The sequence below is a fragment of the Myotis yumanensis genome, unplaced genomic scaffold (assembly GCF_028538775.1).
Source record: "Myotis yumanensis isolate MYYU_CA2020_CCGP unplaced genomic scaffold, mMyoYum1.0.hap1 SCAF_13, whole genome shotgun sequence".
Classification (NCBI taxonomy): domain Eukaryota; kingdom Metazoa; phylum Chordata; class Mammalia; order Chiroptera; family Vespertilionidae; genus Myotis; species Myotis yumanensis.
In genome coordinates this window covers 7,848,437-7,906,888 of record NW_027223764.1, presented here as the reverse complement: position 1 = coordinate 7,906,888, position 58,452 = coordinate 7,848,437, and the positions used below count along the sequence as shown (strand labels likewise).

The window sequence follows — 58,452 nt, the reverse complement described above, 5'->3', positions numbered from 1 at the left end:
GGGGTGGGAGGTTTCAGACATGACCTGCAGCCAACTTGGCTCCACCATTTTGCTGTTGTTATTAATCCTCATCTGAGGAAATTTTTTCCTGTGATTTTTAGAGAGAGTGGTAGGGAGAGGGAAGGAGAGAGAGAGAGAAAAACATCCATATGAGAGAGACGCATTGATGGTTGCCTCACGTAAGCACCCCAACCGGGGCCAGGAATGGAACCCGCTACCCTTGTGTGTGCCCTTGACCAGGAATCAAATCTGAGACCCTTTGGTGCTCTAACCACTGAGAACACTTGCCGGGGCCTGGGCTCTAGTCTGAAAAATCATTTCCAAAACGTGACCCCAGAACCCAGAGGATGGCAAACTAACACCTCAATGTCAACCCGAGGGCATTAAACATCTATTACCACAAAGATACAAGAGAGCACCACATTTTTTAAAATATACTTTATTGATTTTTTGCAGAATGGAAGGGAGAGGGATAGGGAGTCAGAAACATTGATCAGCTGCCTCCTGCTACTGGGGATGTGCCCACAACCAACTATTGGGGATGTGCCCACAACCAAGGTACATGCCCTTGACCGGAATCGAACCTGGGACCCTTCAGGATGCAGGCCGACACTCTATCCACTGAGCCAAACCGGTGAGGGCCAGAGCACCACATTTTTAACAAGGGTGAAGGGTCTGTAACCTTTTTTGTTTCACAGTCTTGCGACTGCAAAAATGATACCTGGGGAGGAGAACATGTTCAGTGTGAGGCCTGGCAGCTTGTGGAAATGTCACCTCAGCTGAGTAAACAGCATTTAGCCAAACTCTGGAATTCAGGCCTTTTTGCCTGAAAGGCTCATCTGCACGATGCCGAGTCCAGGTGGTTCTTACTAAGCAAAATCACTTAAAGAAAACCCTCTCCTCCTATGGCCATTTAACAAGCTAAAAGTGAATCAGCTATGTCAGACCACACATGTTTTTCAAAACCTGTGGCTTTGGGTGGGACTTGCATTGAATTTGGGGACTGAGATGCCCCCACCTGCCAAGAGGGGACTTTCCCTAGGGTTCAGAACCTGGGGGGTTCTTCATGCATTGCTTCTGGGAATGGAAAATGTGGCAGCCACTTTGGGAAACAGTCTGGCAGTTCTTCTAAAGGTTAAACATAGTAGTTACCACATAACCTAGCAATTCTGCTCCTAGGTATGTACCCAAGAAAAATGAAAACATATCTCCACTCAAAAACTTGTACATAAATGTTCACAGCAGCATTATTCATAATAGCCCCAAAGTGGTAACATCCGTGATGTCCATCAACAGCTGAATGGATAAATAAAAGGTGGTATATCCATATAAGAGAATATTATTTGGCAGTAAAAAGGAATAAAGTACTGATCCATGTTACAACAAGGATGAACCTTGAACATGTTATGCTTTGTGAAAAAAGCCAGTCACAAAGGACTATATATATTGTATGACTCCATTTATATGAAATGTCCAGAATAGAAACATCTATCCAAATAGAAATCAGGTTGCCCAGGGCTGGAGAAAAGGGGTGGGAGGTTATGGGATGATGGCTGATAGGTGTGGGTATTTGGGGAAGGGTGATGAAATGTTCTAAAATTGACTTTAGAAATGAATCCACAACTCTGCACATATACTGAAAATCACTGAAGTATCTACTTTAAATGGGTGAACACAGGCTATGAAAATTATATCTCCATAGAGATGTTGGGGGGGAAAGACCATGGAGGGATGTCACTCCTGAAGAGGGTGAAGCCCACCCAGTTGGGGCAACAACCCACCATGAGATGCAGGACACCTGGCCTCCTCCTTTTCCTGTGGGCGTCTTTGGCTAAAGGCGAGCCTCCCTCAGGATTCAGCTTCAGAATGTGGCTCCTTGGGAGGAAGCCCTTATATGGGGTGAGATGTATAGGTGTTTGGAATATATAGGGGTGAGCTGTCCCATACTTGGAAACAAAATCTACCCTCACCTCCACCTAAATGCTGTGAAACCCAGACAGTTCCACAGTGCATTCCCCAGCCAGGGTTTACAGAGCCTTAGCTCCACGGCCTGCTGTGTGAGCTGGGCGGGCACAGTGGAACAAGGGCTGGATTGGAGGTCAGAGGACCTGGGTCCAAGTCCTGGTTGTGCCTCAGGCTCAAGCTCTGCTCTTGAATAAACAAATTACTGGCACAGCCCCAGTGACCTCTGACCCTTCCAGCACCATGCCCAGGAATCAGGCCTATGACGATTTACTGTCAGCAGAGCTAAGTCATGCAGCTGAGCAAGGTCTTCGTATGTGTTTTTAAAAATAGTTTAAATACTCTTCCCTCTGGGTTTCCTGGGTGGCCTTAGACACGTTATGTGACTCTGCGAACCCCACTCTTCTCATCTTAACATGAGAGCAGTTGAGAGGTGATCGAGTTTCCTTCAGACGCTGACATCTGTTGTTTTGTATCATCCTCTATTAAGGTCGCCTTCTTGCCATATTGTAAACACTGTTATGTTCTCTCCCTACTCTCACCAAGTAAGATTTCATCCTCTCAACAAGAGAAGAGCTTGCCACTGTGAGCTAAATCCTCACACAGTCTGTATTCCTCTCAGGCCACAGTGTCCAAACAAAACAATTTGTATGAATAAATGCACCCAATGGAAATAAACCCAAGATTTCCTACAGCTACTGCCCAGGTGCATTCCTTCTTGTTTGAGATAAAACAGAGTCTCCAATTGGCCTGTTTCTTGAACCTATGCCTTACAATTGATGTCTTGCTCCGGCCAAGTTGAATTTGGCTTAAGGAAAATCATGATTGATTTTTCCAAGTAAATCAGATGGACAGATGGAAAGATGCAGAGTTGAGAGGAATAGTTGGGTAGATGAATGGCTGCATGGATAAGTGGATAGGTCAGTGGTTAAGTGGATGGAGAGAAAGGGATGAAGGAATGGGTGGGTAGAAGGATATGTAGGTGGATGGGTGGGTGATTGAATGTATGCATGTATGTTTGCAGAGACAGATTGATAAAGAAATAGAGAAACAAGACTTAGGTGCAATGAATGATACTCACTCAGTCCCATATTCTCCAGTTTGCACTGTGATTTTAGAAGCCCCCATTTTGTACCAGAACAGGTTTATCCCACGTTTTCTCCAGAGGAATGTAACCTTCTGGATTTTTCCAACGTTGATGTCCACATCAATGTCACGCACATATTTTGTACGTGGTTTGAGGGATCCTCTGCAAACATAGACATAAAGTGTTCTATCAGCTGGATAGATGAATACCAGGGTGATAGCAACCTGTTGTTATTCCAAACAATGGCTGCTGCTGTTGGCTTTCTGCAATTCCCTTCACTGCCTCCATACACACCCAGGGCCGCTAAAACACAAACTTGTCTGAAAAGAACACACCTTTAGAATAATACTGGACTCTAGATTCCCACTGTCTTGATTGGTACCTAGAGGGAAGTCAACTACTTGGGGCAGCATATTGACCCTTTAATTTCACTGCAGGACTCCTTATCCTTGTTTAAAGATGCATGTGCTTCAGCCGGGGTCATCTGTGGGCATCACATATGTAGCATAACAAGTAGTCAAAGAACTTTAACTTAACACGAAAATTATTCTGCAAACTTAGTGTAAAACAGAATCTAATTTTACAGCACAGTTATCCAATACATTGTACCAAGCACCTCATATACCCACAGGATCTATGAGCTGAGGCTATCATCGCAACAGGAAACTACCTTCAGGCTTCAGGTGGAACACAGCAGGAGTGGGGGAAGGAGTGTGTGTGGGGGGTGCGAAGGAGTTGCCATATAACTGTGCTTTGTCTAAGGAGAACATGATATTCATAAAACTTAAGCCAGGCCTGGATGGTGTGGCTCAGTGGTAGAGTGTGGACTCATGAACCAGAAGGTCACAGTTCAATTCCTGGTCAGGGCACATGCCCAGGTTGTGGGTTTGATCCCCAGTAGGGGGTCTGCAGGAGGCAGCTGATCAATGATTCTCTCTCATCATTGATGTTTCTCTCCCTTCCTTTCTCTGAAATAAAATTTTAAAAAAAATTTAAAAACAACCCCACAACTTCAGCAGGAAGGAAGCAGTGATGGGTAATCCAGAAGGAGTCAGCCTTTAAAATTGCTAATGCTTCCTCTCTGGGCCTCCCTCTTCTCCTATGGGGTGATTGAATTAGATGGTAAGAGACTTGCTTCTGGCTCTGACATTCTAGGATTCAAAGGTTCTCTATGACTAGATGTATGTAGAAGTTTATACCCAATCCTGTATTAACAATCTATTAGGAAAAGTGAAGTCATTTCGCTTTACTCTCAAACTTACCTGAAAATTTCATACTGCCCTGAGTTTCTATTGCTTCCATATAAAGCAATCCCGATGGACCCACTCCTTGTCTTTTTTCCAGCCAGTGTGACTGCTACCCTGTATCTCCAACCTGTGCAAAGAAAAGATACTATCAGTTCAATGAACTCATCTTGTTGGGGAAAAAATGACCCATGGGAGCATCCTTGTTCCAAGCTCTGAATCCCCCATGAGTGGGAGGTAAGGGCGAGTGTAACGAATGGTTTCCTTCAATGCAGTTGGGGTCCCAGGAATTCAACTCGGTGGGGTGAGGGACTCAGGGGGAAGTAAATATTGTAGCTCAGCATAATCTCTTCCCAACCCAGCAAGGTGTGTGTTCTGATGGATGGAGGGCGGCTGGTTACTATACCCGTGTACCCAGGTGCCCACCATGGACTGTACCAGAAAGACCACTGGGAGAGGGAGACATCTGGGCTCCAACATTTGGATAAATCACTTACTGTTGCCTTCTTTGTTTTTATTTTTGTTATTTTCCCATGCCATGCACATATTCTCAGTGGGAAAATAACACAAATAATTATTTAAAAATGAATAAACCCTTTCTCAGTGCTCTGTCCACCTGCCCTCCATCTCAGGGTCTTCCCATTCTGGTCTGTAGACTTAACCTAGCCCCGAGGGATGATGTGCTTCCCGGGGACCCTTGGCATTGTCTGGAGATGTTCGTGATTGTCACACCCAGGGAATGGGGTGGGAGGGTGCAGGGCTCCTGGCATCTCGCTGGTAGAGGCCACGGATTTGCTAAACATAGTGCAATGCACAGGACAGCCCCCCAGGAACAAGTGATCCAGTCCCGGATTCCAGTAGAGCTGAGGTTGGGATACCATGACCTAGAGCTTTCTATGAGCATTTACACACACACATATATGACTGTATAAAAAGTTAGGCTTTTGCCTGTATGGTTTGGCTCAATGGATCAGTGTTGACCCATGAATGAGGAGTCATGGTTTGATTCCTGGTCCTGGCACAAGCCTGAGTTTCAGGCTTGATCCCCAGTAGGGGGTGTACTGATCAATGATTCTCTCTCATCATTGATGTTATTATTTTATCCTCCCTTTCCCTTCCTCTTTGACATCAATAAAAATATATAGGCGTTTTCCCCTTCAGTAAAGAGTATGCACTGTTCTTCTCTATTCTCTCCATCCATCCAAACGCCAGACTGACTCACCGCCCTTCCCTGTCCTGTCCTGTGCTCCATAAGGTCGGCCTCCCCAGGGGTCCTTGCCACTAGCTTTCCCTTGGGTTCAGCCCATCAGAGGCTTGCACGGGAGGCCAGCAGCAGGAGGAGGGAGATGGAGGTGCTTGCTCCCCTGCAGCCTCCTTGCTCTAGTACCAGGTTCTGGCAGTAGCTGCCTTCACTCCATTCCTGGAGCCCCGCAACCACTAGATTCTGGGCGCCTCAGCATCCCTCCTTTGATCTTTCAACCCTGTCCACTCCTCCAAAAGCGGGCCCTCCAGTGAGATCTCCTCGTTGAACCACTTGAATGAGCTCTGTCTTCTGCAGACACCCTTACTGGAACAGGATATATTCGGTGATATTTTGTTATTTCCTTTTTTACATAATATGCCTTAGAGGTTTTCTAGATCCTTCCTTGAATGATTACATACAGGATGTGGTTGTTTAACAATTGGTGGATATCTAGCATTCTCCCGCGTTTTTTTTGTATTAAAGTCAGTGCTGCAGTGAACATCCTTGAATACCTTCTCCCTCCCGCACACATGCAAGTGTTTTCCTAAGGTGCGTTCTGACTTAAAGGAATATGTTTGTAACACTATATAGATACTCCCAATTGTTATCGTTTATGCTACGTGTCGCGAATGTAACATGAAATACAGTGTGTAAACAGTGTTTTGTGAAGTGCTGCATAAATGTTTTTCAATGTAAAACTCCCTTGGAAAATACATGCTCTTCTGTTTAGCCATCGTGTAATATTAATTATAACAAACAAATCTTGATGCTTTTACTATCTTTTTATAAGTGAGAAGCTGGGGAAAATAACACCAAAAACCACAGCATGCTCACGTGTATGTAAACAGGGGGACTAGCTTGGTGGGTAATCACGGGGTGCCTTTGCCCCATCTTTTCTTCTTCTGTTAATGGATCCGTCCTTCCTGCCACAGGATTGGGTGGACATGTGACCAGCCTGGGCCATTCACGGTCGACCTACTCCACTGGTCAGGATTATTGGTTAAAGGGGTGAACGTGAGAGGCAAGACAAATGCCATTCTACCGTCCTTCCATCATCATTGAAGCTGGCTGGTGTTGAGTTTCTATCCATTGCTACCAAGGGTCCTAACTAACAAGGTTGACACAACTTCTAAAATCATTTGCAGCTTTTAAATGGGTACAATGGAAACTTACGAGCAAAGTTACCACTCGCTCCTGTGTTCAGGAAAAACGTTTGTCCCACGGCGCTGGTGTTGCCCTGAAATTGGTCAGCATAGTGCCCCATTTTGGGGCATCCTGTGACTGGACAAGGAAAACAGCCATTCTGGTGAAAAAACAAGAATTTGTCTGTGAGTGGTAGACCTTTCACTCATTCACTCACTCAATTGATCAACACATCTTCCCATCCATGAATCCATCCCTCCCTCCCTCCCTCATCCATTAACTCATCCATCTAATCATCTTTCTATTCATCTGTCCATCTACTCTCCATGCATTCATTAATGCATCCATCTCACCCATGCCATGTAGGCATCCTTTGAGAATTTTTCAGAATAAAAAGTTGGGGATCGAGGGAAGGCCCCCCCGGGTCAGGTCTGTGCCATCTGCCGCCTGCCCACCACGCTCCCCGGAGGAAGAAGGCTGTGCGAGGCTCAGCATTACCAGCACCTCCTCTACTAGTCGTGGAGTTACATCTCTGCTCTGTTCCAAGCCACAGGGACAAAACCAACAACCACAGAGCCACCCCACCCTCCCCAGACCCCTGGGGAGACCCACCTTCTGAAACTCCTCGTAGGAGGCACACGGGTAGCCCAGGAAGCCGTCGGGGTTGAGGATGCTGCTGGAGTAGTACTTGTAGCTTCTCAGGTGATTGCAGGCTGCAAAGTCTCGGGTTCCTGAGGAAGCAAAAGCCACGGGAGCTCACAGGAGACTCTGACTTTTGATGCTTGAAAGTTCTGATCTGAATAAGGAGTCACCTCCTCATTTCATAGAGGGGTGTCCGCATTCCTGAATGCCTCGGTCACAATTCCAAGTTCCTGTCATTGACTTTGACATACTTTGGGGCAAATAGTTAATAATCAACATTACTGCACATAGAGGTGGTATCTGGGGGCTTCTTCAGTCATGGGGTTTGGCTCTGGTCGCTTTCCTCTGACTACCAAGTGCCCATGTGCTGAGCAGGGCCTACTTGGGGCTTGGCATGTGCTAGGGAGGGATGAGTTCTAACAAGGACATGTGTTCTATCCTCCAGGGGCCAATCATCTGCCAGAAGTGAAGGATGAGGGCTGGGGGCTTAGGAGATAGTGAGAAAAATATATACAGAAAGGAGAGACACAGAGAGAGAGAGAGGTTTCGGGGAAGAGAGAGAGGGAGAGAGAGGGGCAATAGCTTTCCAAGGGAATCTTACACTGTCAGCCAGTTATTGAATGTTAAAGCCCAGATGCTTGGTCTTCTGATTTTTCATGAGAAACCTGCATCTTGACTTTGACATGACAATGTTTCATGCTTACATGACAGCAGTGCATTCTCTCTTTAAAACCAGTCCCTGTGAAGGCTGACCACAGGCTGCTGTGGCAGGGCTGGGCCAGTGGGCCCCAGTTTGAGAATCAGAAACCATACCTGTAGGGCCTGTCCCAGGAATGCAGTTTTCTGTGCCCAGGGCCCCAAGCTGAGAAATTCCTCCTCCTTGGAAAGCCTGAGATCAAAGCAATGGAGACCAAGGTCCCCTGGGCCCTAGGCCACTGTGTCACTGCATTTTATCTACCACCCTTTCCTTTAAACTCAAGTCCTATAATTTGAAAAATTTGGGGTTTGTTTTTGTTTTTGTTTTTTTTATTTCTCCAGCTCCTTGGTACAAAACCTGCCATGACGTGATGCACAGTGACCCCAGACATACCTGGGGACCACCTCTGGGAGGTCTGGGGTCCTCTTTGTGCTGGTGGATTAGCTCTGCCTGCCCCAGGGCCCAGGGACTCCTGCACCAACACTCATTACCAGGCAACACAACCTGTTTCCACCTTAATTGTTTCTTTCATCCAGAATTGCTGCCCTGGGATCCATAATAGAGGGGCAAGTGGATTTAATTGTTCCTCCAGCCCAGAGCCTGGGTGACTGGGAGCCCACACAATAGGCTCACATCTTGTGGGCTTCTTCACTCTGAATTGCCTCTTTAATTAAAGCTGGGCTCCTTGCTATTATGTGGGCCCTGCTGGTGGCTTCTGGAAGGGGCAACCTCATTGTGACTCAGTGCTCCTACAGCTGGGTCTTCCCTGGAGTTACCTGGTTCTGGGCAGAATGCTCAAAGGCTCCATTGGCTGACGGTGGATGTGGGCTACTGCTTTATCCACTCTATTCATTCACATTAAGCACATGGAATATTCAATGCCACAGAAGGCCTCTCTGCTCAGTGGAGTGGGCTGTACTGAGCGCCTGCTCTGGGCCAGCCCTGAGCCGGGTACTGGGGTGTCTGGGATGCCCGGGCAACTCCCAGCGGAGACAAATAAACACTAAAATGAAATGATGGCCGACTCAAACCTCCATGTGCAGGGGGAGATGAAGCCTGGTCTCCAGGGAGAGGCAACAGGAGAAGAGCAGAGGCCAGACAAGGACAGGTGATGGAGGTGGTGGTGCTTTAAGTCAACTAATCATATGGGACTGAGCCTGTCTCTCCTGTAAACGCAGACCTCATGTGGATGAAAAAGGGGCCACATATAAACCTGAGAAACTCGGGGGAGGCCGGCATGGTGGCCTTACAAACTCAAAGGCCGAAAGTAACCATGTGGAGTGAGCTGAACATAAAAATTCCTAATTAGAAGCTGGTTATGGAGGGTAGCCCTGTCCCAGGCCTGTGGCTTCCTTGACAAAGGTCAATCTTTTTTTTTAATCCTTACCTGAGTATATGTTTATTAATTTTAGAGAACGAGGAAGGGAGAGAGAGAAACATTGATGTGAGAGAGAAATATCAATCAGTTGCCTCCCATATGCGCCCTGATCAGAAATCAAACCCAAAACCGTTTTGGTATATAGGACAAAGCTCCAACCAACTGAGCCAGGGTGACAAAGAAACATTACCTTAAGTGAAACTGTTTTCTTTTTGCATCTAAGAAAACACACCTTTTACATATCAGAGTCATCTTTTCCAGATCCCTCAGGGCACCCCCTTAAAAGAGCACCAGACCCCAGAACCCCTCACTGTGACCTTGTTCCCCAAATACCACCTCTATGTGCTGTCAGTGTTGATCATTAGCTATCCTGTTCCCACCAATGTAAAAGAATGTGCCCCCGTATTTTACTTTTTATCCAATTCCAGAGGTTTCCAGTTTTACTTTCCTCCCCTCCCTAATCTACCACCCGTGGATTTCATGGAACCCCTATGTCTCCTCTTTTTATTCTAATGTATAAAATAAGCCGCAAAACTGCCAATCTCCTGAGCATGTTCTCAGTCTGTTAAGATTTTGCTGCCCAGAAATTGTCGTCAGTTTGGCTCCAATAAACTCATAAAAATTCTCTATAGGTTTGGACATTTCTGACACTGACACCCACAAGCCTCATCCCCCCTAGACCTCCAGGCCTCCACCTGCTCCATGCACGAGCTCCCCAAACCCACGGAACATGTCCCCACTTGGTCCTTCTACCAGCTCAGTCCCGTTCCCATCCTAGCACCTGCCCACAGCAAAGGGTAAGAACGTCAAAGCCCTCCAAGCCTTTGTACCTGCCCTTCTAGGAGCAAGCAGTGCAAGCAGCTGGGGTGGAGGTGGGTCACAGCTAGAACTGGTATTTGCCAACGTGCCGGTCCAGCTCAGGCCTCAGCATCCTCATGAGGGGGAACGACACAGGCTGGGGACTCAAGGGTCCAGATTTTATTGGGTATGAGGTTGGGACTTTGCAGCCAGAAATTGAACTTTAATATAAGGTGGCCTTTGGCAAGTTTGATAACTGTTCAGACCCAGTTTCTTCAGCTGTAAACTGGGGATAAGCAAAGTAATTCCCTCATGGCGCTGTGACAATGCCTGGGCCAGAATGAGCACGCAGTACGTGGAGGCAAATTCACTGCTACCAGGGCCCGGCCATGCATCCTGCCTTCTCCCCAGGGAGGACACTGCCCTCTTGCTTTGCTAATGCACGTACCTTCCCAGAGTCCATTTATATCAAAGAAGGGTGAAAGGATATTTTTGTGACATCCTGGCATTTGCTTTCCTCCGTTTGGATAGAAATCCAGATGGCCCACCTTCTGGCTCATTCCAAAACCTGAAACATTGGAAGCGGCGGTGAGTAGGGAGGGAAGGGGTCCCGAGGCCAGGTCATGGCCCCAGAGAGTGTCCGACTCCTTCCGGCCAGAGCGAGAGTCTTGTTGGTGAACTGTCCCCTCAGCACAGCCACCACACCAGGCTTTGCAGATCCCTCTCCAACATAAGCCCATAGCAAGAAAGGAAGGGGGAGTGAGCAGAGGCAGTGAGCATGCCTACATGTGCATTTCCATGTGTGTCTGTCTGTCTGTCTGTCCTGGGAGGCTGTGAACAATACCGATATCCCCTGATACCATTATGCATCATAGACACCTATCAGGACTGGTGCAATTCCCATTCCTTTACTCATTCGGAAATTTTGATTTCTATGTTAGAAGGTTATGTTGAGATCTCATTGTTGTATTGAGAGCCCAGCATAATGGCTGGACACTTTGGCTTTTTATGCACACAGACCCGTGATCACATCCTGGTCCTATTTACACACTCCGTGATCTCAGGCACTTACTAAAGTTTTTCAAGCCTCTGTGTCCTCAGCTATGAAACACTAATAATAATGCCCACTTTCTAGGGTTGTTACCATGATTAATGAGCGAGTATGTACAAAATGTCCAATGCAGCACATGGTAACCATCACTATTGTTTAAAACATACTCTTGTTGGCATGTTTCATGAGCGGTTACATAAAAAAATATTGAAAAAAGAACATTGAGTTTATGTAATATTAACTTTTTACATAATATTATTTATTTTAAATTTTCATTTCCTTTAACTAACTACAACTCACCCATTTTATTTTAGAAGCATTAAATAAAGGAATATAATTTGTTTCCAACAGCACATACTATAACCAAAGTTTCCACAGAAGAAGTGAGCAAAATATTCAAACATTAACTTTGCATTTTGCAAGTATAGGTGAAGCATCCTATATAATAAAACCCGGACATGCAATTTGACTGAACAGTAGAACGATCTGTTGATATAATGCACACTGACCACAGGGGGCAGACGCTCAATGTAGGAGCTGCCCCCTGGTGGTCCGTGCACTCCCATGGGGGGAGCACTGCTCAGCCAGAAACTAGGCTCACAGCTGCAGAGCTTGAGAGAGCCTCTCCCGCCTCCAAGGGAGGTAGCACTAAGGAGCAGGGAGCCTGGCTTCTGGCTGGTGAGCACAGCAGTGCTGGCAGAAGCCTCTCCTGCCTCTGCAGCAGCAATATGGACCCTCAAAACGTCCCCTACAAACCACCTCCCCCGCCCCCGCCCTCCCCCCCCCCCCCCCCCCCCCCCCCGCCACCAGTGCAGGAATGGATAGTGGAGCCTAGGGAAGGTCACAGGGTTTGAGGACTGACCAATAGCCTTCCATAGGCTACACCACTGTGTGTCTGACCTGCCTGGGGCCACAGGCTGATACCACTGGTGCTGGGCTGGCTGCTTATTTGTAGTTGATACCCACTTTGACTGGTTGGCACCCAAGCTATTACAGTAGTTAACCATGTTGAATACCATCCCTGAACCTACTCTTACCAGTTACAGTCCTTGTCACCAAGAAGTGGAGTGAGGAACTCACCTAGGTAAGGGACTGTGGGTGAGGTGTCTGTGTGAATCACATCCACAAACATGGCGTCCGATGGGTCCAGCCTCACCTCCTCAGGGGTGCCCTGGAAGCCTGGTTCTGCTGGATCCAGTCCTGAAAGGGGGAGGTGGACAGTGACAAACCAGGTTCCATCCCCTGGACCCACAAAATCCATGCGGCTTTCTGCCTGAAGCAGGGCTGTGCCCAGCTCATCTTCAAAGAGAAGCGGAGGGTGGGAGGAGCATGGCCCACAGACTCAGTGACCTATATTCTAGCCCAGGTTCTGCTCAAGGTCAAAGGCATGTCTTCCCTCAGCCTCAGTTTCCTCATCTGGAAAGTGGGAATAACAGCAACCTACCTTATGGGGCTATTGTGAAAGCCCCATGCAAAGGTATAAGAGAAAGAACTTTGCAATCTGAAAAAGTCTCCGTAAACATAATCTATGAATCCCCCATCCTTCCCCCAATGCCTAGCACACAGCCCTGGGCAAAGGAGACAGCCATCACACTGTTGGCACAGTGACATACACTCGGGACTCAGCGGTGTCTGTGTCTATGTCTTGTGTGCCTTCATTTGCCTAGTGATTCATTCATTCATTCTATTATCTACCAGGTGCTTCCTGTGACAGGTCTCAGCGACTTTCATTTTCTGCCTGAAGGCACAGCCACGACAATTAATATCTGTGGAACTGATGAACTCGTATTAAAAAACCATTTCATTGTTCAAAAATCTGCCATACTCTAGCAATAATAATCCTGAAGTCATGAGTTTAATGTGCTAGTTATATTTTTCTTTTTTAATAAACGTGTTTTTATTTACAATCCTATATTTTTTGTAATTCACATGACAATATATGGGCAATTATTTTTTAAATCTAAGTCTGTCAGTACCTAAAATCCGTGTAGCTGGAGGACCAGTTACATTTTTTATTTTTTAATAAACGTGTTTTCATTTACAATCTTATATCTTTTGTAATTTACATGAAAATGTATAGGCAATTATTATTTAAATCTATGTATGGCAGCACCTAAAATCAGTGTCCCTGGAGGACCAGTGGGGGTGCCCTTGGCCATGAGAAGTGGCTGTGTCTGGGCTTCCATTGTCCTACAGGCCCGCCCCTGTCACCCCACCCCACCCCCGCACCTCTTACCTGTGATCCTGCCCACAGAGCCCCCCAGCCTCCTGCCTGCCTCGCCAGCTGCGTGCGCGCCCAGGCTGTGGCCAATGATGTGCACGTTCTCCAAGCTGTATCCCATCTTGGTCTGTGGAAGGATGGCATAGTCAGGGACCCCAGGCCGGGTGAGGATGCCCTGGCTCAGGGAAGGGGATAGGGACAGGTCTCTTCAGGAATGACCTGGCTCCGGGACCACCTAGGACAGCGTGACCGGACCCTGGGCCACCACAGTGTCTGAGTCCCCGTGCACAGGCTGGGGGGAGAAAATCGGGGAAAGGGAGGAAAAAGGCGGTAGCGACAGTGCTGAACAGGGGCCTCTGTGTCCACTGCAGGCGGCCTGGGGAGCATGACTGGGCACTTCCTGCTCCATCCACACCCACAGCGGCCTCCCTCCCCTCCCGCAGGGCCTGGGCCTGCCTGGAGAGCCTGGGTAGCGGGCCCAGCTCTGGGTGCTCGGGAATAGACCTTCCAGAAGGCGGTAAGGGGCTTTCCCCTTTCTGAGAAAGAAGACCCATCTTCTGGGCTGACAATTCCCAGAACAGCCTCCAAGGACAGCTTATTTCAAAAGGGGAAACCGAGGCCCAAAGTGGTTCCTTTGCCCCAGGCCACTAGGGATCTTCAGGACACTCCAGGAGGGGAAGGCTGCAGTTTCAACTTAGGAAAGCCCCTCTGTGTGTCCAGGCTTCCAGGCCCAGCCCCTGGGCACCAGTCCCCAGGCTGCCTCTGGGTGCACGGGGTCTGCCTGCCCCCTCGGAGCCCTCCCCACAGGATGGGGCTCAGGAGGATTTACCGACAACCCTTGTATTAAGAACGCTGTCTCGGCTCCCACGACTCGAATGTTGTGGACGGCTTGGTTGTAACCTGTCCTGGACCCACCCATCCAGTCCACACAGATGCAGTTCACCTTCTCCACCTTAAACATTCTCTGGGGAGAAAAAATAAGAGGGAGAATCCAATGTATTAACAGGCACAGGCCGCACACTCCAGAGACAGGAATTCACAGCCACCAAGCATCTCATGTGTGTCAGAGTTTTCATATTCCTCCCACTTGTCCCAATCCTCAGCACTCAACCAGGAACCGGCACCTGATCCCCACTTAAAAGATGTGAACACTGAGGCATGGAATGGAGTAAGTACTGGCCGAAGTCTCCCAAATGGTTATTGACACAGCCAGGCAGAAAAAGGATCCCTTACTACGTCAGGGCTTAGCCAACTGTTATGGGAGGGACAGATCCACCAGCTCATATAAATCAAATTGTTTTGGGAACAGCCACACCCCTTTGTTTACTTATTCTCTCTCCCTCTGCTTTGGAGCGACAACAGGGTTGAGTGGAAACCACATGTCCTGCAAATGCTGAACTATTTACTACCCAGTCCTTTACAGGAAGTTGGCTGCCACTTGTACTAAGTTTGCTGACTCTGCACTAGGTGCTGAAGCCACGGGAGGGCTGCTGTTATGTTCCCAACAATGCGTAGCTAGAAGGTATTAACCGACAAGATGACATTTAGATGGAGGCAGCTACAACTCTCCCCACATGTGCATCTTTTACATTATGTGGTGTGGCCGCCGTGTACTGCCCAAGCTCAGACTGGTCCCGTGATGGGACCAAATACCTGTCAGAAAGAACTACTGCAGAGCCTGTGTTCATTGGAGGATGGCCTGGACTACCCCGGGGAGTGAGGCAGGGAGGAGTTGCCCGGAGGCCAGGGCATCGGGATGGACACGTCCCCCTGAATCTCCCAGCTCCACATTCACTTGGCGTCCTTCTGGGACTTGGGGTCCCGTGTGAACACCCAAACCGCCAGAGGAGCAGCCCATCCTTTGGAAAAAGCTGCTCGAGGTCTCCCCAGTGCAGACTAAGCTGAAAGCCATGCCTGTGAGCACTTCTAAAGACTAAATCTGTAGACACAAGGTTGTGGTATTTTATAGACAGGAGACCTGGCTTTGCATTCACACCTCTGGATTCTACTCTGGACAAGTGTTGAAATTTGCCTGTCTTGATTTCCTCATCTATAAAAAGGGAACAATAACTCTACCTTTCTCACAACATTGCTGGGGTGGGGGGGTGCGGGGGGGTGGAAAGGAGCGGGGAGGGGAAAGGTCAAATGAGAAAAAGACTGTGAAATAATGATCACAGTGTCACGCTCAGAGGAAGTGCTCAGAAAATGGATGTTATGAATAATAATTCATCACTAACATTCCTGATTCCTTCAGAACTGTGCCATCCAATACTGTGGCCACTGGCCCCAGGTGCCTATTTACAATGAATCAAAGTCCATAGAATTTAAAATCAAGTCTTTGGTCAACTCCCCGCCTTTCAGGTGCTGGGTGAGCGCAGGGGAGCAGTGGCTCCTGGTTGGGACATGACGCCATGGAGCCTTTCCGCCCTCACAGGGAGCTCTGTGGGACAGCAGTGTGTGAGGGGCCACGTTTACGTGGGTTTCTAATGTCACACGTGGGCTTTACATAAACCACCCGAGACCAATGCTAGGTAATTTGCTGAAGCCTCCGCTTCTGGGCTTTTTGATTGGGCTCTGGGTCTCTTTGGTCTCCAGAAGAGAGGCTGGGCTAGAGGTCAGGGGGTCGGGAGAACTTGACAGTGGACGCTCTGGAGGACCTAGGGTTTCCTTGGAGATTTGAGGAAGGAGCATCTGTCCCTGGATGGTCAGCGTTCCCAGTCTCAGGGCAGTGACCTGGAAAGTGTTTGAAGCTGGGTGCCCGGTGCTGGTCTCAGCGGGGTGTGGCTGGGGGCAGGGCCCTACCTGGCACATGTCCATCAGCCATCGCTCCTCCCCCTTGTCTATGAAGCCGTGGATGATGAAGCGCGTCTTGCGGTCCAGTTGGAAGTTTGAAATGTTCACAGTAGCCAGGTCCGTGGAGGAGATCCGCTGGTTAAAGTGGAAAAGGTGAATTGGGACGTTGGCCTTTCCAAGCCAATGGCCTGTGAGAGCCAGTTCCAGGGAGACTGGGTCACGGGATCAGCTCCCACGAAGTTGGGTCGGGGTAGAACAGGAGTTCCTGCCCTGGGGTTTGAGGACAGGATTCAGAAGGTCCACATTCATGGACTTCCTAGCATTTCTGTTAATTATGAAATTGGCAACAAGCCATGGTCATTGTAACAACACTCTGTCACCAATCGGAGTCACAGGTATTATCATGTCAAAGACAGTGGTCGGAGATGTCTTAAAAATCAGTTATTCTTATTACTATTTGTAGTGGCCGTAGTTAGACCAACCCGTGGACCATGTTATTTTGTGAGATAATAATACAGCAGCATATATATGACTGGGACAAATATTTGCTTTTCAAATGTTCTGATAACTGTTTTTCAATATAATTGGTTTCCTTTGCGATCCAATGTGTTTTATTTCGCATTTAAATACATCATCCTGAGAAGGGACCCCTCGGCTACCCCAGAAGGTGGAAGATGTTCCTAAAACAGAAACATTGAAGGACCACAGGCCAGAAGCACCAAAAAGAAGGGAGATGCGGCTCAGTGCAGACATGGGGGCACCTCAAGCTTGTAGCATTTACGACTGATGCCAACATGCCAGGGGGTCCCCCACGAGCCTGCTGAAAACCACGCGTGAAGTAGGATCAGAAGATAAAAACAGCCCAACCACCAGTCCAAGGGGATTCCCAGCTGAGGGCTCTAATGGGGAGGTTGTCACCTAGAATCCCAGGGCAGCTGGCCTCAGGGATGGATGGCCAGTCACCTGCTCTCCAAACTGTCAGGGGTGGAGCTGTGAGCAGCTGAGCTCTGAGCACCTTCTTCCTGGTCACTTCTAAGCACCTGGAAGAGCCTGCAGGCCTTTTGGGGACTGGAGGTCACTCCCAGGGCCCTTTTTGCTTTTGTGGTTAGATGCCCCTCCCACTCTGGCTGGAGTGGCTTCGTGGTTAGAGAATTGGCCCATGCACAGAAGGGTCACAGGTTTGATTCCCGGTCAAAGGCTTGCACCTGGGTGGCAGGTTTGATCCCAAGCCCCAGTTGGGGCTCATATGGGAGGCAACCATTCAATGTGTCTCTCTCATATAATTGTATCAATGTTTCTCCCTCTCTCTTTCTCTCCCCCTTTCTCTCTCTCTTATTCTTTTTCCCCTTCCATCCTCCCTTCTCGTCTCTAAAAAGCAATGGAAAAAATATCCTCTGATGAGGATTAACAACAACAAGTCCCTCTCCCACACCTGTCTTCTGGCTCATCAGGAAGGACTTACACCCCCACCCTCATTCCCTGAGCGGCTTCTCTCCTCCCACCCCCAGGGCAGGAAGAAGATGGACACACCAGGCCTGGATTCCCCATAAATGCTGCTCCTACCCGCTTCCTCCCAGGATCGGGGGTCAGTGCCAGGAAGGCCTGTGCACAGTGTGTGGAATGTGGGCGTTTCTGGGCCCGGCACCCATAGACCTCATCAGGGGTTCCCGATCCTGAGAGCTAAGGTGGCTGCCATCGGAGAGGGAGCATCGCCCCGACCACCCCACGGCCCTGCCTTTTCCTTAGACAACCGCGTGCAGACTCCACTGTGGGCGCCCCACTCCACCCGCCCTGCAGTCCCGTCAGGCCAGCTCTTACTTGGAAGCTGTTGGGATTCTCATTTGTGTAGAGAAGAAACCGGGTGTTGATGAGCTTGGGGGACCAGGGGAATAGCTTCAGGGGCCGCTGTAAGATCCCTGTCCATGGCTTGTCATCAGGGAAGCAGCCGAAAGGTTGATAGCAGACCTGCTTTCCTGGGCCAGAAAGAGCAGCACACGGGACACTGTGAGCTCAGAAAAGGAGCAACCTCGCCTGAGCTACACAAGAGGCGTTTCAGGATGCAGCCCGGGCTGGCCAGGCCAATGCTGGGCTCCACCTGCTGTCAGCTCAGCGCTCCCCAAATTCCAAGGAGACAAGGATCGCCTGTGCACATGCCCAGCGCACCCCCAACCCCCGGGTTATTCTGATTCGCAGGGAGGGCAGAGGGGCCCTGGGAAGTGCTTGTTTCACACTGTTTTCACCTGATCATCAGGCCAGAGGGGGATTGGCTGAGCTTCCTGGGAACCTTCTGCCTTAAAACTACCTCTTCCGGGAGAGCCCCAGGTGGCCCTTTACATGCCATCACCCGGCATCAGGTATGATAGTGCCTGCGATTCTGTAGCTCAGAGATGCTACTGGATGGACCCTGATGCTGGCGCCACACCCAGCACAGCAGCTGATCCTGGGTGCGGTCCAATCCCCTTGTCTTCATGTCACCCCTTGACGCACATTGTCCCCCAATTATTCTTTGTCATTTCAGGTTTTCCTTGTTGTTCTCAGAAAAGGTACATTTCTTAAGGCCAAGGATGACGGATTTTTTCATCATTCTGTATACAGTAGGGGCTCAATACATGCAACCAATCATCCAAATAACCATGTCCACATCTGAGGTTCATTCCTCAAGAGTACACACAAGCATTATCACAGAGAGTGCCCACTGAGGGCGCATGCTCAAATCCAGAGGATTTCAATGGCTCTTCTCCCTTAGGCTTCCTCAGCTCCAAAACGGATGGTGCCAGAGGTTGGCCATTCCCTCAAACACTGACAATAGTCATCAGTTTTTACCACCTGAAGCAAGAGTAGACTGTTTACTCTGTGCCAGGTACCACACCAGCGCTTCACCAGCATTATTCCCTTTAAGCCTCAAAATAGCCCATGATAAGGAATTACTTCCATTTTACAGATGGGAAAACCAAGGCACAGAGAGACAAAGTAAGCTGCCCAAGGTCACAGCCAATGGTGGGGCCAGGATTTGAACTGGGGGAGTTTAATTGGGAATAAAGCTAGGCACTGAGGGGATGGAAAGACACATCAGGTACAAACCCAGCCTTGAACGAGAGGAAATCTAACAGGAAAGGAATCATGATGACCTTGACTTCCTTCCAGGATGAGGGACCAGTCCCAGACAAAGGGATGTGGAGACTAAAGCAAGTCTTGCTTCAGGTGGTAAATGCAGGAGCTTGAAGGCCAGGGTCAGGCACCAGGGCTGTTAGGTGGCTAGTGAGTGGAGGTGCTGGTGAGTGTGGTGGGGCTGGTGCTCCATGAAGGTGTTTTTGGGAACCCAGTGTGGGTGGCTCAGAGGCAGGAGAGCCTGGGAGAGGTGGGGGTTGGAGTGGGACAGTACAGGGGTGGTGGGTCTGAGAGGAAACAGGCATTCTAGTCTTGGGTGACAGTGGAAATGAAGGGAAGGGTGGAGAGACGGGGTAGGGAGTGGTATCTGAGCCTGGACAAGTGAGTGTGAGGTGTGGTGGGAGGCCGTGGTGGATCTGCCTGGAAATTGGAGGGGGCGGGTGGGCATAGGGGATTGTGGGGAGCAGAGGCTGGGGAAAGGGGAAGTCACAGGAAAAGGGCAAGGAGAGGGCCGGGAGTGACCTCTGTGGGACGCCCACATTTAGGGCAGGAGGAGGCAGAGGAGGAGCAAAGGAGACCAAGAGGGGCCAGAAAGGCCCGAGGAGCAGCCAGACCTGGGTGGGCCCTGCTCTCTGGAGTCAGGTCCTACTGCATGGCCAAGATGGAAGGGAGGCCAGAGTGGGCTGGGCGAGGGGAGGAGGAAAGGAGGACTCCTGGTGCAGAAGGAAGCCCAGCAGAAGGGAGGCCAGAGGAAAGACTCAGATTGGAGCCTGAGAGACAGAGGTGGCAACAGTGAGAGGAGTGATGGGGATGGAGGTACAGTTCTCCGCGGGACACATCCATGTAGCTTAGGCTTCAGACACGCACTTGTCCACGCAAGGGACTGAGGGTTTTAAAGGACTGTGGAGAGCACCCTCTCCCAACACCGCTGCCCAACAGCCTACCACTAGGGTCACCCCATCACAGACAGTTGCTGGAGGAAAAGGGCAGATGGGTCCCCAGGGTCATCTGTGTCCAAGATGTTGCCCTGTGTTTGCTACAGCGCCAACACTCCCCAAATGGTGGCAATTGTTGTTTTTCTTGAAATAATGATAATGCTGTTCATTATGATGATAATGATGATGAGCCCTCTAGCTGCCCCACCCAGAGGCGAGCCCAGGCACGGTCCCTTCCTCCCCACGGGGATGGGACAGCACCCTCACCTCTGACGGTGGCCAGCAGGAGGAGGCCGACGATCCAGGAGGGCAGCATCTACATGGATGAAAACACAGACAGTGGGAACCATCGCCCAACCCAGACAGGGCAGGGGGCCTGCAGCCCAGGGAAACCCGGTGCCTGGGTTCCATCAGGCTGTGCCTCCAGGCGGGGACCCTGAGGCTGAGGCATCCCCACACAAGGAGAGGGCAGAACATCTGTGGAACCCGGATGCAGGATCCTCCCAGCACAGTGGCTACTCCCTCTGGCCCATGTCCCTCTGCCTGCCCAACCCTGCCAAGCGCCCTGCCCGGGAAGAGCCATGACTTACTGTGAGACACCTGTGCTCCACTCAGCCTCAGGGTGGCTGTGGCCTTTTATAACCAGGCTGTATCCATTGGACTGTTTAGAGGAAAGGACAGGAAGATGGATAAGTGTGCTTTGCACCGAGATCATCATAAACACATACAGTCAGCTGAGCGGGGAGCAGAGGTATTTAAAGTGAGATCAGAGGGGAAAAACAGACTTTGGGGACAGGTGTTACATTGGAAATCAGTGAGCTAAACAGAGGACGCCTTAATCAGTAAGCCAAATTTGGAGTCTTTATTACACCGGCGGTCTCAGATGAGTTATCTCCAGAGTCTGAGCAAACTAATATGGAGGAAGCTTTCTCTTTATACCTTCCTGGTTTCTTTGTCTGCCAAATATGGGGTTTCCAGACCTTTTGCCAGCTTTACAAAGAGCCCTATGTAGTGGGAGATATTTTGCAGGAAGCTTGTAGCCTTGAGCACAGTACCATTTAGATAACTCAAACACACCTGGCGTGGCAGTAACCAGGGATGGCAGCAGAGCGGCTTGCAAGGCCAGGTAATTGAGCTTCTTTTTCCTATTATTTAAGCAAGGGTGTTTACAGAACCAAGAATAGCATAGTTAATTCATAGAACAAAGGACCATCTATGCTTAGTGGACAATTTCAAATAGCAGTTTTTGCAACATGGAGGTTACGGGAGCAAGATGGAGTGCCTATGCTTCACAGGAAAGGACCCCATTAATCTGAGTCTACAGGTTCAGCTGCCAAAAGATTGTGTTTCTGAGGTGAGAACAGGGAACACCAGCCTCCTGTTCAGAATCTCTTCGTAACAGGAGCCCAAGCCCGTCTTGGTGCCTGTAGGTGTTGGCAGGAATGGGGTCTGCAAGTTTGCTGTTCCTAGAAGGCACCTGCATATGAAGACACGTGTCTCCTCTTCTCCGGGGGTGGGCTGAGTGGAGAGCCAACTCCGAAGGACCTGGACAGAGAACAAAAGGAAAGGCAGCCCTTCCTTGAGCAAGAAAGAGTGAAACAAACACTGTTTAAAGAGATAGCTTTGTTTGGAAACCATATAGTCTATTTCCAAAGAATTTCTGAGCTGCGTGGACTGTATTTTGACAAGGAGATAAGGTGGAGGTGGCCTGGCCTGTCTCTTCCAGGATCGAGGATCAAGTCCGCAACCCGGGCAGGTGCCCTGACATGGAATTGAATTGTGACCTCCTGGTTCATAGGTCGACGCTCAACCACTGAGACACACCGGCGGGGAGTTTTTCTCTGTTGCTCACTGAATTCCAGGCGCACTGGCCTGGAAACTTTTTGAAAGTGCCCACTCCGGGGTCTTTGCATATTCTATTTCCTCTTCCCAAAACATACTATCCCCACTCACTTCTGACCTAAGTCAAAGTGTCCCCTGTCCTCCAAGAAGCCGTCCTCACTGACCAGAGTGGGACCAGGTCTTCCTTTACAATCTAATCATGTTCCCATTTCCCTTCCATGGAACATATCTCAGCTGGCAATCGTATTTCAGTGCCTGTTTGTTTAGCCCTTGCCTTGGTGGGAGGGTCGTTGTGTGGATGGTCATTTCTGTGTGGCCAGAGCCTAGCACAGCCCCTGGCAGATACCTTGATCACCAATGGATCAGGCATTGCCAGAGGAAAGGATGGGACCTTGGAAGCTAATGACTCATGGGCTGGTGAGCTGGGTAAGTTCTAGATCTCTCCTGCCTCCCCCTGCTGCCCTGTGGCCAGGAGGAATCTTCTATGGCCTCCATTGGCCTTGCCCTTGGCCCTCTGGTTGGGTTCAACCAATGGGAGGCTCCTCAGAGAGATCAGAGGCGGGGAGGAATGGTTAGAGTATTTCTACCCAGGCTCCCTCCCATATGTGCTGGGTTTGGGCAACGTTGCACTTCTGTCCTGAGGACTGAAGCTCCTCTCAAGCAGCTCCCTCCCATGGCCCCAGCTCCTTCCATGTTCTTATGAGAGCTCCCTCCCTCCCTCCGGGCTTCAGGCCACCAGGATGTCAGAGCTCCCAGCTGCTGCTGAGCCCTGTCCCTTTGATATGCCCTTTGATTGGGCCATCTCTTTGCCTCTGGGGTCCCTCACAGGTGCAGCTGGACACTGGATCATGTTCCCATTGGCTCACCCCAACGAGGGAGGATGTGGGTCAGAGGCCTGGGGTCCATCTGTGGGGATTAGCTGGGCTTTGGGTACGTTCCTTTCCTCACTCCATAATGAGGATCTCGCTCCTTATCAGGGAAGAGTTCAGAATTGTGTAGTTCTTGAGTTTCTGGTTTTGCAGCCCACACTACACTGAGTGGCCAGATTATTATGCCCACCCCATCAGTACAACGAAGTGAGTTAGTTCTACAAATAATAATAAAACCTTGAGAGTATTTGCTTAGGAAGTTTTCAATATTCAGTATTTTTGGAAGTGTCACTGAAGGACTGCTGGGGTGGTCATCATCATCTGATCGGTCAGTGCAGTAGCAGCCAACCAATTCTGTGGTTTGGTTGTAGTTTTTGCCAAAGGTTTAGCACATTATCTTCAAAGATTCAGTGGGTCCCATTACCCATGCCCTCCTGGTTCCCGCCACATATTAGTCCAGGAATCAGGAAACTGCTAGCCTGAGTGGTATTTCATCTGGTCAACAGCCACCAGCTCCTGCTGGGGTCCTCCCAGGGCAGGGATGTTCACCAGGCTCCCGGACCCCTGTGTCCCCTGGGTGGAAACCAGGAGTCAAATCTTCCATGGGAATAAAAAGAACTTTGATGAGAAAAAGAAGTTATATCTTGGTGTTCAGTGAGTGAAACTTGGGCTTGCTTTCATGAATGTAGGGAACACACCACAGCCATCCCTGTCACCTTAGACCAGTAGAGATCTCACACCTCCTCACACCTCAGGACATTCGTTACAAACAGCTGGAGATGATGCTACTGTGATCACTACTCTATCATGATTGGGATTCTTAGAGCCACCACACTGTCTGACATGCTGCTGTTCAATACAGGCCTAAAGGAACATGCTATTCGACAAATGGATTCTTTTTACTATTTGGATACTATTTCAATACGTTTACGCTGTAAGCTCCTGTATTTTATTTTACATTTAAAAACATTATTCTGAGAAGAGGCCCACATTTTCCCCGGGCAGCCAGGGGGCCCCTGGCACAGAAATGGTTAAGACCCTTGTCCAGAGAAACAACCAAGGAGGAGTGTAAAGAGTGAGTGTCATACAAGCCAGAACAACTGCCCAAACCCCACAGGACCTGGGATTGCAGTCTATCTGATTATTTAAAACAGTGTGATAGGCCGAAACCGGTTTGCCTCAGTGGATCGAGCATCGGCCTGCGGACTCAAGGGTCCTGGGTTCGATTCCGGTCAAGGGCATGTACCTGGGTTGCGGACACATCCCCAGTGGGGGCTGTGAGGGGGCAGCGGATCGATGTTTCTCTCTCATCGATGTTTCTAACTCTCTATCACTCTCCCTTCCTCTCTGTAAAAAATCAATAAAATATATTTAAAAAATAAATAAATAAAACAGTGTGATAGAAAAATGCTACTGTGGAAAACATGATACAGTACAGGCAAAACACAGGCATAATAACAGCAAACCCATGTTTGTACTCACACACAAATCCTATTTTTTTGTGTTTGTTTTTGTTAAAGGGTGTGTAGAGGGGGCTAAATTAAAATGCCAACAATGGTTATTTAGCTAATGGTGCTATTGGTCATTTTTATTTTCTTATTTGTGCCCCCCACCACCCCAATTTTCCATAGGCAACAGCTATTATTAATATAATCAGGAAGAAATGTTATCTTAAGTCCTTATTTGAGCCCAACTGGTATATCTCAGTGGTTGAGCATGAACCTATGAACCAGGAGGTCATAGTTTGATTCCTGGTCAGAGCATATGTGTAGGTTGCGGGCTCCATCCCCACTAGAGGGCGTGCAGGAAGCAGCCAATAATTGATTCTCTCCCTTTCCCTTACTCTCTGAAATCAATAAAAATATTTTTAAAAAAAGAATCCTTATTTGGATTGATTAGGAGATATTTTAATCTTTTTTAGAGATTGTGCCTTTGCAGAAAAAAAAGTCACATCTCAGCACAAGGTAGCTGGCACTCTCTTCAAAGGGCGGGGGCAAGGCTCAGCGAGTAGTTGGGATATTTTCCAGTTTTCCAAGGCCCTGGGAGCGTGACCCCACAAAGTCCCAGAAGAGAAACCAGGAGACAGACCCCTCAGCTGCCTGAGTGGGAGCAGTGAGCCTGCCGTCCGTCCCGCCTCTCAGACAGGAACCACGGGAGGTGTAGCTGGCTGGTCCCCCTCCCAAACCACAGAGTTTGGGGATCACTGCTCTGGGCTCAAGCTTACTGAGATCTTTGCCCTTGAAATTAAGGGGACCCACGACCAAAGCGGTTCCTCAAAACTGCCCTCGTGCTAACCTCATCCACGGGATCACATCATGCATCAAAATTTAAGCTCCCACTAATTCATCTGATACCAATCTTTACAAAATGGCTCCTGGCCTGGCAGGTGTAGTTCATTTGGTTGAGTGTCATCCCCTGCACCAAGAGGTCTCCGGTTCAATTCCTGGTCAGGGCACATACCCAGCTTGCAGGCTCAACCCCCAGTAGGGGGTATGTAGGAGGCAGCCAATTGGTGTTGCTATCTCTCTCTCTTCCCCTCTCCCTTCCTCTCTTTCTAAACTAATCAATAACATATTTTAAAAAATAATAAATAACAAAATAAAAAATGGCTCCTGTAAAACACAAGAAAACAACCACCCAATGAAGTTACCAAAGTTGAATAAAGGCAATTTAAAAAATTGATTAATAGTATCTAATTCTTCTACAACTTCAAGATTAAGATCACCAGGTTCAATGTGCAAATCTGTAACTCCTTTTGCTGAAGCCGTTCTGCATGGTGATTCTTTCCTTAATCTTTATCCTTTTTGTTTCCCCCTAGTCTATAATTGCCAGAGCATTGTCTGTCAGGGCTGGTAGAGAGATGATTTTAGTGCCCGACAAATTATCATGATTACTACAGGCTGCTGCATCCTTAATGAGCTAATTTCTGCCACTGAAGACAATGCCATTACCTGACCAGACAAAATTCCCTGGGCTGGGAGGGCTGAAGAATCGGAGGGTGCGGACTTGCATGGTTTCTTTTGATATCAGGGCCTCCTGTCAGGATAGTCTGACTTCCATGGCAATTAAAACGATCCGTCGGGGTCACCTCTTTCTTCTGGCGTGAAAACTGACAGTTGCCCTGGAGGCCGGATGTGGGAAGGGATGCACGGTTTTGGGTCCTCATTCCCCCTCCGGGAGTGGTGACTGGCTGGTTCTAAACAGGCTCTCAGCCGTGGCTGTCACTTCGCTCTAGCACCATGGTTTCTACATGGAATCAGTTCAAGAAAGAAGGGAGCACAAGCAGGAAACACAAAGGTATAATGAATGTGACAGAGCAGTACAATGGAGGGAGGATGCTGAGAGCTGGGCTTTGGTGTCATCATATCGGTGTGTGCCACATACCTGCTAACTGTCCTTGATGTGACACTTAGGCACCCAAGCCTTAGTTTTCAGTTATAAAATGAGAATGCCTTCCTCATGAGGTTGTTTGGGAGGATTAAATGGGGTAATGTTCACAAAGGGTGTGGCTTACCCTTTGGGATATTTTCCAGTTTTCCAGAAGCCCTGGGAGCGTGACCCAGGGTAATGTTCACAAAGGGTGTGGCTTACTCTTTGGGATATTTTCCAGTTTTCCAGAAACATTACCTCCATATGTCTATTTTTGATTGCTTTCAGAGAGGAAAGGAGAGGGAGAGAGAGAGAGTGAAACATCCACACCCCACAGTGGGGATCAAGCAAGAAACCTGAGCATGTGTCCTTGTGTTGCATGCCCCCTTAAGAGAGCGTTACCAAGTTCATTCCCTGGGCTTGCAAATGAAGCTGCTTTTGGAAATTTGATTTTGTTGTTCTGAAGATCGTTTTGGCTTTGTGAATAGCACAAGCTCCATTCCTGATCAGCCTCAAACAAAAACAGAGCATTAAAGTGTTTAAGGTTCAATCAAAGGCTTGCTGGGAGGGCACCATATTAAAATCACAGAAAAATCAATTTGATTTTCATTTTGAATGTGATTTGTCACAAATAGCGTTCTAATAGATAACACTGATGACATGGTAGCAGATATAATGTCTATATACCGAGCTCCATGTCTTTGTCAGAGTCATCATTAAGGAATTTGGCACGTATGCAGGAGAACAATAAGCGTCAACTGAAATATACACCAGCTACGTATAGATGGGCGGCTGAAGTGCGAGATGCTGGCGCACGCTATACTTAGATGTAATAAGATGTGGTCCCAAGTAGCTTGCGTTTTCAAACAAGAACTCTATGTTGTCATCGAAAACATCTCATATTCCTGAAGGTCAGGAATGAATGGCACTATTAGCATTTAAAGCTAGTAAAAGGGAAAGTAATTTGATGTTCATTTAACATAACTTTTTATGAAATAGCTTTGTAAAGTTGTCATTATTTTTCTCAACAAGAGGCTTGGAAGGCAGGGAGATGCCTGGTTTTCCACAAGGGCTTTGTATCCCACCCTTGTCACTGCTGACCTCCGACTCAGTGCGGACTGAGGAACGATGGGGTTTGTGGGGGGACAGGCACAGGCAGGTGCTGCCCTGGTCCTGGGAGCACAGGTAGAAAGAGAGGCAGCTGGGAGTAGAGGCCAGCTCTGCCCCCTTGTGGAGCCCCATATCACACTCTGAGAATGAGTAAGCCTTAAGATTAGCAAGTGCCATTTAGACTCTTAGAAGGAGACACGCGTTGGTTCTCAACCCTGGCTATACATGTCCCACAGATTTTTTAAAAATACTGGTGCTGGGCCCCATCCCAGAAATTCCTACTGGTCCCAGGGATAGCCTGGGCATGGGGTTTCCTTTGAAAGCTCCCGAGTCAACTCTATTACGCAGCGAGGGCGAGAACCTCTGTTCTATAATTTGCCCCCCAACTAGGGATCAGGTCTGCAACCTGGTCATGTGCCCTGATCAGGACTGGAACTGGTGACCTCTTGCTTCCAGGGTCAATCCTCAATCACTGAGCCTCGCTTCCTATACATGGCAATGCTTTTCTTTGCATAAATTCAATAAGACCGATTTCCAAGAGTGGTTTTATTGACCGAAAGCTTTGACTGGTGTGTCATGTTTTAAAGAGCCCTGTCTGAACTCTGAAGACTTGAAGCCAATAGGATGCCATGGAGAAAGCCTGGTATCCTGCTTAGTAGCCCTGAAAATGGCTGGCACTAAAGCGACAGGCCCATACCGTGCCATCACTGGCGGTTAGTCAGAGTAGAAGGGGGCAATGAGACTGCCTCTGCGTCCCTGCAGAATCCACACACACTCTATGCCAGTGATGCGAACCTTTTGAGCTCGGCGTGTCAGCATTTTGAAAAACCCTAGCTTAACTCTGGTGCCGTGTCACATATAGAAATTTTTTGATATTTGTAACCATAATAAAACAAAGACTTATATTTTTGATATTTATTTTATATATTTAAATGCCATTTAACAAAGAAAAATCAACCAAAAAAATGAATTCGCGTGTCACCTCTGACACGCATGTCATAGGTTCGCCATCACTGCTCTATGCCACCACGAGGAGGAGGAGGGCTATAAAATAAGCCTTGTAGTCGGCATGGCCCAGGTAAAGTCAACACAGGCGAGGAACTCACCTAACTCAGCAGATACTGCAGGCAGGCCTGATAGCAGCTAGATGGCCTGGTTTCCCTGCCCTCCGGGGCACATTTTAAGACTCAACCATGAAATTCCCGCAAAGGTGGTCAGTTACCATTCCTGTTGTGTTTATGCAAATAATCAGGTCAAATTGAATACAATAAGTAAATTAATCTTAATTTGGCCCTTTGATAAGGGTAATTTTAGGGAGAAAAATTCTATTTCAATAGGAGTTATTAGAACTGAAAATGTTTTCTTTCCCTTTCACGAGACCATTTGTTGTAACTCTTGCTGTTCTAATTGCTCAATAATACTCAATTTTATAATACAGTTTGTCTCCAACAGGTCACAAGCTCACCTCCTTCTGTGCCCAGGCCTCATCGTCCCTCTGACAGACAGCAAGGATCTCTTGGCTCTAAAAAGCAGTCCAGAAGCACGTCCGAGATGCTCTGCCTGTACCAACTTCTGATCCGATCCATCCCTTCCAACCTGGAGACTCTGGGTAAAGAAATTTACCACCCAAGGATTGACTCTTACCTGGAAGGGACCGTATACCATTATCCTGACCACCCCCACAGCAGTAAAGGTCAACAGAATCCCAGCCTGGCTCCACCATACCCGACTCAAGGCGGCTAGGCAGAATAAAGAATCGGGACTCCTCATCAGACCCTCTAAAGCTAAGACTCACGTATACCGCAATCATAACTCTTTTTATACTCTCTGTAGAGGGGAACCCCCATAGACCTCCCCCAAAATAGACATGGAAACTCAGAAATGGAATAACATGGGAAGTACTGGCAAACCTAACAGAGCAACTGTGTGTGGGGAGGGGGGGGCGGGCATCTAACTCACTAATAGAGTCAATGATTTGACTCGTATACATAAAACCAGTGGGGAATGAAGCATAGGCACTCCATCTTGTTCCCGTAACCTCTATATTGTAAAAACTGCTGTTTAACATCTTCCACTAAGCATAGATGGTCCTTTGTTCTGTGAATTAACTCTGCTATTCTTGACTTCTGTAATCACGCTTGCTCAAATAAGAGGGAAAATAGGCTCAATTATCTGGCCTTGTGGGCCGTTCTGCTGACATAAGGGTCTGTTCCGTCCCTGGTTACTCCCATGCCAGGTGTCTTTTAGTTATCTGAATTGTGTTGTGCTCAAAGTTACTGAATTGTGTTGTGCTCAAGGCTACAAGCTTCCTGCAAAATATCTCCCAGTACATAGGGCTTTTTGCAAAGCCCACGAAAGGTCCAGAAGTATGATCCATATTGGGGGGACAAAGAAACTAAAGGGTATAAAGGGAAAGCATCCTCCATGTTGCTTTGCTCAGACTTTGAGAGGCAACTCCTCTGAGACTGCCGGCATAATAAAGATTCCAAATTTGGCTTACTAAGGCATCTTCTGTTCAGCTTGCTGGTTTCTAATATAACAGCAGCACCATGCTGGCAAAAAAGCTCCATCAATAGAGCATTACCAGCCACCAGCTCTGGGCTGGCTCTGGAGGGAGAGGAGAGCAGAGCCTTCCATTCAGTCCTCCAGGCGAGCACAGTGGGAGAGAGCCAGCGCCTCAGTAACACTGCGATGCTGGCAGATTAGTGCCCAAAGCAAGGATGTCCCAGGACAGGGTGGCCCAGAGTGGAAAGGAGCAAGGCAGGGAAGGCTCAGCACCATCCTCGGGTCTAGGCCAAGGCTTGCAAGAAGACTGCAGGCTGGGAGGCCAGCCAGGAGGAGGAGGCCCCTGAAATATCAAGGCAAGAGGAGAGAGGACTGTGAAGACAGAAAGGAAAGCAGAGGCATAATGGAGGGGGTGGGACTGGTTGGCCACAGGTGAGAGCCCTTCTCCCTGGTCAAGGACAGCCCGTCTCACCTCCTCCCCAGACTCACAGACATGGCCGATGACTTGGGGAGAACAATGTTTAAACAGGCCCCCCAAGGTTGTGGGCTACATAATAGGCACTCAGTGAAAGCACTGCCCTGAGCCTTGGATGACTTGGGGTGACCTGGGTCTTGGCTGCAGGTCCAGTGGTGGCCATGTGCTCTGAGGCAGGGAGGCAGCGGATGGAGGCTGAGCTGGGGATTGAACCTGCAACCTGGGTATGTGCCCTGACCGGGAATCAAACCAGTGACCTTTCGGTGCATGGGACAACACAACCAACTGAGGCACCCCGGCCAGGGCTGCGCACAGGCCTTTTTAAAGGGCCTTTGTGTGACTCCCAGTCCTGCTGGGATACAGTATCCCAGGGCTGTAGGCCTACTCGTCTCTGAGAAATTATTAATTTTGTGTTTTTGTTTTGATGACAATCCACGTTTTAAGCCAGGAAACAAAGTTTCTCTCTCCTGCGGTCATTTGCCACAAGACCCTTGTTTCCTGGTCGATGGGCAATGAAATGAGATTCATGAGAGGGTCCGGGGTGGTGAGAACTTTCAGCAGGGGTGGCATCCACGTGTTCACTCCGGCCCGGGAAACCGTGGGCAGCGGCATCTGGGACTGACACTGTGGACGCCATGCCCAGGGTCCCAGGCTTTGAGAGCAGAGAGTCGGCTCTGGGACCTGGAGGAGCAAATTTGGAGAAGAGGGAGGGATGGTGGAGGACTAGCCTGGTGGGGCAGGAGGCAGGCCTGGGAGGGAGAGCTCAGGGCCAGGTTGCTCAGGGGAGATGGAGAGGCAGCCGACTCCCTGGCAGGGGGCATTGCAGGTGCAGAAGCTCAGAAGAGGGAACAGCAGGTTCACTCCAGAACAGCGAGTCCTTCTTCCGTGGACCTGACTGTACGGTGGGGGAGTGGCAGCAATGAAGCCGGCAGGGCCACGTGGTGGCCTGATTAGTCACCTCAGGCTGTCATAATAAAGTGCCGCCGACTGGATGACTCAAACAATAAAACGTGTTCTCTCCCAGTTCTGGAGGCTGGGGAGTCTGAGACCGGAATTAGCAGGCCTGGCTCCGACGGATCTGCCCACGCCTCCCCTTCAGGTGGCTGCTGCCACCTTGGCCACCCCTCGGCTGGGAGAAGCATCACCAGCTCACTTCCTTCATGACCACACGGGGTTCTCCCTGTGTGCCCATCACTGTGTCCACATTTCCCCTTTTTATAAGGACACCAGTCAGACTGACCTGACTCCTCCTTCCTGATCTCCAAACAGGGTCCTGCTCTCAGATCCTGGCGTTAGGACTCCCAACATATCTTTTGGGGGAAACATAATCCAACCCCTAACAGTGGCCAACTTGGCACGGCTGGTTTAGGAGCGTGGACCCCCCCTAAACTTCACCTGATACCCCAAGTTATTCTCTTTAGAAAAAGCCCGAATGACATAGCCCGGGGCAGGCCCTCCTCCGGGGGCTGTCTTCGTTTTAGGTGCGTATTGACTTGTAGGCACTCGGTGTCTGTGCCCCATGACCCATCAGCCGCATGAGGACAGGGAGGGAGGATGTTCTCCTCACTGTTGTAAGAACGTCCCTCAAGGCTGGAAGAGCGCCCCGCACGTTGTAGCCTCATAAAAATAGACATAAGTGCCTGGCCGGTGTAGCTCGGTGGTTGACCTCGTCCCATGCACCAGGAGGTCACAGGTTCAATTCTCAGTCAGGACATTTGCCCGGGATTGTGGGCTTGATCCCCAGTAGGGAGTGTGCAGGAGGCAGCTGACCCATGTCTCTCTCTCTCTCGCCTTCTTTCTCTTTCTGTCTCTCTCCCTGCCTCTCTCTGAAATCAATAAAAACATATTTAAAAAAAAAACAGACATGAATGAATGAACAAACACGTGAGACATGCATCGGAGGGCATAGGGAGCACCCACAGGATTAAGCTGGGAAGAAGCTGCGGGGAGGAGGACCTGAAGGGGGTGGTGCAGGGACCTAGAAAGAGGTGATGGCAGCCTCGCAAGGGCAAGACAAGGACAAGGTCAGGGGACTGGAGGGCACACATACAAGAGGTGCTGAAGCAGAGGAATAAACAAACTTTCAACAGGCCCAGGGTGTAGGAGGAGGACCCGAATTACCCCCATCGCCCCCCCCCGCCCCCCCCCCCCCCCCCCCCGCCACCTGGACAGCTGCTATGCCAGCTGGCAGGGCTCCCTCAGGCCCTGACCTGACCCTGCTGCCAACAGCCAACAGGTGGCAGTGAATGACTTTTCCCACAGGTGCTGGCCTTCCCCTTCTTCCCAGGGCAGACAGCTGGCAGAATCTCAGAACCTCGGATCCCTAGAAAGGAGAGAGGAGCTGAGCTGGCCCTACCATGGGCAGGCAAATAGAAGACAGCCTGGTGCCCCACTGGCCGGCTTTGGGCCACCCTGCCAAAGAGACCAGGCAGGCTCAGCACTGTCTGAGACTAGTGACTGTGGCAGGGGTGCCCAGCCCTCCTCGGGGGGCAGCTTGGTGCAGGGACAATGTTCCTACATCAGTGGTCTAGATTCCACCCATTTCACAGGTCATCAACTGAGACCTTCAAAAGGAGGGAGCAGCAGCACAGTAGGAGGTGGAGCCCTATGACCAAAGCCTGCTCTTGCAATTGCCCTTAAAGGAAGCCCTTTAACCTTTCAGGACCTTGGTGGTCTTGGCTGTAAAGTGGGACTAAACAGGTGCTCTACATCGAGTGGCCAGTTTATTATGACCACCCCATCAGTACTTCGTTGGGCCACCTTTTGCCTTCAATACTGCGGCGATTCTTCTTGGCATTGACTCCACGAGATGTTGAAAGGTGATGTGAGGAATCTGACACCATGCCTGATGAATAGCACTGTCCAGTTCTGTGAGATTTGATGGTTGTGGAACCAGCTGCCTGTGGTTCTTTTAACTTTGTCCCACAAATGCTCAATTGGATTGAGATCTGGTGATTGTGGGGGCCACCTAAGCAAGGTAAAGCCTCCTTCATGTTCTTGAAACCACTCCTGCACAATACGAGCACCGTGGCATGGCGCATTGTCTTGTTGAAGAAGCCATCTCCATTGGGATATGCCATCAACATGATAGGATGAACTTGATCAGCAACGATACTTAGGTATGTTGTGCTATTCAGACATTGTTCCACAAGAATTAAAGGGCCCAAATCATGCCAAGAAAACATGCCCCAAACCATAACACTGCCCCCACCAGCTTGAAGGGTTGCACTCATGGGTGTGGGGTGCATGCTTTTCTGCTGTTTCCGCCACCTGCATGATGCAACTGGAAATGTGATTCATCGGACCACATGACTTTTTTCCAATGCTCGACTGTCCAATCCTTGTGTTCCTGTGCGAATTGGAGATGTTTTATCTTGGTAACTGCAGACAGCAAAGGTGTTCAAACAAGCCTTCGGCTTTCGTTTCCCATATGATGCAGTGTATGGCTAATTTGCCTACAAACGTGAGGTGGTCAAAATAATCTGGCTACTCAGTGTATTTCTTGAGCATTTTCCACTTTGAGAGCTACGATCTGATCACTGCCATTTCCTCCCAGGACCCCACTTGACCAAGGCCACCCAACTCCTATCCAGCGCTCAGCCCTCAATGCCTGTCCTTGGGATTACACTCCCCAGATGTGTTTGCTCACCTTGTTCTCATTACCTGTGATTTTGTCACCTCTTGGGTGATTTCTTATCCTTGGGAAGGGGGGTTTGGATGGTGTGCTCCCACAGGTGACTGTTGCTTGAATGGAAAGGGAAAGTCTTTTCTCTACGTTTCAGTTTCCAAAATTTCTTGTAGGATCCCAGATTTGAAAAGAACATTCAAAGTAGATCCTCTAATCAACCCTCACCTGATTCTTGGCTTCTGTCCGCTTCTGCTCAAATCATAATGTTATCCAGGTGAGACAGGGAGCAAACCCCACTGAGAAACTATTTTCCAATGACTCTAAGCTTTGGAAAGTTTTTCGTTATAGTGAACAAATCTGCCTCAGTGAGTCCCTCGAGGACAGGGGTGACCACTATCTGCCCTTGGCATGTAGAACAGGGCATGGTGACCTGGACATAGCAAGGATGAACTGACACCCTCCCCTTCCTCTCCAGCTCTGCCCTCTGGTGGTGGCTGTTGACTAGATGAAAAGCCACTCAGGTGAGCAGTTCCCTGATTCCTAGACTAATCTGTGGCTGGAACTAGGAGGGCATGGGTGGTGGGACCAACTGACTATTTGAAGATAATGTACTAAACCTTTGGCAAAAACTACAACCAAACCACAGAGTAGGTTGGCTGCTACTAGTGTGGGCTGCAAAATCAGAAACCCAACAACTACACAATTCTGAACCCTTCTCTGATAAGGACTGAAATCCTCATTATGGAGTCACGAAAGGAAGGTGCCCAGAGCCTAGCTAATCCCCCCAGATGGACCCCAGGCCTCTGAACCACATCCTCCCTCCCTGTGAAGGGCCTCAGAGGCAAAGAGATGACCCACTCAAAGGGCATATCAAAGGGACTAGTTACAGAGGTGGACAGGGCTCAGCAGCAGCTGGAAGCTCTGACATCCTGGTCGCCTGAAGCCCGGAGGGAGGGAGGGAGCTGTCATAGGAACATGGAAGGAGCTGGGGCCATGGGAGGGAGCTGCTTGAGAGGAACTGCAGTCCTCAGGACAGAAGTGCAACATTGCCCAAGGCCAGCACAGATGCTAGGGAGCCTGGGTAGACATACTCTAACCCTTCCTCCTCCCCTCTGATCTCCCTGAGGTACCTCCCATTGGCTGAACATAACCAGAGGGCCAAGGGCAAGGCCAAGGGAGGCCACAGAAGCATCCTCCTGGGCACAGGCCAGGGTGGGAGAGGCAGGAGAGATCTAGAACTTACCCAGCTCACCAGCCCATGAGTCATTAGCTTCCAAGGTCCCATCCTTTCCTCCAGCAATGCCTGATCAACAGTGATCAAGGTACCTGCCAGGGGCTGTGCTAGGCTCTGGCAACACAGAAATGACCATCCAGCCCAGACCGGTTTGGCTCAGTGGATAGAGCGTTGTCCTGCGGACTGAAGGGTCCCAGGTTTGATTCTGGCCAAGAGCATGTACCTTAGTTGCAAGCACATCGATTTTTCTAACACTCTGTCCCTCTCTCTTCCTCTCTGTGAAAAATCAATAAAATATATATTTTTATAAAAAATGACCATCCACACAACGACCCTCCCACCAAGGCAAGGTCTAAACAAATAGTCACTGAAATACGGTTACCAGCCAGGATATGTTCCATGGAAGGATAATGGGAATATGGTTAGAATGTAAAGGAAGAACTGGTCCCACTGTGGGCAGTGAGAAAGGCTTCTTGGAGGAGGGGGGATACTTTGACTTAGGTCAGAAGAGAGTGGGGATGGTATGTGTTGGGAAGAGGAAACAGAATATGCAAAGACCCTGGGGTAGGCACTTTCAAAAACTTTACACAAGTCCAGCCCGGCTGGTGTGCCTGGAATTCAGTGAGCAAGAGAAACTCTGCCTGCCGCTGTGGCTCACTGGTTGAGCATGGACCTATGAACCAGGAGGTCACGGTGGATTCCAGGTCAGGGCACATGCCCGGGTTGGGGGCTTGATCCCTGATCCTGCAAGAGGCAGGCCAGGCCACCTCCACCTTCTTATCTCCAGGTCAAAGTACAGTCCACGCAGCATAGAAATTCTTAGGAAATAGACTATATGGTTTCCAAACAGGGCTATCTCTTTAAACAAAGTTTGTTTGACTCTTTCTTGCTCAACAAAGGGTTGCATTTGCTTTTGTTCTCTGTCCAGGTCCTTTGGCGGTGGCTGTGTACCCAGCCCACCCCCGGGAAAGAGGACAAGCGTGTCCTCATACCCAGGTGCTTCCCAGGAACAGCAAACCTGCAGACCCCATTCCTGCCAACACCTGCAGGCACCAAGACAGGCTTAGGCTCCTGTTACAAGAGATTCTGAACAGGAGGCTGGTGTTCCCTCTTCTCACCTCGGAAACACAATCTTTTGGCAGCTGAACCTGTAGATTCAGATTAATGGGGTCCTTTCCTGTGAAGCACAGGCACTCCATCTTGCTCCCGTAACCTCCATGTTGCAAAAACTGCTATTTGAAATTGTCCACTAAGCATAGATGGTCCTGTGTTCTATGAATTCACTCTGCTATTCTTGGTTCTGTAAACACCCTTGCTCAAATAATAGGGAAAAGAAGCTCAATTACCTGGCCTTGCAAGCCGCTCTGCTGCCATCCCTGGTAACTGCCATGCCAGGTGTGTTTGAGTTATCTAAATGGTACTGTGCTCAAGGCTACAAGCTTCCTGCAAAATATCTCCCACTACATAGGGCTCTTTGTAAAGCCTGCAAAAGGTCTGGAAACCCCATATTTAGGAGACAAAGGAACTGGGGAGGTATAAAGGGAAAGCTTCCTCCATATTAGTTTGCTCAGACTCTGGAGATAACCCATCTGAGACCGCCGGTGTAATAAAGACTCCAAATTTGGCTTATTGATTAAGGCCTCCTCTGTTCAGCTCACTGATTTCCAATGTAACACCTGTCCCCAAAGTCTATTTTTCCCCTCTGATCTCACTTTAAAAAGCTCTGCTCCCCGCTCAGCTGACTGTATGTGTTTATGATAATCTCGGTGCAAAGCACACTTATCCATCTTCCTGTCCTTTCCTCTAAAGAGTCCAAAGGATAAAGCCTGGCTATAAAAGGCCACAGCCACCCTGAGGCTGAGTGGAGCACAGGTGTCTCACAGTAAGTCATGGCTCTGCTCGGGCAGGGCGCATCGCAGGGTTGGGCAGGCAGAAGGACATGGCCCAGAGGGAGCAGCCACTGTGCTGGGAGGATCCTGCATCCGGGTTCCACAGAGGTGCTGCCCTCTCCCTGTGTGGGGATGCCTCAGCCTCAGGGTCCCCGCCTGGAGGGACAGCCTGATGGGACCCAGGCACCGGGCTTCCCTGGGCTGCAGGCCCCCTGCCCTGTCTGGGTTGGGCGATGGTTCCCACTGTCTGTGTTTTCATCCATGTAGATGCTGCCCTCCTGGATCGTCGGCCTCCTCCTGCTGGCCACCGTCAGAGGTGAGGGTGCTGTCCCATCCCCGTGGGGAGGAAGGGACCATGCCTGGGCTGGCCTCTGGATAAGGCAGCTAGAGGCCTCATCATCATTGTCGTTATAATGAACAGCATTATCATTATTTTAAGAAAAACAACAATTGCCACCTTTTGGGGAGTGTTGACGCTGTAGCAAACACAGGGCAACATCTTGGACACAGATAATCCTGGGGACCCATCTGCCCTTTTCTTCCAGCAACTGGCTGTGATGGGGTGACCAAAGTGGTAGGCTGTTGGGCAACGGTGTTGGGGGACGGTGCTCTCCACAGGCCCCCAAACCCTCAGTCCCTTGCGTGGACAAGTGCGTGTCTGCAGCATGAGTGCAACCTCCTGTCCCTCCCTCCCCATCACTCCACTCACTGTTGCCACCTCTGTCTCCCAAGCTCCAATCTGAGCCTTTCCTCTGGCCTCTCTTCTGCTCGGCTTCCTTCTGCACCATGAGTCCTCCTTTCCTCCACACCTCGCCCAGCCCACTCTTGGCCTCCCTTCCATCTTGGCCATGCAGCAGGACCTGACTCCAGAGAGCAGAGCCCACCCGGGTCTGGCTGCTACCTGGGCCTTTCTGGCCCCTCTTGGTCTCCTTTGCTCCTCTGCTGCTTCCTCCAACCATAAATGTGGGCGTCCCACAGAGGTCACTTCCTGCATCTCCTTGCCCTTTTCCTGTGGCTTCCCCTTTGCCCAGCCTCTGCTCCCCACACCCCCCCATCCCCTCCCGCCCCCTCCAATTTCTAGGCAGCTCCACCAGGGCCTCCCACCACACTTCACGCTCACTTGTCCAGGCTCAGGCACCACTCCCTACCTGGTCTCTCCAACCTTCCCTTCATTTCCACTGTCACCCAAGACTGTGGGGAGCACAGGTGCCTGTTTCCTCTCAGACTCACAACCCCTGTACTGCCCCACTCCAACCCCCACCTCTCCCAGGCTCTCCTGCCTCTGAGCCACCCACACTGGGTTCCCGAAAACACCTTCATGGAGCACAAGCCCCACCACACTCACCAGTACCTCCCACTCACTATCCACCTCACAGCCCTGGTGCCTGACCCTGGCCTTCAAGCTCCTGCATTTACCACCTGAAGCAAGACTTGCTTTACTCTCCACATCCCTTCGTCTGAGACTGGTCCCTCTTCCGGAAGGAAGTCAAGGTCATCATGATTCCTTTCCTGTTAGATTACCTCTCATTCAAGGCAGGGTTTGTACCTGATGTATCTATCTCCTCAGTGCCTAGCTTTATTCCCAATTAAACTCCCCCAGTTCAAATCCTGGCCCCACCATTGGCTGTGACCTTGGGCAGCTTACTTTGTCTCTCTGTGCCTTGGTTTTCCCATCTGTAAAATGGAAGTAATTCCTTATCATGGGCTATTTTGAGGCTTAAAGGGAATAATGCTGGTGAAGCGCTAGTGTGGTACCTGGCACAGAGTAAACAGTCTACTCTTGCTTCAGGTGGTAAAAACTGATGACTATTGTCAGTGTTTGAGTGAATGGCCAACCTCTGGCACCATCAGCTTCAGAATTGAGGAAGCCTAAGGGAGAATAGCCATTGAAATCCTCTGGATTTGAGCATGCGCCCTCAGTGGGCACTCTCTGTGAAAATGCTTGTGCTGTAGACTAGAGGCAGGACCCTCAGATTTGGACGAGGTTATTTGGATCATCAGTTGCATGTATTGAGCCCCTGCTGTATACAGAATGATGCAAAACTCAGTCATCCCTGGCCTTAGGAAATGTACCTTTTCTGAGAACAACAGGGAAAACCTGAAATGACAGAGAATAATTGGGGGACAATGTGCATAAAGGGGTGACATGAAGACAAGGGGATCGGACCGCACCCAGGATCAGCTGCTGTGCTGGGTGTGGCACCAGCATCAGGGTCCACCCAGCAGCATCTCTGAGCTACAGAATCAAAGGCGCTATCATACCTGATGCCGGGTGATGGCATGTGAAGGGCCGCCTGGGCTCTCCCGGAAGAGGTATTTTTAAGGCAGAAGGTTCCCAGGAAGCTCAGCCAATCCCCCTCTGGCCTGATGATCAGGGGGAAAACAGCATGAAACAGGCGGATTCCAGGGCCTCCCTGCCCTCCCTGTGAATCAGAATTGCCCAGGGAGGCGCTGGGAGCCTGCACAGGCCATTCTTGTCTCCGTGGAATTTGGGGAGCACTGATAGCAGGTGAAGCCCAGCATTGGCCTCGCCAGCCCGGGCTGCACCCTGAAACGCCTCCTGTGTAGCTGAGGCAAGGTCGCTCCTCTTCTGAGCTCACAGTGTCCCGTGTGCTGCTCTTTCTGTCCCAGGAAAGGAGGTCTGCTATGAACCTTTCGGCTGCTTCCCTGATGACAAGCCATGGACAGGGATCTTACAGAGGCCCTTGAAGCTATCCCCCTGGTCCCCCAAGGACGTCAACACCCGGTTTCTTCTCTACACAAATGAGAATCCCAACAGCTACCAAGTAAGAGGGGCCTGACGGGACTGCAGGGCGGGTGGAGTGGGGCGCCCACACTGGCGTCTGCACGCAGTTGTTTAAGGGAAAGGCAGGGCCGTGGGGCGGTCGGGGCGATGCTCCCTCTCCACTGGCAGCCACCTTAGCTCTCAGGATCGGGAACCCCTGATGAGGTCTATGGGTGCCGGGCCCAGAAACGCCCACATTCCACACACTGTGCACAGGCCTTCCTGGCACTGACCCCCGGTCCTGGGAGGAAGCGGGTAGGAGCAGCATTTTTGGGCAATCCAGGCCTGGTGTGTCCATCTTCTTCCTGCCCTGGGGGTGGGAGGAGAGAAGCCGCTCAGGGAATGAGGGTGGGGTAGTAAGTCCTTCCTGATGAGCCAGAAGACAGGTGTGGGAGAGGGACTTGTTGTTGTTAATCCTCACCGGAGGATATTTTTCCATTGCTTTTTAGAGAGGGGAAGGGAGGGATGGAAGGGGTGAGAGAGACGGAGAGGGAGAGGGAGAAACATTGATACAATGATGTGAGAGAGACACATTGAATGGTTGCCTCCCATATGAGCCCCAACTGGGGCTTGCGATCACACCTGCCACCCAGGTGCAAGCCTTTGACCAGGAATCAATCCTGTGACCTTTCGGTACATGGGCCCATGCTCTAACCACGGAGCCACTCCGGCCAGAGTGAGAGGGGCATCTAACCACAAGAGCAAAAAGGGCCCTGGGAGTAACCTCCAGTCCCCAGAAGGCCTGCGGGTAGAGGCAGGACAGGCTCTTCCAGGTGCTTAGAAGTGACCAGGAAGAATGTACTCAGAGCTCAGCTGCTCACAGCGCCACCCCTGACAGTTTGGAGAGCAGGTGACTGGCCATCCATCCCTGAGGCCAGCTGCCCTGGGATTGTAGGTGACAACCTCCCCCTTAGAGCCCTCAGCTGGGAGTCCCTTTGGACCGGGCTGTTCTTATCTTCTGGTGATTCCTCAGGCGTGGTGCACAGGGGGCTGGTGAAGGGGCCCCTGGCATGTTGGCGTCATTTCTTAAGTGCTACAAGCTAGAGGTGCCCTTCTCAGCTCCACTGAGCCGAATCTCCCTTAGTTTTGGTGATTCTGGCCTCGGGTCCTTCACTGTTTCTGTTCTAGAAACATCTTCCACCATCTGGGGAAGCCGAGGGGTCCCTTCTCAGGATGATGTATTTAAATGTATGAAATAAAACACATTGGATTACAAAGGAAACCAATTAGATTGAAAAACAGTTATCAGGACATTTGAAATTATAAATATATGTCCCAGACATATAAATGCTGCTGTATTATTATCTCACTAAATAACAAGATCCACGGGTTGGTCTAACCACGGCCACTACAAATAGTAATGAGAATAACTGGTATTTAAGACATCTGTGACCACTGTCCTGTTTCATGAAAATACCTGTGACTCCCATTGGTGACAGAGTGCTGTTGCGATGACCATGGCTTGTTGCCCAATTTCATAATTAACAGAAATGCTAGGAAGTCCATGAACGTGGACCTTGTGAATCCTGTCCTCAAAGCCCAGGGCAGGAACTCCTGTTCTACCCCGACCCAACTTCGTGGGAGCTGATCCCGTGACCCAGTCTCCCTGGAACTGGCTCTCACAGGCCATTGGCTTAGAGAGGCCAACGTCCCAATTCACCTTTTCCACTTTAACCAGCGGATCTCCTCCACGGACCTGGCGACCGTGAACGCTTCAAACTTCCATCTGGACCGCAAGACGCGCTTCATCATCCACGGCTTCATAGACAAGGGGGAGGAGAGATGGCTGACGGACATGTGCCAGGTACGGTCCATGGCATCATGTCCCAACCAGGAGCCACTGCTCCCCTGTGCTCACCCAGCACCTGAAATGCGGGGAGTGTGACCAATGACTTGACTCTTAAATTGTATGGACTTTCATTCATTGTAAATAGCCACCTGGGGCCAGTGGCCACAGTATTGGATGGCACAGTTCTGAAGGAATCAGGAATGTTAGTAATGAATTATTATTTGTAACATCCATTTTCTGAGCACTTCCTCTGAGCCTGACACTGTGATCATTATTTCACAGTCTTTGTCTCATTTGTCCACCCCCTGTCCCCCACAAACAACGTTGTGAGAAAGATAGCATTATTGTTCCTATTTTATAGATGAGGAAATTAAGGCAGGCAAAGTTCAACACTTGCCCAGACTTGAATCCAGAGGTGGGAATGCAAAGCCAGGTCTCCTGTCTATAAAATACCACAACCTTGTGTCTACAGATTTAGTCGTTAGGACGTGCCGACGGGCATGGCTTTCAGCTTAATCTGCACTGGGGGAGACCTCGAGCAGCTTCTTCCCAAGGGTGGGCTGCTCCTCTAGAGGTTTGGGTGTTCACACTGGACCCCAAGTCCCAGAAGGACGCCATGTGAACATTGAGCTGGGACAGTCAGGGGGACGTGTCCATCCCAATGCAACTCCTCCCTGCCTCACTCCCCGGGATAGTCCAGGCCATCCTCCAATGAACACAGGCTCTGCAGTGGCTCTTTCTGACAGTTATTTGGTCCCATCACGGGACCAGTCTGAGCTTGGGCAGCGCACGGCGGCCACACCACATAATATAAAAGATGCACATGTGGGGAGAGTTGTAGCTGCCTCCATCTACATGTCATCTTGTCTGTTAATACCTTCTAGCTCCCCCCTACGCATTGTTGGGAACATAACAGCAGCCCTCCCGTGGCTTCAGCACCTAGTGCAGTGGCAGCAAACTTAGTACAAGTGGCAGCCAACTTCCTGTAAAGGACTGGGTAGTAAATAGTTCAGCATTTGCAGGTCATATGGTCTCCACTCAACCCTGTTGTTGCTCCAAAACAGAGGGAGAGAGAATGTAAACAAAGGGCTGTGGCTGTTCCCAATACAACTTGATTTATATGAGCAGGTGGATCTGGCCCTCCCATAACAGTGGGCTAAGCCCTGATGTAGTAAGCGATCCTTTTTCTGCCTGGCTGTGTCAATAACCATCTGGGAGACCTTCGGCCGGTACTTACTCCATTCCATGCCTCAGTGTTCACATCTGTTAAGTGGGGATCAGGTACCGGTTCCTGGTGGAGTGCTGAGGATTAGGACAAGTGGGAGGAATATGAAACTCTGACACACATGAGATGCTTGGTGCTGTGAATTCCTGTCTCTGGAGTGTGCGGCCTGTGCCTGTTAATACATTGGATTCTCCCTCTTGTTTTTATTCCCCCAGAACATGTTTAAGGTGGAGAAAGTGAACTGCATCTGCGTGGACTGGATGCGTGGGGCCAGGACAGGTTACAACCAAGCCGTCCACAACATTCGAGTCGTGGGAGCCGAGATAGCGTTCTTAATAGAAGGGCTGTCGGTAAATCCTCCTGAGCCCCATCCTGTGGGGAGGGGCCCTATGGGGCAGGCAGACCCCGTGCACCCAGAGGCAGCCTGGGGACTGGTGCCCAGGGGCTGGGCCTGGAAGCCTGGACACACAGAGGGGCATTTCCTAAAATGAAACTGCAGCCTTCCCCTCCTGGAGTGTCCTGAAGATCCCTAGTGGTGCCTGGGGCAAAGGAACCACTTTGGGCCTCGGTGTCCACTTTTGAAATAAGCCGTCCTTGGAGGCTGTTCTAGGAATTGTCAGCCCAGAAGATGAGTCTTCTTTCTCTGAAAGGGGAAAGCCCCTTACTGCCTTCTGGAAGGTCTATTCCTGAGCACCCAGAGCTGGGCCCGCTACCCAGGCTCTCCAGGCAGGCCCAGGCCCTGCGGGAGGTGAGGGAGGCCATGGTGGTTGTGGATGGAGCAGGCAGCACCTGGCCAGGCTCCCCAGGCCGCCTGCAGTGGACACAGATGCCACTGGTCTCCACAGTTGCTGCCCTTCCCCCTCCCCCACACATCCACTCCCCCCACCTCTAACCACCCACCTACGGCCTGCACACCAGGCCTGGGGACTCTGGAGTCTGCAGTGGCTCAGGGTTGGGTCACTCTGTCCTAGGTGGTCCAGGAGCCAGGTCATTCCTCCTGAGACCTGTCCCCATCCACTTATGGGAGCCAGGGCGTCCTCACCGGGGCCCGGGGTCCCTGACATGCCATCCTTCCACAGACCAAGATGGGCTACAGCTTGGAGAACGTGCACATCATTGGCCACAGCCTGGGCGCGCACGCAGCTGGCGAGGCAGGCAGGAGGCTGGGGGGCTGCGTGGGCAGGATCACAGGTAAGGGGTGTGGGGGTGGGGGAAGGGTGGTGTGAGAGGGGGTGCCTATAGGGCAATGGTAGCCAGGACACAGGCACTTGTGATGGCCAAGGGCGCCCCCACTGGTCCTTCACCTGCAATGATTTTAGGTGTTGCCAGACTGAGATTTAAAAAATAATTGCCCATACATTTTCATGTGAATTACAAATAATATAGGATTGTAAATAAAAACACATTTATTTAAAAAAGAAAAACATACTAGCACATTCAACTCATGACTTCAGGATTATTACTGCTAGAGTACGGCAGATTTTTGAACAGTGAAATGGTTTTTTAATACGAATTCACCAGTTCCACAGATATTAATTGTTGTGGCAGTGCCAGCTACAGGCAGAAAATGAAAGTAGCTGAGACCTGTCACAGGAAGCACATGGTAGATAATAGAATGAATGAATGAACCGCTGGGCAAATGAAGGCACACAAGACATAGACACAGACACTGCTGAGTCCCGTGTGTATGTCACTGTGCACACAGTATGATGGCTGTCTCCTTTGCCCAGGGCTGTGTGCTAGGCATTGGGGGAAGGATGGGGGATTCATAGATTATGTTTACGGAGACTTTTTCAGATTGCAAAGTTCTTTCTCTTATACCTTTGCGTGGGGCTTTCACAATAGCCCCATAAGGTAGGTTGCTGTTATTCCCACTTTCCAGATGAGGAAACTGAGGCTCAGGGAAGACATGCCTTTGACCTTGAGCAGAACCTGGGCTAGAATATAGGTCACTGAGTCTGTGGACCATGCTCCATCCTCTCTCTGCTTCTCTTTGAAGATGAGCTGGGCACAGCCCCTGCTTCAGGCAGAAAGCCGCATGGATTTTGTGGGTCCAGGGGTTGGAACCTGGTTTGTCACTGTCCACCTCCCCATTTCAGGACTGGATCCGGCAGAACCAGGCTTCCAGGGCACCCCTGAGGAGGTGAGGCTGGACCCATCGGACGCCATGTTTGTGGATGTGATTCACACAGACACCTCCCCCACAGTCCCTTACCTAGGTGAGTGCCTCACTCCACCTCTTGGTGACAAGGGCTGTAACTGGTAAGAGTAGGTCCAGGGATGGTATTCAACATGGTTAACTACAGTAATAGCTTGGATGCCAACCAGTCAAAGTGGGTGCCAGCTACAAATCAACAGCCAGCCCAGTGCCAGTGGTATCAGCCTGTGGCCCCAGGCACGTCAGATAAACATTGGTGTAGCCTATGGAAGGCTGTTGCTCAGTCCTCAACCTGTGACCTTCCCTAGACTCCACTATCCGTTCCTGCACTGGTGGGGAAGGGGGTAGGGGAGGGGTGGAGGGTCCTCAGTGCTGCTGCAGAGGCAGGAGAGGCTCCTTCCACCACTGCTGAGCTCATCAGCCAGAAGCCAGGCTCCCTGCTCCTTAGTGCTACCTCCCTTGGAGGCGGGAGAGGCTCCCACATGCTCTGCAGCTGTGATCCCTGCTTCTGGCTGAGTGGTGCTCCCTCTATGGGAGTGCACTGACCACCAGGGGGCAGCGCCTGCATTGAGCGTATGCCCCCTGGTGGTCAGTGTGCATCATAGTCACCGGTTTTTCCGCTGTTTGGTCGATTTGCATATTAGGATTTTACTATATAGGACTAGTGGCCCGGTGCATGAAATTCATGCCCCGGGTCGGGGGCAGATCCCTCAGCCCAACCTGCACCCTCTGTCATGTTCTGGGACCCTGGCCACTCCGGGCCTAGGCACAGGCCTACAGGCTTGGGGTGGCCTTGCTCCCGAGGCCCCAGTTTTTCAAGAGAACTAAGATGGCATTAGTTACAGCCCTCACTGAACCCAGTACAGTGCGTGTGTGCGTACAACTGCCTCATTCATGTGCCTGCTTCGCCCTACTGAATTACTAACATCTTGAGTACATAGCTCCGTCTTATCCTGTTTCACCTGCAGTAGCTGGCCTGGTGCCAGGGACCTGGATGTTTTTGCTAAGTGAGTGAGTGAGTGAATAAATGAATGAGTAAGTAAGTGAATGAGTGAATGAATGAGCAAGTAAGTGAATGAGCAAACTGCTATAAGGTGGGAACTCCTGCCACGTCGTCGTGGCAGAAGTTCGCAGGTGAGTAGTTCCCGACCCTCTCCCGGCTGCCCAGCACTTGCCCCGGGAAGGTCCTACCCCGCTCCCAGCAGCCTGGCTCCCTTTTCCCAGCTGCATAATTCAAGCCCCACCCCAGCGGCCTGGCACCTGGCTCCCGGCTGCGTAGTTCCCGCCCCGCTCCCAGCCACTGCCAGCTGCCCAGCGCCCCACTCCTGGCTGTGTAGTTCCCACCCCGCTCCTGGTGACCCAGGCGCCCAGCCACTCCTTCAGCGGAGGCCAGGGCAGGCGGGAAGCTTGGCTTCCTTAGTCAGTCACCTGAGGCAACCCAAGTCTCCAGCTCCATGGCAGCCGCCATCTTTGTTGGGTTAAGTTGCAATCACTCTGATTGGCTGGTGGGCATGGCTTGAGTGTAGCGGAGGGACGGCTAATTTGCATGTTCCTCTTTTATTATATAGGAAGCTTGACATATACTTGCAAAATGCAAAGTCAGTGTTTGAATATTTTGCTCATTTCTTTTGTGGAAACTTTGGTTATAGTTTGTGTTGTTGGAAACAAATTATATTCCTTTACTTAATGCTTCTAAAATAAAATGGTTGACTTGTTATTAGTTTAAAGAAATGAAAATTTTAAATAAATAAAATTATGTTAAAAATTAATATTACATAAACTCAATGTTCTTTTTTCAATATTTTCTTATGTAACCCCTCATGAAACATGCCAACAAAGGGTATGTTTTAAATAATAGTGATGTTTTCCGAGGGCTGCATTGGACATTTTGTACATACTTGCTCATTAATCAGGGGTAGAACCCCAGAAAGTGGGCATTATTATTACTGTTTCATAGCTGAGGATACTGAGGCTTGAAAAGCTTTGGTTATTGCCTGAGATCACGGAGTGTGTAAATAGGACCAGGATGTGATCAGGGGTCTGTGTGCGTAAAAAGTCAAAGCGTCCAGCCATTATGCTGGGCTCTCAGTACAACAATGAGATCTCAATATAACCTTCTATCATAGGAATCAAAATTTCAGAATGAGTAAAGGAATGGGAATTGCACCAGTCCTGATAGGTGTCTATGATGCATAATGGTATCAGGGGATATCGGTATTGTTCACAGCCTCCCCAGGACAGACAGACAGACAGACACACATGCAAATACACATGTAGGCATCTCACTGCCTCTGCTCACTCCTACTTCCTTGTCTTGCTATGGGTTCATCTTGGAGAGGGATCTACAAAGCCCGGTGGAGTGGCAGTGCTGAGGGGACAGTTCACCAACAAGACTCTCGCTCTGGTCCAAAGGAGTCGGACGCTCCTTGGGGCCATGACCTTGTCGCAGGACCCCTTCCCTCCCTGCTCACGGCCGCTTCTGATGTTTCAGGTTTTGGAATGAGCCAGAAGGTGGGCGATCTGGATTTCTATCCAAATGGAGGAGAGCAAATGCCTGGATGTGGGAAAAGTATCCTTTCTTCCATTGTTGATGTAAATGATTTCTGGGAAGGTAAGTGCATTAGCAAAGCAAGATGACAGTTCTGTTTTGGGGGAGAAGGCAGGATGCGTGGCCGGGCCCTGGTAGCATTGAATTTGCCTCCACGTCCAGGGTGCTCTTTCTGTCCCCGCCATTGTCACAGCGCCATGAGGGAATTACTCTGCTTATCCCCATTTTACAGCTGAAGAAAATGGGTCTGAACAGTTATCAAACTTGCCCAAGGCCACCTTACATTAAAGTTTAATTTCTGGCTGCAAAGTCCCAACCTCATACCCAATCAAACCTGGGACCCTTGAGTCCGCAGCCTGTGTGGTCCCCCCTCATGAGGATGCTGAGGCCTGAGCTTGACAGGCACTTTGGCAAATTCCAGTTCTAGCTGTGCCCACCCCCACCCCAGCTGCTTGCACTGCTTGCTCCTTGAAGGGCGCCCACAAAGACTTACAGGGCTTTGACTTTCTTGCCCTTTGCTGTGGGCAGGTGCTAGGACAGGAAAGGGACTGAGCTGGTAAAAGGACTGAGTGGGGACACGCTCTGTGGGTTTGGGGAGCTCGTGCATGCAGTGGATGGAGCCTGGAGGTCTAGGGGGCATGAGGCTTGTGCGTGTCAGTGTCAGAAATTCCAAAATGTAGAGAATTTTTATGAGTTTATTGGAGCCAAACTGATGACAATTGCTGGGCAGCAAAATCTCAACGGACTGAGAACATGCTCCAGAGAAAGACAGTTTTACAGCTTATTTTATACATTAGAATAAAAAGAGGAGACATAGGGGTTCCATGAAATCCACGGGTGGTAGATTAGGGAGGGGGACAAAAGTAAAACTGGAAATCTCTGGAATTGGATAAACAGTAAAATAGAGGGCACATTCTTTTCCATTGGTGGGAACAGGATAGCTAATGATCAACACTGACAGCACATAGAGGGGGTATTTGGGGAACAAGGTCACAGTGAGGGGTTCTGGGGTCTGGTGCTCTTATAAGGGGGTGCCCTGAGGGATCTGGAAAAGATTACTCTGATATTTAAAAGGTGCGTTTCCTTAGATGCAAAAAGAAAACAGTTTCACTGAAGGTAAAGGTTCCTTGTCACCCTGGCTGGATGGCTCAGGTGGTTGGAGCTTGGTCCTGTATACCAAAACGGTTTTGGGTTTGATTTCTGGTCAGGGAGCATTTGGGGGTGAAACTGATTGATGTTTCTCTCTCTCCCTTCCTCTCTCTCTAAAATCAATAAACATATCCTTGGGTAAGTCTTAAAAATATATATATATATATATAAGGTGGCCTTGGGCAAGTTTGATAACAGGCCTGGGACAGGACTATCCTCCACGACCAGCTTTTAATTAGGAATTTTTATGTTCAGCCCACCCCATGTGGTTACTTTTGGCCTCTGAGTTGGTAAGGCCACAATGGAGGCCTCCCCTGAGTTTCTCAGGTTTAGTATGTGGCCCCTTTTTCATCCGCATGAGGTCTGCATATATGTGAGAAACAGGCTCAGTCCCCCTACGATTAGGTGACTTACAGCACCACCTCCATCACCTGCCCTTGTCTGGCCTCTGCTCTTCTCCTGTTGCCTCTCCCTGGAGACCAGGCTTCATCTCCCCCTGCACATGGAGGTTTGAGTCTGCCATCATTTCATTTTAGTGTTTATTTGTCTCCTCTGGGAGTTTCCCGGGCATCCCAGACACCCCAGTACCCGGCTCAGGGCTGGCCCAGAGCAGGTGCTCAGTACAGCCCACTCCACTGAGCAGAGAGGCCTCTGTGGCATTAAATATTCCATGTGCTTAATGTGAACGAATAGGGTCGATAAAGCAGTAGCCCACATCCACCGTCAGCCAATGGAGCCTTTGAGCGCTCTGCCTAGCACCAGGTAACTCCAGGGAAGACCCAGCTGAAGGAACACTGAGTCACAATGAGGCTGCATCCTCCAGAAGCCACCAGCAGGGCCCACATAATAGTAAAGAGCCCAGCTTTACTTAAAGAGGGAATTCATAGTGAAGAAGCCCACAGGATGTGCGTCTATTATGTGGGCTCCCAGTCACCCAGGCGCTGGGCTGGAGGAACAATTAAATGCACTTGCCCCTCTATTATGGATCCCAGGGCAGCAATTCTGGATGAAAGAAACAATTAAGGTGAAACAGGTTGTGTTGTCTGGTGATGAGTGTTGGTGCAGGAGTCCCTGGGCCCTGGGGCAGGCAGAGCTAATCCACCAGCACAAAGAGGACCCCAGACCTCCCAGAAGTGGTCCCCAGGTATGTCTGGGTCACTGTGCATCACGTTATGGGATGATGCTGGAGAAATGAAAAAACAAAAACAAACCAAAAAAAACCCCACAATTTTTCAAATACGAGGACTTGGGTTTAAAGAAAAGGGTGCTAGATAAAGTGCAATGACAGTGTGGCCTAGGGCTCACGGGACCTTGGTCTCCACTGCTTTGACCTCAGGCTTTCCAAGGAGGAGGAATTTCTCAGCCTGGGGCCCTGGGCACAGAAAAGCTGCCTTCCTGGGACAGGCCCTGCAGATATGGCTTCTGGTTCCCTAATGGGACGCTCTGGCCCAGCCGTGTCAACAGCAGCTTGTGGTAGGCCTTCACAGGGAGCAGTTTTAAAGAGAGAATGCACTGCTGTCATGTAAGCATGAAACATTGTCATGTCAAAGTCAACATGCAGGTTTCTCATGAAAAATCAGAAGACCAAGCATCTGGGCCTTAACATTCAACAACTGGCTGACAGTGTAAGATTCCTTTGGAAAGCTATTGCCTCTCTCGCTCTCTTTCTCTCTTCCCCCCAATCTCTTTCTTTCTTTCTTTCTTTCTTTCTTTCTTTCTTTCTTTCTTTCTTTCTTTCTTTCTTTCTTTCTTCCTTCCTTCCTTCCTTCCTTCCTTCCTTCCTTCCTTCCTTCCTTCCTTCCTTTCTTTCTTTCTTTCTTTCTCTCTCTCTCTCTCTCTCTCTCTCTCTCTCTCTCTCTCTCTCCCTCTCTCTCCTTTCTGTATATATTTTTCTCACTCTCCCCAAGGACCCCAGCCCTCATCCTTCACTTCTGTCAGAAGATTGGCCCCTGGAGGATAGGACACAGGTCCTTGTTAGAACTCGTCCCTCCCCAGCACATGCACAGCCCCAAGCAGGCCCTGCTCAGCACTCGGGCACATGGGGGACAGAGGAAAGTGACCAGAGCCAAACCCCATGACTAAAGAAGCCCTTCAGATACCATCTTTTTGTGCTGTAAATGTTGATCATTAAGTATTTTCCCCAAAGTATGTGAAAGTCAATGACAAGAACTTGGAATTGGTACCTAGGCATTTGAAAATGCTGACTCCCCTCTATGAAATGAGGAGGTGCCTCCTTATTCAGATCAGAACTTTCAAGCTTCAAAAGTGAGAGTCTCCTGTGAGCTCCCGTGGCTTTTGCTTCCTCAGGAAGCCGAGACCTTGTATCCTGCAATCACCTGAGAAGCTACAAGTACTACTCCAGCAGCATCCTCAACCCCGACGGCTTCCTGGGCTACCCGTGTGCCTCCTATGAGGAGTTTCAGAAGGTGGGTCTTACCAGGGGCCTGGGGAGAGTGGGGTGGCTCTGTGGTTGTTGGTTTTGTCCCTGTGGCTTGGAACAGAGCAGAGATGTAACTCCACGACTAGTAAGAGGAGGTGCTGGTAACGCTGAGCCTCGCAGAGCCTTCTTCCTCCGGGGATCGGGGTGGGCAGGTGGCGCATGGCACAGACCTGACCCGGGGGGGCCTTCCCTAGATCCCCAACTTTTCATTCTGAAAAATTCTCAAAGGATGCCTGGACGGCATGGGTGAGATGGATGCATTAATGAATGGATGGAGGGTAGATGCACAGATGAATAGAAAGATGATTAGATGGATGAGTGGATGATTGAAGGAGGGAGGGAGGGAGGGAAGAATAGATGCATGGATGGGAAGATGAATTGACCAAATGAGTGAGTGAATGAGTGAAAGGCCTACCACTCACAGACAAATTTTTGTTTTTCCTCTAGAATGGCTGTTTTCCTTGTCCAGTCACAGGATGCCCCAAAATGGGGCACTATGCTGACCAATTTCAGGGGAACACCAGCGCCGTGGGACAAACGTTTTTCCTGAACACAGGAGCGAGTGGTAACTTTGCTCGTAAGTTTCCATTGTACCCATTTAAAAGCTGCAAGTGATTTTAAAAGGTGTATCAACCTTGTGAGTTAGGACCCTTGGTAGCAATGGATAGAAACTCAACACCAGCCAGCTTCAATGATAATGGAAGGACGGTAGAATGGCATTTGTCTTGCCTCTCACGTTCACCCCTTTAACCAATAATCCTGACCAGTGGAGTAGGTCGACCGTGAATGGCCCAGGCTGGTCACATGTCCACCCAACCCTGTGGCAGGAAGGATGGATCCATGGACAGAAGAAGGCAAGATGGGGCAAAGGCACCCCGTGATTACCCACCATGCTAGTCCCCCTGTTTACACACACATGAGCATGCTGTGTTTTTTGGTGTTATTTTGCCAGCTGTTCAATTAAAAAGAAGATAGTAAAAGCAAGAAGTTTTGTTTGTTATAATTAATATTACATGATGGCTGAACAGAAGAGCATTTATTTTCCAAGGGAATTTTACATTGAAAAACATTAATGCAGGACTTCAGAGAACACTGTTTACACACAGTATTTCATGTAATACGACACACAGAATACATGATACCAGTTGGGAGTATCTATAAAGTCTTAGAAGCATATTCCTTTAAGTCAGAATGTACCTTAGGAAAACACTTGCATGTGGGTGGGAGAAGGTATTCAAGGATGTTCACTGCAGCATTGATTTTAATATCAAAAGAACGTGAGGAGAAAGCTAGATATCCATAATTTGTTAAACAATGACATCCTGTATGTAACCATTCAAGGAAGGATCTAGAAAACCTCTAAGGCAGCGGTTCTCAACCTGTGGGTCGTGATCCTTTGGCGGTCGAATGACCATTTCACAGGGGTTACCTAAGACCATCCTGCATATAAGATATTTACATTACGATTCATAACAGTAGCAACATTACAGTTATGAAGTAGCAACGAAAATAATTTTATGGTTGGGTCATAACCTGAGGAACTGTATTGAAAGAGCCAGAAGGTTAAGAACCACTGCTAAGGCATATTAAGTAAAATGGCAAATAGCAAACCATCTAGTAATATATCATGTTCCAGTCAGGGTCTCTGCAGAAGACAGAGCTCATTCAAGTGGTTCAACGAGGAGACCTCACTGGCGGGCCCGCTTTTGGAGGAGTGGACAGGGTTGAAAGATCAAAGGAGGGATGCTGAGGCGCCCAGAATCTAGTGGCTGCGGGGCTCCAGGAATGGAGTGAAGCCAGCTACTGCCAGAACCTGGTACTAGAGCAAGGAGGCTGCAGGGGAGCAAGCACCTCCATCTCCCTCCTCCTGCCGCTGGCCTCCCCTGCAAGCCTCTGATGGGCTGAACCCAAGGGAAAGCCAGCGGCAAGGACCCCTGGGGAGGCCGACCTTATGGAGCACAGGACAGGACAGGGAAGGGCGGTGAGTCAGTCTGGCCTTTGGATGGATGGAGAGAATAGAGAAGAGCAGTGCATACTGTTTACAGAAGGGGAAAAACCCTATATATTTTTCTTGATATCAAAGCGGAAGGGAGCGAGAGGAAAATATAGAAACATCAATGATGAGAATCATCGATCGGCACACCCCCTCCTGGGGATCGAGCCTGAAACTCAGGCTTGTGCCATGACCAGGAATGGAACCATGACTCCTGATTCATGGGTCAACACTGACCCATTGAGCCATACCATACAGGCAAAAGCCTAACTTTTTATACAGTAATATATGTGTGTGTAAATGTGCATTGAAAGCTCTAGGTCAGGGTATCCCAACCTCAGCTCTACTGGAATCAGAGACTGGATCACTTGTTATTGGGGGGCTGTCCTCTGCATTGCAGTATGTTTAGCAAATCTGTGGCCTCTACCAGCGAGATGCCAGTAGCCCTACACCCGCCCACCCCATTCCCTGGGTGTGAGAATCACGAACATCTCCAGACAATGCCAATTGTCTCCGGGCAGCAAATCACCCCTCGGGGCTTGGTCAAGTCTACAGACCAAACTGGGAAGACCCTGAGATGGAGGGCAGGTGGACAGAGCGCTGAGAAAGTGTTTACTCATTTTTAAAAATTGTCTCTGTTGTTTTTCCACTGAGAATATGTCCATGGCATGGGAAAATAACAAAAATAAAAAACAAAGAAGGCAACAGTAAGTGATTTATCGGAATGTTGTAGTCCAGCCATCTCCCTCTCCCAGTGGTCTTTCTGGTATAGTCAGTTGTGGGCACCTGGGTACACGGGTATAGTAACCAGCCGCCCTCCATACATCTGAACACATACCTGGCTGGGTTGGGAAGAGATTATGCTGAGCTGCAATATTTACTTCCCCCTGAGTCCCTCACCCCACCTACCATCAGAATTCCTGGGACCCCAACTGCATTGAAGGAAACCATTCGTTACACTCCCTCTTACCTCCCATTCATGGGGGATTCAGAGCTTGGAACAAGAATGCTCCCATGGGTCATTTTTTTTTTCAACAAGATGAGTTCATTGAACTGATAGTACCTTTTCTTTGCACAGGTTGGAGATATAGGGTCTCAGTCACACTGGCTGGAAATACTGAAATGAGTGGGTCCATCGGGTTTGCTTTATATGGAAGCAATGGAACCTCAAAGCAGTATGAAATTTTCAAGTAAGTCTAATAGTAAAGCGAAATGACCATACTTACCCTAATAGATTATTAATACAAGATTGGTTGTAAACCTCTACATTCATCTAGCCAAACAGAACCTTTGAATCCTAGAATGTCAGAGCCAGAAGGAAGTCTCTTAGCATCTAATTCAATCACCCCATAGGAGAAGAGGGAGGCCCAGAGAGGAAGCACTCACGATTTTAAAGGCTGACTCCTTCTGGTTTGCCAATCATTGCTTCCATCCTTCTGAAGTTGTGGGGTTGTTCTTGTTGTTTTTAATTTTTTTAAATTTTATTTCAGAGATGGAAGGGAGAGGAAGAGAGAGAAACATCAATGATGAGAGAGAATCATTGATCAGCTGCCTCCTGCAGACCCCCTACTGGGGATAGAACCCAAAACCTGGGCATGTGCCCTGACCAGGAATTGAACTGTGACCTCCTGGTTCATGAGTCCACACTCGACCACTGAGCCACATCAGCCAGGCCCTGGTTAAGTTTTATGAATATCATGTTCTCCTTAGACAAGGCACATTTATATGGCAACTCCTTCCCATCCCACACACACTCCATCCCCCACTCATGCTGTGTTTCACCTGAAGCCTGAAGCTAGCTTCCTGTTGACATGGTAGCCTCAGCTCCTAGCTTTTGTCGGTATATGAGGAGCTTGGTAAAAATGTGTTGGATAATGGTGCTGTAAAATTAGATTCTGTTTTGCACTAAGTTTGCATAATAATTTTCATGTTAAGTTAAAGTTCTTTGACTACTTGTTATGCTACATATGAGATGCCCACAGATGACCCCAGCTGAAGAACATGAATCTTTAAAGAAAGATAAGGAGTCCTGCAGTGAAATTAAAGGGTCAATATGCCGCCCCAAGTAGTTGACTTCCCTCTAGGTACAAATCAAGACAGTGGGACTCTAGAGTCCAGTATTATTCTAAAGGTGTGTTCTTCACAGATAAGTTTGTGTTTTAGCGGCCCTGGATGTGTATGGAGGCAGTGAAGGGAATTGCAGAAAGCCAACAGCAGCAGCCATTGTTTGGAATAACAACAGGTTGCTATCACCCTGGTATTCATCTATCCAGCTGATAGAACACTTTATGTCTATGTTTGCAGAGGATCCCTCAAACCACGTACAAAATATGTGCGTGACATTGATGTGGACATCAACGTTGGAAAAATCCAGAAAGTTACGTTCCTCTGGAACAACCAATGGATAAATATGTTCTGGTACAACTTGGGGGCTTCGAATATCACAGTGCAAAGCGGTGAATATGGGACTGAGTGAGTATCATTCATTGCACCTACGTCTTGTTTCTCTATTTCCTTATCAATCTGTCTCTGCAAACATACATGCATACATCCAATCACCCACCCATCCACCTACATATCCTTCTACCCACCCATTCCTTCGTCCCTTTCTCTCCATCCACTTAACCACTTACCTATCCACTTATCCATGCAGCCATTCATCTACCCAACTATTCCTCTCAACTCTGCATCTTTCCATCTATCCATCTGATTTACTTGGAAAAATCAATCATGATTTTCCTTAAGCCAAATTCAACTTGTCCAGAGCAAGACATCAATTGTAAGGCATAGGTTGGAGAAACAGGCCAATAGGAGACTCTATTTTATCTCAAACAAGAAGGAAAGCACCCAGGCAGTAGCTGTAGGAAATCTCGGGTTTATTTCCGTTGGGTGCATTTATTCATACAAATAGTTTTGTTTGGAGACTGGGGCCTGAGAGGAATACTGACTATGTGAGGATCTAGCTCCCAGTGGCAAGCTCCTCTCTTGCTGAGAGGATAGAATCTTACTTGGTGAGATAAGGGAGAGATCATAACAGTGTTTACAATATGGCAAGAAAAAAGGCTACCTTAATAGAGGATGATACAAAACAACAGATGTCAGCGTCTGAAGGAAACTCGATCACCTCTCAACGGCTCTCATGTTAAGGTGAGAAGAGTGGGGTTCCCAGAGTCACATAACATGTCTAAGGCCTCCCAGGAAAGCCAGAGGGCAGAGTATTTGCAAACGATTTGCAAAAACACATATGAAGACCTTGCTCAGCTGCATGCCTTAGCTGTGCTGACAGTACATTGTCATAGGCCTGATTCCTGTGCGTGGTGCTGGAAGGGTCAGAGGTCACTGAAGCTGTGTCAGTACTTTGTTTATTCAAGAGCTGAGCTTGAGCCTGAGGCACAACCAGGACTTGAAACCCAGTCCTCTGACCTCCAATCCAGCCACATTCTGAAGCTGAGCCCTGAGGGAGGCTCGCCTTTAGCCAAAGACGCCCACAGGAAAAGGAGGAGGCCAGGTGTCCTGCATCTCATGGTGGGTTGTTGCCCCAACTGGGTGGGCTTCACCCTCTTCAGGAGTGACATCCCTCCATGGTCTTTCCCCCCAACATCTCTATGGAGATATAATTTTCATAGCCTGTGTTCACCCATTTAAAGTAGATACTTCAGTGATTTTCAGTATATGTGCAGAGTTGTGGAATCAATTCCAAAGTCAATTTTAGAACATTTCATCACCCTTCCCAAAAAACCCACACCTATCAGCCATCATCCCATAACCCCCCACCCCTTTTCTCCAGCCCTGGGCAACCTGATTTCTTTTTGGATAGATGTTCCTATTCTGGACATTTCATATAAATGGAGTCATACAATATATATGGTCCTTTGTGACTGGCTTTTTTCACGTAGCATAATATGTTCAAGGTTCATCCATGTTGTAACATGTATCAGTACTTTATTCCTTCTTACTGCCAAATAATATTCTCTTATATAGATATACCACCTTTTATTTATTCATTTAGCAGTTGATGGACATCATGGGTGTTACCACTTTGGGGCTATTATGAATAATGCTGCTGTGAACATTTATGTACAAGTTTTTGAGTAGACATATGTTTTCATTTCTCTTGGATACATACCTAGGAGTGGAATTGCTAGGTTATGTGGTAACTACTATGTTTAACCTTTAGAACAGCGGTTCTCAACCTTGGATGCACATTAGAATCACCTGGGAATCCTTTTAAAATCCTGATTTCTGGGCCTCATCTGCTTTAGAAGGACTGCCAGACTGTTTCCCAAAGTGGCTGCCACATTTTCCATTCCCAGAAGCAATTAATGAAGAACCCCCCAGGTTCTGAACTCTAGGGAAAGTCCCCTCTTGGCAGGTGGGGGCACCCAAGTCCCCAAAATCATTGCCAGGCCCACCCAAATCCACAGTTTTTGAAAATCTGTGGTTGACACAGCTGATTCACTTTCAGCTTGTTAAACGGCCACGGGAGGAGAGGGTGTTCTTTAAGGGGTTTTGTTTAGTAAGAACCACCTGGACTCTGCATGGTGTAGCCCAGCCTTTCAGTCAAAATGGTCTGAACTCCAGGGTTTGGCTAAACGCTGTTTACTCACCTGAGGTGACATTTCCATGAGCTGCCAAGTCTCACGCTGAACATATTCTGCTCCGCAGGTATCATTTTTGCAGTGGTGACACCGTAAAAGGAAACCAGTTACAGACCCTTCTTCCTTGTTAAAAATGTGGTGCTCTTGCCCTAACCGGTTTGGCTCAGTGGATAGAATGTTGGCGCAGACTGATGGGTCCCAGGTTCAATTCCGGTCAAGGGCATGTAACTTGGTTGTGGGCACATCCCCAGTAGTTGATTGTGGGCACATCCCTAGTAGCAGGAGGCAGCTGATCAATGTTTCTGACTCTCTATTCCTCTCCCTTCCACTCTGCAAAAAATCAATAAAGTATATTTAAAGAAAAAAATGTGGTGCTCTCTTGTATCTTTGTGGTAATAAATGTTTAATGCCCTCGGGTTGACATTGAGGTGTTGGTTTGCCATCCTCCGGGTTCTGAGGTCACGTTTTGGAAATGATTTTTCGGACTAGAGCCCAGGCCCTGGCCAGTGTTCTCAGTGACTAGAACACCAAAGGGTCTCGGGTT

At 49.3% G+C, this 58,452-nt stretch overlaps 2 protein-coding genes across 2 annotated transcripts; one reads left to right on the top strand and one right to left on the bottom strand.

The window, feature by feature from the left end:
• Positions 1-657: 657 nt before the first annotated feature.
• On the bottom strand, positions 658-20,633 carry LOC139021429 (pancreatic lipase-related protein 2-like). Its single transcript, XM_070431810.1, has 12 exons — positions 20,570-20,633; positions 18,078-18,232; positions 16,269-16,394; positions 14,296-14,430; positions 13,482-13,593; positions 12,326-12,445; positions 10,643-10,762; positions 7,292-7,410; positions 6,710-6,839; positions 4,312-4,423; positions 3,044-3,211; positions 658-721 (listed from the first exon to the last, which is right to left on the bottom strand). The coding sequence occupies exons 1-12, from the start codon at positions 20,616-20,618 to the stop codon at positions 658-660; spliced, it is 1,410 nt and encodes a 469-aa protein (XP_070287911.1). The 5' UTR covers positions 20,619-20,633.
• A 16,639-nt stretch (positions 20,634-37,272) lies between these two features.
• Positions 37,273-58,204, top strand: LOC139021427 (pancreatic lipase-related protein 2-like). Its single transcript, XM_070431809.1, has 13 exons — positions 37,273-37,331; positions 37,491-37,539; positions 39,855-40,009; positions 41,687-41,812; positions 43,238-43,372; positions 44,102-44,213; positions 45,122-45,241; positions 47,672-47,791; positions 51,185-51,303; positions 51,765-51,894; positions 54,389-54,500; positions 55,615-55,782; positions 57,976-58,204. The coding sequence occupies exons 2-13, from the start codon at positions 37,491-37,493 to the stop codon at positions 58,037-58,039; spliced, it is 1,410 nt and encodes a 469-aa protein (XP_070287910.1). The 5' UTR covers positions 37,273-37,331; the 3' UTR covers positions 58,040-58,204.
• The last annotated feature ends 248 nt before the right edge of the window (positions 58,205-58,452 follow it).

Excerpts from the sequence above, each read along its gene's own strand:
- LOC139021429 (XM_070431810.1), bottom strand. The coding sequence starts at position 20,618 with ATGCTGCCCTCCTGGATCGTCGGCCTCCTCCTGCTGGCCACCGTCAGA. Across the intron at positions 12,446-13,481 it reads CTCTGTGGGCAGGATCACAG|GACTGGATCCAGCAGAACCA; the intron begins GTAAGAGGTGCG and ends TCCCCCTTTCAG. Across the intron at positions 722-3,043 it reads ACTGGAGAATATGGGACTGA|GTATCATTTTTGCAGTCGCA; the intron begins GTGAGTATCATT and ends TCTCCTCCCCAG.
- LOC139021427 (XM_070431809.1), top strand. The coding sequence starts at position 37,491 with ATGCTGCCCTCCTGGATCGTCGGCCTCCTCCTGCTGGCCACCGTCAGA. Across the intron at positions 40,010-41,686 it reads AGAATCCCAACAGCTACCAA|CGGATCTCCTCCACGGACCT; the intron begins GTAAGAGGGGCC and ends CACTTTAACCAG. Across the intron at positions 51,304-51,764 it reads CCTATGAGGAGTTTCAGAAG|AATGGCTGTTTTCCTTGTCC; the intron begins GTGGGTCTTACC and ends TTTTTCCTCTAG.